This window comes from Chiloscyllium plagiosum, unplaced genomic scaffold (genome assembly GCF_037043375.1).
Source record: "Chiloscyllium plagiosum isolate Xiang-an unplaced genomic scaffold, Cpla_swu_hap1 HiC_scaffold_11, whole genome shotgun sequence".
Lineage (NCBI taxonomy): Eukaryota > Metazoa > Chordata > Chondrichthyes > Orectolobiformes > Hemiscylliidae > Chiloscyllium > Chiloscyllium plagiosum.
In genome coordinates, this window is record NW_028270149.1 from 70,066,398 (window position 1) to 70,138,486 (window position 72,089).

The window sequence follows — 72,089 nt, forward strand, 5'->3', positions numbered from 1 at the left end:
CATGGTTGTCTCATTCTTCCTATACCATGCTTCTTTTTCTGTGGGGTGAATCTCTGTTGTGTCTCCTGAATTACTCCCAGAAATTCCTGCCGTTGCTGTTCCACTGTTTTCCCCGCTAGGCTCCTCTCCCAGTCAATTCTACCCAGCTCCTCCCTTAAACTTTTATTCAGCTATAATACTGTTACCTCTGATTCTATCTTCTCCTTCTCAAGTTGCTGAGTAAATTCAATCATATTATGATCACTGCCTCCAAAGGGTTCGTTCACCTTAAGCTCCCTTATCCAGTCTGCCTCATTGCACAATATTAAATCCTGTATTGTCTGTTCCCAAGTGGACTCTACCACAAGCTGCTCCAAAAAGCCATCTCATAGATATTCCATAAATTCCTTTCCTTGTGAGCCACTACCAACCTGATTTTCCCAGTCCACCTGCATATTGAAATCTCCCATGATCACTGTAACTTTGCTTTTCCTCCACATCTTTTCTATCTCCTGGTGTATCTTACACCCCAGCTCCTGACTACTGTTTGAAGGCAGCACAGTGGCTCAGTAGTTAGCACTGCTGCCTCTCAGCAGCAGGGACCAGGGTTTGATTCCAGCCTTGGGGGACTCTCTGTGCGGAGTTTGCATGTTTAGATTAGATTACATTACATTACATTAGGTTAGATTAGATTAAATTACAGTGTGGAAACAGGCCCTTCAGCCCAACAAGTCCACACCGACCCGCCGAAGCGCAACCCACCCATACCCCTACATTTACCCCTTACCTAACACTACGGGCAATTTAGCATGGCCAATTCACCTGACCTGCACATCTTTGGACTGTGGGAGGAAACCGGAGCACCCGGAGGAAACCCACGCAGACATGGGGAGAATGTGCAAACTCCACACAGTCAGTCGCCTGAGGCGAGAATTGAACCCGGGTCTCTGGCGCTGTGAGGCAGCAGTGCTAACCACTGAGCCATCGTGCTGCCTCCATAACTCCAACTATAGTTTTTTTTAATCTTTGAGGTTCCTTAATTCTACCCATACAGATTCTACACCATCTGATCCTACTTGGTTTCTTACTACTGATTTAATTTCATTTCTTACTAATAAGCCAATACCACCCCCTCAGCCCACCTGCCTACCTTTTTGATAGGAGTATATCTTTGAATATTCAGCTCCCAATCCTGATTCCCTTGCAACCACTGCTCTCTGATGCCCACCATGTCAAACCTGCCAATTTCAATCTGTGCCACAAACTCATTTACTTATTCCTTATCTTGTATGCATTCAGATATAACACCTTCAGTCCTGTATTAACTGTCCCTCTTCTCATTGTCATTTGTTTGTCCAGTGTGCATGAAGTTTGATTGCTAATACTTTCTACACACTCTGTGCTGGAGATTTTAATCGCCTCTCTTAAGTTCTGCACTCTTACCTCCTCCTTTAATTTGGGTTTTCTAATTTCCCCTTTTACTGAACCCTGCCCCCACTGCCCCCATTTAGTTTAAAGCCCTGTCTACAGCCCTAGTTATGCGATTCATTCGGACTCTGGTCACAGTAATGTTCAGATGAAGACTGTCCCTTCAGAACAGGTCCCTTTTTCCCCAGTACTGCTGCCACTGTCCCACTTCTCCCACACAAATCTTTAAGCCACGCATTTATTTACTTAATCTTATTGACCCTGTGCCAGTTAGCTCCTGGGTCAGGTGGTAATCCAGAGAGTATTACCTTTTTGGTTCTGCTTTATTAATTTAGCTCCTTCGTACTTTAATTCGTACTCCTTTAGCAGAACCTCTGCCCTGGCAGTATCTGTGCCGTTGGTGTGTCACGTGGAGCACGACCACTGGATCTTTACCCTCCCACTCCAAGTTCCTCTGCAGCCCAGTTGAGCTATCCTCTACCCAGGCACCAGGCAGGCAATAAGACCACTGGGACCCTCGATCCTGATCACAGAGAACAGTGCCTGTGCCCCTAACTATACTATTCACAATTACATCAACATTTCTTTATAGTTTGGGATTATGGTCAGCTTTGACTGCTTGGACTGAAGCATCTGTTTCTGTGCCGACTCAATAAAAGCAGAGGATGCTCAGCAAACAGTGAGACTATTTGCAGTTGAATTGCCAAGACATTACTTCTCAGGTGAACTTGAAGGTGGAATAGGTTGTACAGAGAGCTTCCACTTTCTAGATAATACTTTTTATTATCTTTGCTATTTATTTGATTGCCTTTGCTGGAGATTTTCTGACAGTCTCTTTGACTTTGCAGAGCTCTGTTTACTATTTTAAAATCATACAACAAACATGTCTATCTCACCCACTGACCTGTTCACAAATAAAGTCATTTTCCAAATGAGGTCTTTGTCAGTTTAATAAGCATCCTGTGTTGTCATTCTTACCCTTGGGCTTTGAGACAGTCAGGGTCTTTGAAATTGAATTCAATTTGAAATGATCATTTCCAAGGGTTTTCAAGAAAATACATCGAGTCAATGTCAGTCTGCATAGTCCAAGAAGCTGGAGAGGGGGTGTAGGGGGCTCCAACCTACAAAATTCTCTTAGTCTCTGCCTTCCATGAGTTATCAAAGTGGGAATGTGTGGTGTTTGTTTAAACAAATCTTTCTAACTAATCTGTGTGTAAATGATAGTACTTGTGAGCAGAATTTTCCCATTTGCAGTTAAAGAGTGGTGGTTGTCCTGATGCCACAGTGGCTGCAAAAGCACTGGTGGAAGGCTGCTGACCTTCAGTGATGGAGACTGTAGATTACCTTGGAAAAGGACCCAAGGAGGCCGAGTTTTGGATTACACTGGCTTAACATGGGCAGCAGATGTATGGGCTGGTGGCTGACAGACAGAGACAAGCAGAGTGACAGAAAATTACATTCATTCATAGGTTGCTGGCTTGGTCAGCATTTATTGGCTATCCCTAGTTGATCTGGAGAAGGTGGTGGTAAGCTTTCTTCTTGAGCTGCTGGAGTCCATGTGCTGTCGATAGACCTGCAACATCATTTGGGAGGGAGATCCAGGATCTTGATACAGCGACACTGAAGGATCAGCAATATATTTCCAAGTCAGGGCAGTGAGTGACTTGGAGGGAAACTTGCAGGTGGAGGACCTGAATGTTTTGAGAATAAGGTGCAAACCAAATGGGCTGCCTAGTCCTGGATGGTGTCAAGCATCTTGAGAGTTTCCTATTCCCTTGGAATGTTCATCTAAGTTCTCTATAGTAGAAACCACATGTTTTCTTAAGCTACAAAGAGTTGGTATGTACTATTCTTGTCCTACTCTGGATGCATGAGGAAGTTGCCGTCCTGCCTTTATTACATTGAGTAGGCATCAATTACTCACACATCATGATCCGAATGCCTACATTTATGCCTACATTGAACCCAGCATTTCTATGTGTTTTTGCCTTTCCATCATATTGATTTATGGTCACAGACATGCTGTCAAAAAATGTCACTTTACCATTTATTGTTTATGAACATGCTTATAAATTTCACAGGATGTTTTCTGTTTTCTTCTCTTCCTAAATGTCTTCTGGGAGATGTGGTAAGGCACAATGTGAATTAAGGTATTATTATAATAAATATCATCTACTGTAGGGAGCCTCACGGTGGCTATACTGTGTATTTATTTTTAATCTCTGCTTATTCTAAATCCAATAAATAAATAGTACAGTTAGAGATTGGTTTGACAAGCAACGAACATGTCTAGCTCTTCATTTCTTCTCAACAAAGGTTTGCTTTTTCATTGCTTTATTTCCTGTGCTATACCTTTAAGAGGGTAGAACGTACTATTATCATTATTCAAAGTTACAATCATTGATATAATCTGTGCCTCCCACATACCACCACAGAATGTCCATGATCTCCTGATACTTTCCAATCTTCAACTGACATTAGCATTTGGGAGTTTTTCAATCTAATTTTCTCATCTATGTTCTACTCTCCTCGTGATTGTGTACACAAACAGTAAAATGTTCTTCAAACCAGAGGACACAATCAACATTGTTGGTAATGGGCCAATAGTATTATCACTAGACTATTAATTCAGGGATCCTGATAATGTCCTGGGGACCCCGGTTTCAATCTGGCAAATGGAGGAAGTTGAATGTTTTTAAAATTTGGAGTTAAGAGTCCAATGATGACCATGAATCCATTGTGGATTGTTGGAAAAACCCATCTGATTCACTAATGCCCTTTAGGGAAGGAAACTTCTGTTCTTATCTGGTCTAGCCTGTTTGTAATTCAGATCTACAGCAATGTGTTGACTCTTAACTGCCCTCTGGGCAATTAGCGATGGACAATAAATGCTGATCAAGGTGGCTATGCACACATCCCATGAAATAATTTTTAAACAAGCATATTAACTGCTTCAGAAAAGACATTGTGAAAGTTGAAAGGGTTCAGAAAAGATTTATAAGAATGTTGCCAGAGTTGGAGGGTTTGATCTATAGGGAAAAGCCTGAATAGACTGGAGCTAATGTCCCTGGAGCATTAGAGGCTAAAGGGTGACATTATAGAAGTTTATAAAATCAGGAGGGACATGGATAGGGTAAACAAAGTGTTTTCCCCAAGGTAGGGGAGTCCAAACCAGAGGGCACAGGTTTAAGGTGAGAAGGAAAAGATTTAAAAGAGACCTAAGGGGTACCATTTTCATGAAGAGGGTGGTGCGAGCATGGAATGAGCTGCCAGAGGAAGTGAAGGAAGCTGGTACAATTACAACATTTAAAAGACATCCATATGTGTATATAAATAGGAAGAATTGAGTGGGATATGGACCAAATGCTGCCAAATGGGACTAAATTAAGATATCTGGTTGGCATGGACAAGCAGGACCAAAGGGCCTGTTTTCATGCTATACATCTCTATGACTCTATAACTCAATAATAGTAATAAAATAATAGCAAAAGTTAGAATGAGGCCCATAATGGATAAGCAGGTAAACTATTCAGTGAAGCAAAGGGAATGGCAAAGATATGAAATGAATACTTTGTTTCTGTCTTTACCAAATTAGAAGACAGTGACCATGACCCAGCTGAAAATGTGGATATTGATCAAATGAGTATATTGATCAAATGAGTATATTAATAGATAAAGAAGATATGCTAAAAAGATTGACAACACTCCAGGTACAGAAGTAACCAAGTCCAGATGGGATGCATCCTTAATTGCTGAGAGAGGAATGGAAGCAAATCGCGGAGCCATTGATAGAAACTTTCCAAGCCTCTCTGAGCACAAAGTTGTCCCAGGGGACTGGAGGATTGAAATCTGACACTACCGCAAAGGATAACCCAGGAAAATGCAGACCTGTCAGCTTGACATCAATATTGGGAAAATTGACAGAGGCCATAATACGGGATAAGGTAAGGAAACATTTAGTGCATAATAAGTTATTGTTAGACAGTTAACCTGACTTTGTCAAGGGCAGGTCATGTCTGACAAATTGAATTAAGTTCTCTGTCAAGGTAATGCAGGCAGTGGATGAGGATAGTGCTAACGATGTTCTCTATTTGGACTTTCAGAAAGCATTTGGTACATGTCACATGACAGGATATTTAGCAAGTTAGAAATGATTGGGATTGACAGGTCTGTGGTGGCATTGATCAGACGTTGGCTAAAAGTTAGCAAACATAGGGTAGATATAGATGGGCATTTCTCAGATTGGAGACAAGTTGAAAGTGATATTCTCCAAGGATTAGTGTGACGACCTTTGCTTTTTCTGATTTATATAATTAATTTGGAGTTAAATTTGCAGATGGTACTAAGCAAGGGAGAACAGTGAATTGTGAGGTTCATGCTGAGTGACTTCAGAGAGACACTGACAAGTTGGCTAAATGGGCAGACATCTGGCAGATGAATTTAAATGCACAGAAATGTGAGGTAATCAATTTTAGAATTAGAATTAGAATTAGAACCCCAACAGTGTGGAAACAGACCCTTCGGCCCAACAAGTCCACACTGACATTCTGAAGGGTAACCCATCCAGACCCACGCAGACACAGGGAGAATGTGCAAACTCCACACAGACAGTCGCCTGAGGCGGGAATTGAACCCAGCTCTCTGGTGCTGTGAGGCAGCAGTGCTAACCATTGTGCCACTGTGCCGCCCATCACCTGATGAAGAAGCGGCGCTCCGAAAATGGTGAAGACTAAAATTGGGCCCTTGAAGACAGAGGAGAAAGTGAGGACTGCAGATGCTGGAGATCAGAGCTGAAAATGTGTTGCTGGAAAAGCGCAAGAGGTCAGGCAGCATCCAAGGAGCAGGAGAATCGACTTTTCGGGCATGCGCCCTTCTTCAGAAATTTTGAAGAAGGGCTCATGCCCAAAATGTCGATTCTCCTGCTCCTTGGATGCTGCCTGACCTGCTGCGCTTTTCTAGCAACACATTTTTACCCTTGAAGACAGAAACAGGGGAATATATTACGGGGAACAAAGAAATGGCAGAAGAATTGAATTGGTATTTCAGATCTGTGTTCACTGGGGAAGACACAAGCAATCTCCCTGAGGTAACAGTGGCTGAAGGACCTGAACTTAAGGGAATTTATATTTGCCAGGAATTGGTGTTGGAGAGACTGTTAGGTCTGAAGGTTGATAAGTCCCCGGGGCCTGATGGTCTACATCCCAGGGTACTGAAGGAGGTGGCTCGAGAAATCATGGATGCATTGGCAATTATTTTCCAGAGTTCGATAGATTCAGGATCAGTTCCTGCGGATTGGAGGGTGGCTAATGTTATACTACTTTTTAAGAAAGGTGGGAGAGAGAAAGCAGGAAATTATAGACCAGTTAGTCTGACCTCAGTGGTGGGAAAGATGCTTGAGTCTATTATAAAGGATGAAATTATGACACATCTGGATAGTAGTAACAGGATAGATCAGAGTCAGCATGGATTTATGAAGGGGAAATCATGCTTGACTAATCTTCTGGAATTTTTTGAGGATGTAACTCTGAAGATGGATGAGGGAGATCCAGTAGATGTAGTGTACCTGGACTTTCAGAAAGCTTTTGATAAAGTCCCACATAGGAGGTTAGTGAGCAAAATCAGGGCGCATGGTATTGGGGGCAAAGTACTAACTTGGATTGAAAGTTGGTTGGCTGATAGGAAACAAAGGGTAAGGAAACAAACAAACGGCTTCATTTTGGAATGGCAGGTAGTGACCAGTGGGGTACCGCAGGGATCAGTACTAGGACCGCAGCTTTTTACAATATATGTTAATGATTTAGAGGATGGTATTAGCAATAACATCTTGGTGAGAAGCTTTTTCCATGTATGGAGGGTGCCTGTAAACAGGAAAGTGGCTTGAAGTGTGTATACTTCAATGCAAGAAGTATACGAAATAACGTAGGTGAACTTGCAGCGTGGGTTGGTACCTGGGACTTCGATGTTGTGGCTATTACGGAGACATGGGTAGAACAGGGACAGGATTGGCTGTTGCAGGTTCCAGGGTTTAAATGTTTTAGTAGGGTCAGAGGTGGGGGTAAAAGAGGGGGAGGTGTGGCATTGCTTGTCAAAGATCGTATTACAGCGGTGGAAAGGACGATGGATGAAGACTCGCCATCTGAGGTAGTTTGGGCAGAGGTTAGGAATAGGAAAGGTGAGCTCACCCTGTTAGGAGTTTTTTACAGGCCTCCTAATAGTCCTAGAAACGTAGAAGAAAGGATTGCGAGGATGATTCAGGAGAAGAGTGAAAGTAATAGGGTGGTTGTTATGGGGGTCTTTAACTTTCCTGATATTGATTGGGAAAGCTATAGCTCTAGTTCGTTAGATGGGTCGGTGTTTGTCCAATGTGTGCAGGAGGGTTTCCTGACACAATATGTAGATAGGCCAACAAGAGGTGAGGCCATACTGGATTTGGTTCTGGGTAACGAACCAGGCCAGGTGTTAGAATTAGAGGTCGGTGAGCACTTTGGGGACAGTGACCACAATTCAGTGACTTTTACTCCAGTGATGGAGAGGGATAAGTGTGCACTGCAGGGTAAGTGTTATAGCTGGGGGCAGGGAAATTATGATGCGGTGAGGCATGACTTAGGATGCGTGGTTTGGAAAAGTAGGCTTCAAGACAAGGGCGTAATTGATATGTGGAGCTTGTTCAAGGAGCAACTATAGAGTGTCCTTGATAAGTATGTACCTGTCAGGCAGGGAGGAAAGGGTCGTGTGAGGGAGCCGTGGTTTAATAAGGAATTGGAATCCCTTGTTAAATGGAAGAGGGTGGCCTATGTAAAGATGAGGCGTGAACGTTCAATTGGGGCGATTGAGAGTTATAAGGTAGCCAGGAAGGACCTGAAGAGAGAGCTAAGAGCAGCAAGGAGGGGACATGAAAGGTCCTTAGTTGGCAGGATTAGGGAAAACCCTAAGGCTTTCTATAGGTATGTCAGGAATAAAAGAATGACTAGGGTAGGGATAGGTCCAATCAAGGATAGTAGTGGGAAGTTGCGTGTGGAGGCTGAAGAGATTGGGGAGACACTGAATGAATACTTTTCGTCAGTGTTCACTCAGGAACAGGACATTGTTGTCAATGTGAATACTGATTCACAATTAAGTAGAATGAATGGTTTTGAGGCATGTAGGGAAGAGGTGTTGGAAATTCTGGAAAGGGTGAAAATAGATAAGTCCCCTGGGCCTGATGGTATTTAGCCTAGGATTCTCTGGGAAGCAAGGGAGGAGATTGCAGAGCCATTGGCCTTGATTTTTATGTCCTCGTTGTCTACAGGAGTAGTGCCAGAAGACTGGATGCTAGCAAATGTGGTTCCCTTGTTCAAAAAGGGGAGTAGGGATAACCCTAGTAACTATAGACCGGTGAGTCTCATTTCTGTTGTGGGCAAAGTCTTAGAGAGAATTGTAAGGGATAGGATTTATGAACAGCTGGATAGGGATAATGTGATCAAGGATAGTCAGCATGGTTTTGTGAAGGGCAGGCCGTGCCTCACAAACCTTATTGAATTCTTTGAGAAGGTGACTAAGGAGGTGGACGAGGGGAAAGCGGTAGATGTGGTGTATATGGCTTTTAGTAAGGCGTTTGATAAGGTTCCCCATGGTAGGCTACTTCAAAAAATACGGAGGTATGGCATTGAGGGTGAGTTGGAGGTTTGGATTAGGAATTGGCTGGCTGGAAGAAGACTGAGGGTAGTAGTTGATGGTAAAGGTTCATCTTGGAGTGCAGTTACTAGCGGTGTTCCACAAGGATCTATGTTGGGACCATTGCTGTTTGTCATTTTTATAAATGACCTGGAGGAGGGGCTAGAAGGTTGGGTGAGCAAGTTTGTGGATGATACGAAAGTCGGAGGAGTTGTTGACAGTGAGGAAGGATGTGGCAGGTTACAGCGGGATATAGATAAGCTGCAGAGCTGGGCAGAAAGGTGGCAAATGGAGTTCAATGTAGCTAAGTGTGAGGTGATTCACTTTGGTAAGAGTAACAAAAAGATGGGGTACTGGGCTAATGGTTGGATACTTGGTAGTGTGGATGAGCAGAGGGATCTTGGTGTCCATGTACACAGATCTTTGAAAGTTGCCACCCTGGTAAATAGTGCGGTGAAGAAGGCATATGGCGTACTGGCTTTTATTGGTAGAGGAATTGAGTTCTGGAGTCCTGAGATCATGTTGCAGTTGTATAAGACTCTGGTGCGGCCGCATCTGGAGTATTGTGTGCAGGTTTGGTCGCCATACTATAGGAAGGATGTGGAGGCATTGGAACGGGTGCAGAGGAGGTTTACCAGGATGTTGCCTGGTATGGTAGGAAGATCGTATGAGGAAAGGCTGAGGCACTTGGGGTTGTTTTCATTGGAGAAAAGAAGGTTTGGGGTGACTTGATAGAGGTGTACAAGATGATTAGGGGTTTAGATAGGGTTGACCGTGAGAACCTTTTTCCACATATGGAGTCAGCTATTACGAGGGGGCATAGCTTTAAATTAAGGGGTGGTAGGTATAGGACAGATGTTAGGGGTAGGTTCTTTACTCAGCGAGTCGTGAGTTCATGGAATGCCCTGCCAGTAGCAGTGGTGGACTCTCCCTCTTTATGGGCATTTAAGCGGGCATTGGATAGGCATATGGAGGATAGTGGGCTAGTGTAGGTTAGGTGGGCTTGGATCGGCGCAACATCGAGGGCCAAAGGGCCTGTACTGCGCTGTATTCTTCTATGTTCTATGTTCTATAAATTTGCTGATGATACTAAGCTGGGTGGCAGGGTGAAATGTGATGAGGATGTTAGGAGATTTCAGGGTGACATGGACAAGTTAGGTGAGTGGTCAGATGAATGGCAGATGCAGTTTAATGTAGATAAATGTATGGTTATTCACTTTGGTGGCAAGAACAGGAAGGCAGATTACTAAATGGAATCAATTTAGGTCAAGGGGCAGTACAGAGAGATCTGGGTGTTCTTGTACACCAGTCAATGAAGGTAAGCATGCAGGTACAGCAGGTAGTGAAGAAAGCTAATAGCATGCTGGCCTTCATAACAAGAGGGATTGAGTATAGAAGCAAAGAGATTCTTCTGCAGCTGTACATGGCCCTGGTGAGACCACACCTGGAGTACTGTGTGCAGTTCTAGTCTCCAAATTTGAGGAAAGACATTCTGGCTATTGAGGGAGTGCAGCGTAGGTTCACGAGGTCAATTCCTGGAATGGCGGGATTACCTTACGCTGAAAGACTGGAGCAACTGGGCTTGTATACTCTTGAGTTTAGAAGACTGAGAGGGGATCTGATTGAGACATATAAGATTAATAAAGGTTTGGACACTCTGACGGCAGGAAACATGTTTCCGCTGATGGGTGAGTGCCGAACCAGAGGACACAGCTTAAAAAAACGGGATAGACCATTTAGGACAGAGATGAGGAGAAACTTCTTCACCCAGAGAGTGGTGGCTGTGTTGCATGCTCTTCCCCAGAGGGCAGTGGAGGCCCAGTCTCTGTATTCATTTAAGAAAGAGTTGGATAGAGCTCTCAAGGTTAGTGGAATCAAGGGTTATGGAGATAAGGCAGGAACAGGATACTGATTAGGAATGATCAGCCATGATCATATTGAATGGTGATGCAGGCTCGAAGGGCAGAATGGCCTACTCCTGCACCTATTGTCTATTGTCTATTATCTATTATTGTCTAGTGTGCTTCCAAATAAACCTGTTGGACTATAACCTGGTGTTGTGTGAATTTTAAATTTGTACACCCCAGTCCAACACCGGCATGTCCAAATCTTGATTTCACCAGTTAGTATTTTAGTAAATAGAGGTCACAATTTCAAGATTGTTAGCAAAAGAATGTTCCAAATGGTCATTGGACCCAAAATGTTAACTCTGATTTCTCTCTACAGATGCGGATAGACCTGCTGAGTTTTTCGAGCAATTTCTGTTTTTTTAAGGAAGAGAATTAGGAATGAGATGTGGAGAAATTCCTTTACTCAGAGAGTTAGTAGGATTTGGAATGTGCTGCCTCAGAGAGTGGTGGAGGTGGATTCCATAGGAGGTCTCACAAAAAGAGCTGGACATGTATTGGAGAGTGATGAATTTATATAGCTACGGAGGTAGGGCTGGAGAATGGGACTGGCTAGGTAGCTCTTTTAGGAACCAGTAGACATAATGTATCAAATGGCCTCCTTCTGTACAGTAAAATTTCATGGTTCTTTGATTTGATATGATTCAAGAATTAGTCTGTGATATTCATCAGATTGATGGGTATATGAATAGGAAGGGTTTGGTGGGATATGGGCCGGGTGCTGGCAGGTGGGACTAGATTGGGTTGGGATATCTGGTCAGCATGGACGGGTTGGACCGAAGGGTCTGTTTCCATGCTGTACATCTCTACGATTCTATGTGATCTTGAATGCCAAAGATGGAGTCCTGTTGAGATGCCAGGGGATATTGCCTTCAGGGTGGAGAGTTGATGAGAGGTGCATTTTTTAGGGGATAGCTCACCAACCTATCCAATCAAGCTGTGATAAGTTTTCCAATGGGCTTCTCCTTGAATTAAGACCCCAGGGTGGAGGCATTGCTTACCAAGAGCTGTCGACCAATCAGAGCTCTGCAGTGCCACAGTAGCTGTTAATGGAAAGATCAACACTGGAATCTCAGGATTTTGGCAATCACCAGGCAACAGGTACATAATATGGGGTGTAGGAAGGGGGTGGGGAAGCTGTTCTCAGGACTGTATGATGGAAATGTAGGAGACTAGCTTTTTATGTGTGCCAACACCCACCTTTAATGTTGAGCAATCTCTCAGTGCTTTTGATTGGTGGACTCCCACCCCACTCCACAGATGATAAGTTGGCCACACATAGTAGTAGCTGTCATATCTCCCATAATGGTGACATGCCTGGCTACAGCACAGCGAGTGCTAGCAGTGGCGCATTCAGACCCTTAAGTGATCGTAAATCAGCTACTTAAGGTCCTCAGTTGGTTGCAGGATGGGAGGGTCTTGCTTATAATATAATTCCATTAGAGGAGGGTGCCATTGCCACCCACAAGCTTGCCTTCAAAGAGGTAGAGATCCTGCCTCCAAGCATCCTTAAGTCCTGCTTGACGCTAGAACTTTAATCTCAACTCTAGTTTCCTGTCCAATCGCCACGTTCTTTGATTCCATTTCAGTGCAAATCACAGTTTTGAATGCACTCAATGTCTGAAAACATAAACAATGTACATAATGACTCAGAATTCACTGTCATCCAGAACAGAAAATTCTAAAGATTCACAACTCTCAGAGTGAAGCCATTTCTCCTGATCCCTGCCATAAATGAACAACTCCTTACCTCAAGATTACAATATCTAATGTAAGACTGTTCAGCCAGGGCAAGGATCTCTGAGCAAATTTTCCTATTAAGCCTTATTAAAGTCTTATGTTTCAGTGAAGTATTGTTGTATTTTAACAAATTGCTTAAATAATATAATGACCTATCCTGAGAGCATTTTTTGACAACCAATTCATTACTTTTGAATGGAGGTCACAGTGCATACATCGAAAAATGGTGGCCACCTTTTATATGGCAAAATCACATTAACGATAAATTAATTAAATAATCAGCATTTTTAGTTCACTCCCACTCAATTGAAATATGATGCAAGTTGCTTTTGTCATTGCGTGAGATAACCCCAATCAGAGGTGTTCAAAAACAAAGAAAATTAAGCAGAAACTCTTAGTTAGCTCTAAGAACAAATGCCACTAATTGTACTATAATGGACTTTGGAATTAGATCTTGAGATATTTCGGGACCAGATCCCATGTTTAAAATCCATGCAGTTTCTGTAGTATTATTGAGTGGAAATGATGGGATAGATGGTCATATGTATTGCACTTTGGTAGAAAGGATTCAACAATAACAAATTTCAGGAGAGCCTATATGAGCCAGTGCTGAGGATTATGGTGAGTGTTATACAACCTTTATTTTCAATCGAGAATAGAGTAAATTTCTATCATGCCTTAGCTTTGTTGCCATATCATCCGTGAATGATCATTGTAGATGAAATGATCATTGTGGATAGAATGATTTCAAAAACCATATTCTAAAATGTTTTGGAAACATGATCCTCTGCTCAGTTAATGAATACAGGAATTACATCTGCATCAGGTTACAAGAAGTTTATATTAGATACTGCTGAGCTTGATTAACTTCAAGAAGTGGCTTTGATTTGAAACAACTGTTACCCATCAGAAACGCATGATAAAATGCTTGGCAAGAAAACATAAATAATATTAGTCATTCATCTCCTGGTGAAGCTGAGCAGAGGAAATTGTGCAAATATTATTCTGACCTTTACTCTTAGGTCAAATACATGACTGCATTTCAGGAATCAAAGAGCCTTGGGCAAATGCTGAAAATTTTAGTAATCTATTGCATTGAAAGCTAATTTATTAAAATATATTAATGAACTCACTTTTTGTAGCAGATTTGACAGTGTTATCATAATATAGTCATCCTTTACAACTTTACCACAGTTAATTTAAATATTATTTTAATTTAAATTGAACAGCTAACGGTATAATAATTACACACTAATAAATCAATACTTGTTAATTCACACTACCTTTTCTAATTGCTGTACATAATGTCTTATTATGAGCAAACAGAACACCACAATAATTAATATGCTGCAAGATCCATATTATTACATTATTAATATGCATGAGACAGTGCTTTCTCGTATAAACCCAATGGACAGCTTTCAGAAGAGCTTTATCTCAAGTAATGTGAAGTCCCAGTGAGAAACTTGACAGTCATAATGGGGTCTTGTGGCAGTTTAAATGTAAGTTATGAATATCAACAGTAAAACTATAGTCTAGAATGTCAAAACAATAAAAGAAAGACTACATATATAATATTAAATATATTGCTGAATAAATTGAACCTCCCTCATCTATTATGGGTGTAAACAATGTCTTAGGCTTAGTAACTTGTATCTATTGAATCAATTTTATCATCACAATTCCTCCCATTCTCATGGGTGTCGTAGTTTTGTAAAATCCCATTCGCTTTTTATTCACCAAGTTATTCCACAGTAACAAATTGGATTTAAATCCATTATTCTAACTATATATCACAAAGAAGTACTTTATTGATCTATTATCATGTACATTCTGATATAAATTTAATAAAGATGGGTGAAGTCAGCCTAATATCTGCAGTCTTAGGATTTGCAAACACAGTTGAAATAGATTGTCCTTACCTGTTGATGCCTGTTTTGGGTAACTGCTAGTGACACCTGAAAAATGAGCCCAGCAAATTTAGCCATACACTGAAAGTACTGGCTTATTGGATACAGGCTCTCCTGAAATTTGTTATTGTTGAATCCATTCTGAAAGTGCAACACATATCACCTTCTATCCCATCATTTCCACTCACTAATACTTACTGCAGAAACTGCGTGGATTTTAAACATGGGATCTGGTCCAGAAATATCTCAAGATTTAATTCCAGAGTCCTTTATGGTACAATTAGTGGCATTCGTTCTTAGAGCTAACTAAAGGTTTCTGCTTAATTTCTCTTCTTTCAACACCTCTGATTGGGGTTATCTCACAAAATGACAAAAACAACTTGCATTATATTTCAACTTAGTGGGAGTGAAATAAAAATGCTGATCATTCAATTAGTTTATTGCTAATATCATTTTGCCATATAAAAGGTGGTCACCATTTTTCTATGTAAGCACTGTGACCTCCATTCAAAAGTAATGAGTTGATTGTCAAAAGATGCTCTCAGGATACATCATTATATTATTTAAGCTCTTTCTTTCTATTACATCTGCTGCTCTTCAGGTAACTCTGTAATTAAACAGTTTTGGCTATTTCTGAAGAATTAAATAGAGTCATACAGTCATAGAGGTGTACAGCACGAAAACAGACCCTTCGGTCCAACTCGTCTTTGCCAACCATATATCCCAACCCAATCTAGTCCCACCTGCCAGCACCTGGCCCATATCCCTCCAAACCCTTCCTATTCATATACACATCCAGATGCCTTTTAAATGTTGTAATTGTACCAGCCTCCAACACTTCCTCTGGTAGTTCATTCCACCACCCTCTGCATGAAAAGTTGCCCCTTAGGTCTCTTTTATATCTTTCCCCTCTCACCCTAAACCTTTGCCCTCCAGTTCTGGACTCCCCCACCACAGGGAAAAGACATTGTCTATTTATCTATCCATGCCCTTCATGATTTTATAAACTACTATAAGGTCACTCCTCAGCTCCAATGCTCCAGGGAAAACAGCCCTAGCCTATTTAACCTCTCCCATAGCTCAAATCTTCCAACCCTGGCAAAATCCTTGTCAATCTTTTCTGAACTCTTTGAAGTTTCACAACATTCTTCCGATAGGAAGGAGACCAGAATTATGTGCAATTTTCCAACAGTGGCCTAACCAATGTCCTGTACAGCCGCAACATGACCTCCCAACTCCTGTACTAAATACTCTGACCAAGAAAGGAATGCATACCAAATGTCTTCTTCACTATCGTGTCTATCTGTGACTCCACTTTAAAGGAGCTATGAACTTGCACTCCAAGGTCTCTTTGTTCAGCAACACTCCCTTGGACCTTACCATTAAGTGTATAAGTCCTGCTAAGATTTGCTTTCCCAAAATGCAGCATCTTGCATTTATCTGAATTAAACTCCATCTGCCACTTCTCAGCCCATTGGCCCATCTGATCAAAATCCCATTGTAATCTGAGATAACCTTCTTCGCTGTCCACTACACCTCCAATTTTGGTGTCATCTGCAAACGTACTAACTATACCTCCTAAGCTCACATCCAAATCATTTATATAAATGAAGAAAAGTAGTGGACCCAGAACTGATCCTTGTGGTATTCCACTGGTCACAGGCCTCCAGTCTGAAAAACAACCCTCCACCACCATCCTCTGTCTTCTACCTTTGAGCCAGTTCTGTAACCAAATGGCTAGTTCTCTCTGTATTCCATGAGATCTAACCTTGCTAACCAGTCTCCCATGGGGAACCTTGTCAAATGCCTTACTGAAGTCCATATGGATCCCATCAACCGCTTTGCCCTCATTAATCCTCTTTGTTACTTCTTCAAAAAACTCAATCAAGTTTGTGAGACATGATTTCCCACACACAAAGCCATGTTGACAATCCCTAATTAGTCCTTGCCTTTCCAAATATATGAGGAGAAAGTGAGGTCTGCAGATGCTGGAGATCACTTTCCTCATTCTTGAAGAAGGGCTTATGCCCGAAACGTCGATTATCCTGTTCCTTGGATGCTGCCTGACCTGCTGCGCTTTTCCAAATATATGTACATCCTGTCCCTCAGGATTCCCTCCAACAACTTGCGCTCACTGGTCTATAGTTCCCTGGCTTGTCCTTACCACCTTTCTTAAACAGTGGCACCACATTAGCCAACCTCCAGTCTTCCGGCACCTCACCTGTGACTATTGATGATACAAATATATCAGTAAGAGGCCCAGCACTCAATTCCCCAGCTTCCCACAGAGTTCTCGGGTACACCTGATCAGGTCCTGGGGATTTATCCCCTTTTATGCATTTCAAGACATCCAGTACTTCCTCCTCTGTAATATGGACATTTTTCAAGATGTCACCATCTATTTCCCTACATTCTATATCTTCCATGTCCTTTTCCACAGTAAATACTGATTCAAAATACTCGTTTAGTATCTCCCCCATTTCCTGCGGCTCCACACAAATGTTGACATTTACCTGATCTTATTCTCGTTTATGTTTGCCTTTTATTTCCTTTGTCTTTTTTTTACACAGAAAGTAAAGCTTGGTTTTAAAACTATTTCACTTAATCATCTGATAGATTTTCAATTGAGAACATGTAGATGACAAACACAGTTACAACATGAATGACACATTTAATTTTGGAAATGTTGATATCACCGTGAACAAAATTAAGAGAAGTAACATCACCATAGTGTTACTGTTCCAGAGATTTAATGAGAGCCCCCACATTTCAGGTGAGGGCTCAGAGGATTGGAAGGAGAGCCCTTCATGTAGCCTCAGCCAGTGCTGGAATTTAATCCATGCTAATGGTATTAGCCTCTCTTTCAAACCAGCTGCCCAGTCAAATGAGTTAACTCAACCCCTGGAAATTAGCATCAGCCCAATCCAATTGTTGGGTCAGAATTGCACCCAATTTCAAGCCTTGTTAAAGTATTAAAATTATTGTTGAATTCACTTGTAAATTTTACAAGCATTGAGCATTTGAACGCACATAACCAAAATTTGGAACGTATAAAATTTGAAGTTGCAGCAATATATATTTGGTCCACAAACATGACTCAAGAGTTACATGGAGATTACTTCTGAAAACTGAACATATTACCATAATTTGTGGCTAATTACAATTACTGAGAAATGGATAGAATTTTGAATGTTTTCAAGGCTGTCTAAATCTATTTACCTAATTTATTTGCTGATTTATGACATCAGCAGCCGTGAATTTCCACAACATTAGTTGTGCTGAGGATAAGCAATTAATCCCCAGTCTCGAACATCAACCAATCCCCTCTGTTATTTCAGCTTAACCATATTCTTCCCTCCACATTGTAACTCATATCAATGCTTATTCACCCATTCGATTTCTATCCAGGTCTGTCAATGCCTACATTTAAAAATTTCATCTTCGTGTTCAAATCCTTCAATTGCCTCCCCATCAACTCTACCAGCCCTACAAACTTCCCAGAACTCAATGTGTATCCTGTTCTGACCACTTGAGCATTTCCCTATTCCTTCATACCTTTATTGATAGTTGTACTTTTAGCTACCCAGACACAACAAATGGAAATTTCTATCTTCTTGGCTCCTCTCTTCCTTTAAGATGCTTCTTAAAACCTTCTGTTTGATCTAGCCCCTATCACAATACGTACTTGTGCAACTCAGAGTTCTGCTTTGTTTTATAATGCTTCTACAAAGAGCATTGAAATGTTTTACGAAAATAATGGTGCTATACCTGCAATCTTCTTCCCGACCTCTCCACCCTCATCCCTTCTCCGGCCTATCACCCTCACCTTCACCTCCTTCCACCTATCGTATTCCCAGCTCCCCAGTTTGGGACTGAATCCTCAGCATTGGGTGGAAAGCTGTGTAATGGTCTGCTGTCTGTTGTATTAAGTCTTCAGCACAGTCCTGGGAGTAATTTTCTCTCTCAGTTCTGCTTAGGTCTCTCAATAGTGCACACAGCGCTTATTTTTAATCTATGTTCTCAACCAGATGGTAAACTGATGGCACTAAAGAGCAATCTGACAGAGAGGAGGTCACACTAGAATAAAAGTGGTTCAAAAAAAAAGCTTACTCACAGCTAAGTTCTCAAACCTGCATACCGGTGTGCAGAAAGACAATGGAGACGACAACTCCTGACAAACCATTTTATTTCACACAATCCCACCTCCCAACCTGTTTCTGCAGGATTTAAAATTCTAGTCCATGCTTTTTGTGTTGAATTTCTCTCATGTGAGATTAGAGTGGATATAATCTGTTGTTACTACTGCCTGCTTATTTCTGCATTGCTCAAATATTTCTCCACAGATTTGCTCATCAATCACCCATTGCCTGTTTGGGGTTCTGTAGAGTAATCCCAACATCTTGACTACTCTTTTGTTCTTCAGTTCACACCATGTGGATTCATTTGATGGTTCTTCAAACAAATCTTCCCTCATAACGGCTGCGAATGTTCATTGAACCATTGTTGTAACCCACACTGCCTCCTTTCCCATCTGAAAGACTTGTGACCAGGGGCTGAATTTTGAGAGGCTCTAGATCCTTTTCATCCCTGGGTTGGAGTGAGTGGATCTTGCCAATGACCCCAGCTGTCATTTGTGTTGAGACTGTTTAGAGCATGCACAATCTCTCTGTGGGTTTCCATCGGGTGCTCTGGTTTCCTCCCACAGTTCAAAGATTTGTAGGTTAGGTGGATTAGCCACGGGAAATGCGGGGTCATGGGGCTAGGTTGGGTGGGGTGGTATGCTCTTCAGAGTTCAGTGTGGATTCGATGGGTTGAATGGCCTCTTGCCTCACTGTATGGATTCTATGCTTTGGTTGCAAACAGGCTGGAAGCCAATTTCCATGCCTCAGGAACAGGGTGTCTCACCTCAGTGGGTTACCATCAGAGTCTGATCAGAATCCAGCAGCTTTTCAGCACCTTGGGTCAGAGGAAGAGTATTGGGATTTGGGGACAAATGTTTAAAGTTTTCACAGGGTGCTGAGTATGGAGTGGAGTTCGGGGGGGGGGGGGGGGCTCTTGAGTTTGGGAGGATAGGCTGGGAGCATTCCAACCTGTTTCTCTTGGAGGCAGGGAGTGGGGATGATGCCCTCTGATGGGCTCAGGCGATCCATTACAGAGGGATATCACTGCCTACAGACAACCTGCACAGGTAAATCTGCCAGGGCTATTCCTGTTGGGCAAGCTCTCCCAACACCAATTAAAGTCCAATGGCAGTGGGAACAAACCCTTAATTATGAATCATCAGACCCTTATTTTATCTACTGGCAGATTGTCCACTCGTACAAATAAGTTAGAGACAGAGACAGGTGGGTAGGCAGCAGGTTGACCTGACACTGGAGTTGAAGAACCTCTTTCTCACATCTTCAAATTGTCTAGCAGGGGGAATGCAAAATCTAGTCCCAGGGATGCCATCCTGCTTGTCTTTTAAAGCTTGTTTCAGTAATAGGTACTTTATATATTCAAGTCCTGTCTGTTCCTTGTAGCTCAGCTACCCTACATACTGGATTATTTGAGCTGAATCTTCTGTTTTCTTTTTGGCAAAAAGGTGGATCGAATGCTTTGAAGCGATTCTTGCTGTGAAGTCCAACGAGATTTCTCAGCACATCATATATTCAATCCTATTCTCACCTTAGCATGCACTGCTCCCAAAACAGCTCTCCACCCAGAGGATATCCTCCGAAGAACATCCCCTGCACCTGCACTATCTTTGAAAGGACCAAGCATTGGCTATTGATGGAGAAACGCCTTGATTGCAAACTAATAGCATGGCAGTCACATAAACTCCCTCACGTAACCAACCCCAATTCTCTCAACCACAATCCCTGCTTAACCACTCACACTACAGAAATTATTAGTCCTCAGCTAATCCCCTCTAAAACACCATCTCTAACTCATTGCTCTCTGTCACTAATGCGCACTTAAACCTGCATCTGTCCAGGAAGGAAGTACCTACAGGCAAGCAATCAGGCAATTCCAAACACAACCTTTTATTTACAAACAGCAAACGGGAACACAACCAAAATGAATAAAGGCTGCAATTCACTCCCACAATGCAAACCAAATGCAGGCATCATGACTAAGAATCAATGTTGAGTGCATGATGGTCTCCAACACCCAGCTCTCATCCTCTGGAATCACGTCCTGTCGAGGCTTCAGTTTTTGGAGCAGCTGAGCTCTGTCGTTGATTCTTCCACCGCCATGTTCGCATCCTTTTCCTTCTCCAATTACTGTTGTCATTCTCCCAGCTCTTCAGCATCTAGCACATCAGCTTGATGCCTGTTCCAGTTACTCACCGGACAGCACACCAAGATGATGCCAAACACTCTGTCACGTGTAAGTAGACACCGAGGGAGTGAGCACAAAGAAAGCAAAGGAACATCCCTGAGATACAGCCTAGTCCAATCTATTAGCTAAGTGCCTGTCTCAGAGTGTTCCTCAGCTTCTGCAGTGGCCTGGTGTTACATCTGCCCTTGTCCACCTGCATCTGCCTTCATGCTCACCTTCTTAGGAAGGCAGCCACAGCAATAACATCCCATCTGCAGGTGGCAGGACTCTCTGTGGAAATGACCTACATTGAGATGACAAAGATCAAAAGATAGGTTCTCAGAAGAATCATAGATGGCATACCTGCAGATGAGGGTTGCACACACTACTCCTTATAGTGAGACAGGCTGCACCCTAATAGCAAGAACCACCTCTCCATCATTCTTTCAGTTTCAGTCTCAACATGTGCACCAACTTAGTGAGGCTGCTGTGCAGGCTGAGTAACATGATATGTAAAGGGGATGCCTGTTGCACTGCGACGCTTTCCTATCCTAGGCTCACATCATTCAACTCTTCATTCCTTTCAGCACAATCTATTGTTAACTTTATATGACGGATCTTGAAGCGATGGTCCCCACCTCACACAATATCTTCGAAAAATGCACAATTCATGCTTTGCTATTGGCCAGCATGCTCCTATTTTTAAGTTATTGCTGCTAATATCACGAAGCTACCAAGGACCAATTGTGTGGTAAAAAACGTCTTTGACCAGCACTTAAACCTAAGCATCTTTGCTAAGCAAATGGCTGATGAAATGATTGCAAATAAAATGTAGTAGAGTTTGCAACTGGCAGATTCATTGCTTGCTCTTTCCATGTCCTAGCCTCCAGCAGATGTGGATCCCATGCTTTCACCCATCAAAGTGATCTAACTCTACCTGTGTATCTGCAAAACAGCACATCAATACGGCAAAACTAATGGTTTTTTTGGATCTGGCTGGAGCACCAACATGCTAATAGGCAAGGAATAGATGCTGCACACATGTAGGTAGACACTGAGGTATTAAGCACGAAGAGAACAGAGGAACATCCCTGAGATACAGCCAAGTCCAAACCATTAGCTGACTGTCTGTCCCAGAGCGCAAAATATCTTTCCATCATCCTTATAGTACTAATTGCCAGTGTTCCCTGCAATACAAAACACTGCTTCTTAAGCATTTTCCAACTGAATATGGACAGTTGCCATCATGATTGCAGATGGTTGCTAAATGTCAGATGCCAATGTCCATTGATGAGGGTGTGTGCTGCTGGTGGCCATTGTGACAATGCTGTGGCTTTATGAGGTTATTTTGTCTTTTTTTTTCGAAGAGAGGTCTTAAGGCAGAGATGATGAACAGTCTACCGAAACCATGAGAGTAAACAGCTTGTGAGGTCTTGACATTTTTTTTAAAGTTGGAACAGTATAAGCAGCCTGAATGGGTGTGGTCAAACTCCCACAGAACCAGGACTTTTAATTTTAGCCTTCTGCAATTGCTGGGGCCTTTATGCTGAATGTAGAAGCTCTTATTCTTCTCTGTGTTACAGCTAAAAGCTGGGGTTCTCTTTCTGCTATAAGAATCACATGTGAAACAGTCTATTTCACTGAATTCGCTTTTGTCAACGGCATGTTTATGGGATGCTACTGTATTAGAATTAGTAACAGTTAATATATACTATTTTGTTAAGCATTACAATAGAGTTACAACTAAGCCAGTTCTTTTATTTTAATTTTGTTTGCATTTTAACTATTGTGTAAAAATAGTGTGGTTTGCTTCAATCGAGTAGTTTGACTAATCAAATTGCATCTTGAACACAATTTCTTACACTTACCTTTAAATAATAGAATGTTAGGGTCTAGACTATCTTCTTAATATATTTTGAAGGGGTTTGGTCTGGTCCATAACACAGCCAGAGCTGAAGTAACCAGGTACCTGATTTGACTTCAACATTAAGAATTCTCAACATCTAGCTTGTTCAGCACATGGGTAAGATAAGAAGCTGAATATTAATAAGGTGATTTATGGCATTAATAAGGCAACTCACTGCTGTGTAACAAAAAAAAATTCCATATGCTGTTGACAAATGCATAAAAGATGCAAAGATTTGGTCCCAAATTTGAGATAGACCTCAACTGATGCTGTCACAAATCCTGATGGAGCCTAGGCAATGAGACTCCAATAAGATTATATCCCTTTTGAAGAATTTAGCACTAATCAGTGAAAATCCCACTCATTGTCTGTTGAATAGTCATTTTTTCTTTACCTTCAACATTCACTTATTCATTTCCTGTCTTCCATTTGAAGTATTATTTCTCCCCCTTCTAAACTGACATTCAGATGTCTATAATCCTACCAAACTAGTTTATCCCCTCCCCAACAGCATTGGCAGCCTGCCCAATAACAATCTTGATCTTGGACCTGTGAAGATGCAATCCAATCAGTTTGTATATCACATGACCCCAGAACCAGTCTCAGTTCCCCCAAGAATCTGAAGCCCTCCCTCCCACACATCCTCCCCAACCATGCATTAACATGGTATGGACTCCCATCTTTGTAACTGGTTATTAAAATACACTGAGTGTAGTTTGATTATTAGTACCTTTAAGGTCTGACTTTTTATATTTCTTATCTAGGCTTCTAAAATCTGCTTCCAAACCTCACCTCTTTTGCTACATATACCTTTGGCTGTTTACACTTCTGCTATAACTGTCCAGTGGTATCCTTGATCTCAACAGCAGGGAGGATACAATCACAGAAATACCTTTCTGCTCCGAGCTACTGAATTCCCTATTACTATTATCCTTCTGATCCCCCTGCTTCCTCCACAGCCCCCTGTCCAGCTGAGCCACCGGTCTTCCTGTGGACTTAGTTCTGACTGCAACCTCCAGGAGGATCATTGCCCTTCCCAGCATTCAAAACTGAAACTGATTAGAGAGTGTAATGCACTCGGGGGCCCCATGCGCAATTTCCCTAATCCTCCTTGTCTGTCTGGTGGTCGCTCATTCCTTCTCTAACTACATCCACCAAGCACTTGTCTGTGGTAGTTTTCAATTCTTCAGCTTTATGGTGTTTGATTACGTAAATCTGTTGCCTCTTCTCCATTCCGTGTGCTATTAGTCAAGCTTGGGTCGAGTTTACTGAGAAATAGAAACTTTTGGCTAATGATTCATTGTGAAAGCATTATAAATAAAATTCCTGCAGACATAGAATTTGGCACATCATCTCGATCGACCAGGCATAAAATGTACCCATGGAAAAACGTTAGCTTGTATTGCTCAATAAGACTTCCTAATAAGTCAGATCCATGTGGCATTCCAGATAGGGCTGTCGAAAATACCTTATAATAAAGATGCCATGGGTAGGCAAAACATTTTTCGTGGTTGGTTGGATGATCAATATTGATCTGTGACAATGTATGAGGCAAGCTTCTCTCCCTTGGCATCCAGACTGCAGCGTTCATCTCAATAACATGATTAATACACTTGGTCTGTATTCACACTCTAACTGACTATTCAAAGCTGGAATCTAATGCTCGTAGAATGGTTGGAATTTGGTCAGACAAGACAGCAATCTTTCACATTAGCACTCTCATGTTTCAATCTAAAGCTAATAACTCTGAGAATATAGCTGCCATTAGAAACCAGTCACCTCAGTCTCAGACTCTTATTGCAAGAGTAAAGTGCCAACTAGTTTATTTCATACAGAATTTAGAATGAGGAGCAGAATATAGTTAATACATCACATCTCACTCAGTGGCTCCAAGGGAAAAATATAGCAATCAGAAATATTAATCAGCAGTCATTGTACACCACTGTTTGCAATTTAAATGGTGTTGCAGATTGTTGGCAATGTTTTTGAAAAAGTAAGTCAGTAGTACTAAACCTGTATTGATTGTTGGTGGTACCACATGGAGAATGCCTTTAGTTCTGAATCTTATATTGTAGAAAGGATATGGAGGCACTGGAGACAATGAAAAGAAAGTTTGCCAGGAAGATACAGAGTAGCATATGAACATATGGATTAGAAACAGGAGTACACAATTCAGCTCCTCAAGCCTTCTCTGCCATTCAAAAAGATCATGGCTGATTTGGCAGTGTCTTCAGACCTGCACTCGCACCTACTCCTGAATGTTTTCACTCCCTTGCCCAAGGAGAACCTATTCACCTATGCCCTACACATATTCAAAAACTCTGCTCCACCACTTGGAGAGGGTGAGTTTCAGAGACACATGAAGCTCTGAGAAAGAAAAAAGTCTTGTGTCTGTTTTAAAAGGGTGACCCCCAATTTCTAAACAGTGACCTCTCGTTCCTGATTTTTCCATGACAGGAAACATCTCACAATCAGAGTTCCCTCTAAGCTGCACGATTATACGTATGCACAGCTATTCCATTCTACACATGGAGGTCAGTCTCAGCACACTAATCGCAGCATTCAGGATGTCACTACCACAACATGAGTTTTGAAGGCTCATGCAGCTGGTCAAAATACTTGTGGGAATGCTACTCACCACAACCTACCCCCTCAAAATCCATCAGGATCTTATATGTTTCAACTAACATTCCTGAAGAAGGGCTTATGCCCGAAACGCGATTCTCCTGTTCCCTGGATGCTGCCTGACCTGCTGCGCTTTTCCAGCAACACATTTTCAGCTATGTTTCAATTAAGTCACCCTCACTCTTCTAACCTCATTAGCCTCTCCAACCTTTCCTCATAAGAAACCCAACCATTCCAGGAGTTAGTCTAGTAAGTCTTCTCTTAAATACCTCCAAGATACTTACACCCTTTCTTGAATAAGGTGACCAATACTGAGGATGATATTTCAGATGTGGTGTTATCTCTGCCCTTTATAATTGAAGTATAACGTACCTTCTTTGGCATTTCATAGCCCTCATGACAAATGATAACATTCTATTGGCTTTCTTAATTACTTGCCATACTAAACGTTTGGGTTTCATCCATGAGGTTGCCAGATCCCTTTATATCTCAGAGCAATTGCTCATCATTTAGATGATACCTTTTTCTTTTTTATCCTTCCTGCATATTCCATTTGCCACGTGTTTGTCTATCACTTCATCTATCTTTTTTTCTCGCTTCCATCTGTTCCTTTCTACTTTCCTATCTATCTTTGTATTGTCATTAAATTTGCCAACTATACCTTGATCTCTTAATCAAAGTCATTTGTATAAATTGTAAACAGTTAAGGTTCAAGCACATTACACTTATGGATCTTTTTCATTCCTCCTTTCCATTAAAAGCTTTCTGTGTCTCCTTTCTGAAGTTATTTGACTATTCAGTAGGATTAGATAAGTCATAGCTCACTTTACTGATGAACCATTCCAAGAATACACACGACCTTTCAAAATTTGGGAAAATCCTTTTTAATCAGGAATGTCCAAACTTTTCCCCTTTTTCTCATTCCTTGTCATGGTAAAATAAAAATGTATAGTCCCAATACTGTTATTAAGTCAGATAAGACAAACATTCAATGCTGTATCAAGTTTAAATTGAGTAAGATGCCCATTGAGACAAATAGGTTTGGCCAGTGCTGAGGAAGAGTCACCAGACCTAAAACATTAACTCTGATTTCTCTCCACAGATGCTGACATACCTGCTGAGCTTTTCCAGCAACTTTTGTTTTACGTTTGGTCACATCCAGCGTGATGAATCTCTTATTTCCCTGAAGATTGCTTTGGGTATCACCTCCAAAAAGAGGCATATCCCCAAAGGCAGGTTTCTCTTCTAAAGGATATGGGTAATATACTGTGCAGAGATGTTTATACGTATACTCAAACATTTCCACTATTTGGAACTGTTTCAGACTTCGTCACATCCTTTGGAACTGACACAGTTTATTAAACATGTAAAATACCTTTGTCATTGCGAGATACTGTATGTGTCAGTGGTGCTTCTTTTTTGTTCTATAACACTGACCCAGGCTCTTAGTATCTGATATTTTGCCTGGCCCTTGTGTTGATTTGCCATTTGAATCTTTACAGTGTTTGTACCTTATGAAGTTAATTCATTCTGTTGTTCTTATGTAGTAGGTTTGTTCTTCTCCTGTCAGGGTTTATCTATGATTTTTCTGGCCCCTGCATCCAATATGACTTAGATTGCCGTTTCCAAAGTTAAATCTTCCTTGGACAGTAAGGGATCTCATACAGACTAATCAAAAGCTCTGACAACTATCCTGTTGCTTATGGATTCTGATTGCAATGCTCTATATTCATTGATTTCCACTAAACTGTTGAGGTCATTAATGAAGTTGTCTAGGATTTTCCTGAATTTTGAATTCTTCAGTTAAATCTTGCCCACTGAGAATTTGATTTGTTTCATATTGAAGTAGCAGTCAAAAGCTTTTATAAAGTCATCAAACAAGTCTGTATCTTCTTTCATCTTTTGGCAATTTTTCACATCATCAGCTGCAGGACCTGCTGAACTAGTGTATACATTTGATCTGCTTCTGATCTGGTATTCAATTTTTAAACAATTTTGTACTTCAGGAACCATTTTCTCTATTAATTCGAAAGTTGTATTCTGTTAGGATAACTTCTGAGGGATCTGCTCAGAACTACTGTGTATTTTCTCATTTATCTTTTGATACTAATTAGAGTCAATTACTGCACAGTGGCTCAGTGGTGAGCATTGCTGCCTCACAGCGCCAGGGACACCTGGTTCAATTCCAGGCTGGGTGACTGTCTATGTGTAGTTTGCACATTCTTCCTGTGTCTGTGGGTTCACCTCCAGGTTCTCTGGTTTCCTCCCACAGTCCAAAGATGTGCAGGTCAGGTAGATTGGCCATTCATAGAATGGAATCGTTACAGTGTGGAAAGAAGCCCATCAGCCCAGCAAGTCCACACCGTCCCTCCACTCAGACCCATTCCCCTCCCCTATTATCCTATATTTACCATAACAAGTGGGCAATTTAGCATGACCAATTCACCTAACCTGCACATCTTTAGATTGTAGGATCAAACTGGAGCACCGGAGGAAACCCATGCAGACACGAGGAAGACGTGCAAACTCCACATAGACAGTTGCCCAAAGCTGGAATCAAACCTAGGTCCCTGGCGCAGTGAGACAGCAGTGCTAACTACTGATTCACCATGCCTCCATGCTAAATTACCCCATAGTGTCCAGGGATGTGCAGGTGAGATGGATTTGCCATGGAAAATGCAGGGCCACAGAATAGGGTAGGTGGGATGCTCTTTGGAGAACTGGTGTGGACCTGTTGGGTTGAATGGCCTGTTTCCACACCGTAGGGATCTTATTTGACATCTGTGTAATTTTGTTTCACTTTAAATCTAATATGAACATGAAATATAGGAACTGAATTGGACCATTCAGCCCAGCAAGTCTGTTTCCCCATTCGATTATGACCCCATTCTCCTGCCTTCTCCCCATAACCTTTGATGCCCTTACTAATCAAGACCCATCTATCTCTGTCTTAAATATACTCAGTAACTTGTATTCCACAGATTGAGTTGGCAGTGGGTTGTACAGATTCCCCATCCTCTGGCTGAAAACATTCCTCATCTCAGTTCTTAAGGGTCATCCCTTCACTCTGAGCCTGTGCCCTCAGTTTCCAGTCTTTCCTAATAATCTTCTCCACATCCGCTCTATGCAGACCTCTCATAATTCTGTAAATTTCAATGAGATTGGCCTTCATCCTTCTAAACTCTGAGTACAGACCCAGAGTCCTCAAATGCTCCACTTATGACAAGCCCTTCATCCCAGCCATCATTCTTGTAAGCTTTCTCTGGACTCCCACAAAGGCCAGCACATCCTGTCTTAGATATGAGGCCCAAACTGCTCACAATGTGCGAACTGGAGTCTGATGAGAGTTATATATAGCTTCAGCAGTACATCTCTACTCTTGTTTTATCGCCCTCTTGAAATGAATGCTAACATCACATTTACCTTCCTAGCTGCCAACTGAACTCGCATGTTAATCACAGATTTATATAATGTAGAAAAGTCCCATCAGGTCTGCACCGACATATCTACCACTAAAAGTGCACTAATCCCAATTTCCTGCACTTATCCCATATTCTTGAACATTATGACATTTGAATTACTCATCCATATATTTTTTTTAAATGATGTAAGGTTTCTAGCCTTTACTACCTTCACAAGCAGTGCATTCACGATTCCCACTACCTGCTAAGTGAAAAGGTTTTCTTCCCCAAATCCCATCTAAATCTTCTGCCACTTACCCTAAAACTATCTCCTCTTTTGATTGACTCTTAGACCAAGGGAAACAGCTGCTCTCTCTACAACCTGTCCACACCCTTCATAATCTTATACACCTCAATCATGACCCCCTCAGTCTTCTCCACTCCAAAGAAAACAGTTAAAAACCAACAGCTTTATTTGAAAGTACGAGCTTTCGGATTACTGCTCATTCGTCAGGTTGCTCGTGGGGCAGGTACATAGGATAGGGAATTTATAGGAAAATATCAAATTGTCATACAACTGATCTGATGCAGTAGACAAACCAATACCTGGTGTTGTGTGATTTTTAATTTTGTCTACCCACTCGAACACTGGCACCTCCACATCATGGCTCAAGAAAATAATCCAAGCTGATCTAATCTCTTTTGAGCTCAATTTTTCCATCCCAGGCAGAACCACATCCTGGAGAACCTCCTCTATCCCCCTTCGACTGCTGTTACATTCTTATGGAGTGAGGTGACCAGAACTGCACACAGTGTTCCAGTTGTGGCCTGACTAATATTATATGCAACCTCATCAATGCCTCCTTGCTCTTATGCTCGATGGCGCAACTGATGAAAGCAAATGTCCCATACGCCTTCTGAACTACACTATTCACGTGATCTGCTGATTTCAGCTGTGAACAATTACCCCAAGATTCTTATATTCCTCTAAGCAACTCAGTATCCTATAATTTACTAAATACTCCCTCATTTTGTTTCTTCTTCCAGAGTGCATCACCTCACACTAAATAGGGTTAACAACAGAATCCTGAACTTGGACTCCCGGGTCCCTTTGTGCTTCAGATTTCTGAAGCTTTTCCCATTTAGAAAATAGTCTACACCTCTATTCTTCCCAGTAAGGTGCATAACCTCATACTTTCCCACACTTTATTCCATCTACCATTCCTTTGCCAACTCTTCTAGCCTGTCTAGGTCCTTCTGCAGCACCTCCACCTCCACAATATTACCTGTTCCTCAACCCATCTTTGTGTCTTCTTCAAACTTATCAACAATGCTCTCAGTTGCTTCATCCAGGTGGTTAATGCATAACGTGGTCCCAACACTGATCCTTGCGCAACTCTACTAGTCGCTGGCTGCCATCCTGAAAAAGAATCCGTTATCCCTACTCTCTGCCTTCTGCCAGTCAGTCAATTCTCTAGCTGTACCAGTACCTTGCCTCTAACACTATGGGCTCTTAAGTTATTCACAGCTGCCTGGTCGGCCAAATAGATCACATCTACTGGCTCTCCTTTGTCTAACTTGCTTATTATCTCCTCAAAGGATTTTAACAGATTTTTCCGTCATGATCAATGCCAGATAAAGCCATGCTGACTCAGCTCTGTTTTACTATGTACCTCCAAGTACTCTGCAAAGTCATCTTTAATGGTTCTAAAATCATAACAAATACCATGGTAAAGGTAACCACCCTATAATTTCCTGTTTTATGCCCCTCTTCCTTTTTGAACTGGGTGTTATGTTAGTCATTTCCTGATCACCTGGGACCATCCCTGACTCCAGCGATTCCTGAAGGGTCACCACAATGCCTCCGCAATCTCTTTAGCCATCTCAGTCTGATCCAGGTGATTTATCCACCTTCAAACCTTGCAGCTTCCACAGTACCTTCTCCTTCGTGATGGCCACTACACTCACCTTTGTCCCCCAACTCTCTTGAAGTTCTGGTATAGTACTGGTGTCTTTTACCAAAAAGACTGATGCAAAGAGCACACTCAGTTCCCCCATTGCTTTGTTTCCCATTATTACTTCTCCAGCATCATTTTCCAGCAGTCCAATGTCCATTCTTCCCTCTCTCTTATCTTTAATATGTCTAAAAAAAACTCTTGCAATCTTCTTCTATATTATTAGCTAGCTTCCCCTCATATTTCATCTTCGTCCCATCTCTGCTTTTTTAGTTGTTTTTTAAAGATTTCCAAATCCATTGACTTCCCACTATTCTTCACTCCATTGTATGCTTTTTCCTTTTCTTTTATTCTGTCCCAAACTTCCCCTGTCAGCCCTGGTTGCCTCCCCTTCAAATGTTCCTTCTTCCTTGGCATGAATTTCTGCTGTGCTTCCTGAATTATGCCAAAGAGCCTCTGCAATTCCTGTTCCACTGCTTTCCCTGCTAGGATCCCATTCCAATCAACTCTGGCCAGTTCATTCCTAATGTCTTTGTAGTGACCTTTACTCAACTGCAATATCATTATGTCTGATTGCAGCTTCTCCCTCTCAAACTGCGGGATGAATTCTATCATATTATCGTCACTGCCCCCCAGGAGTCATTCCCCTTATCTCCCAAACCAAGTATACCTCATTACATATCATTAAATGCAGAATTGCCTGCTTCCTAGTGGGCTGCTCAAAAAGAAATCTTGCTTACATTTCACAAATTCCTTTTCTTGGGATCTGTAGAAGTGATTCTTTGTGAGGCAATATGTTTCAGGAGACAGTAGAGTTCAGGCACGTGGCAGTCTATTCTAACATTCACCAGCATCATGCAGTGATAGGACAGAGACCACCCCAAATCTGGCCTCAACATGAGGGCTCAATTGCCCCTGTAATCTTTGGCCCAGTTCAGGAGCGAAGTCAATGATGCTCTGATTTTCCCAGTGAGATACAGCATTTTTATAAATTCCATGTTACAATAATTGCATGCAACATTGTTAAGGCTCCTTCCCCCTTAATCTATACATCCAATCCTGAGCATGACCTGATTAATGATGGACAGGCCTAGGTTCCCCATGATCTCATGGTGTTTACCAGACATTGTAATCATCAGGCCTTGAGATATTACTATTCATTCACATTCCAAAGTTAATGATTATACTCCTTCAGACATTTCCCAGACTTGCTTATTTCGAAGGATTGCTTGAATTCTGTTAATCATTTTATATTTCCCACCATCCTAATTAAAGGAGATACAAAAGAAGTCAGTTTTTATGAACTGCTATAGCATTCATGATATGAGCTCAACTATTAAGTTAGTCATAATAGAGTTTTATGTTTACATCTACTGTTAGCATTCTTTGGCTAATGAGTTGTGGACAATTTGTGTCTTACTGTATTTACTAGGCACCCCTATCTATATCCTTGGGAGTCTTATAACGTATTCATTCAACCCACATTCCGATGCTTGCTAGTCTCGATACCAATGATTCATTTCTCTTTATTGATAGGAGGTTGCTCTTACTATCTGAGCCTGGCTTTCTCTCGTAATTTTATTTGAATCTTTTCCTCTAATATTTTTGTGAATTTTGTGTATATGTGGAACTATGACTACTTTAAAGTTTATCTTGGTGAATATCTGCAGAATCTTTAACTAGAACCTACTCTTAATATTGCAAATAATCCAATAAAAATAACTAATTAATATGAAATGTTCTTATCTGTTATTTTGCAGCTGCACATTCTATCTACAATTCAGACACGATGACACAGACCCCATTGTTCAGCTTGTGGAGATTACACTTAAGCACTACACTTTCTCAAGCCTTCTAACTACTTTCAACCATGTTCTGCAGAGTTAGTCAGGGGCAGTAGTCTGCCATTTTGTGCTGCTCAGTCATGGACAGTCCTTATAGGATCTGTTACCAACTTGATTTCCCAGTCCACCTGCATATTGAAGTCCTCCATGATTATTGTAATAGTGCCTTTCTTACATGCCTTTTCTATATCCTGATTTATTTTCTGCTCCACTTCCTGACTACTGCTAGGAGGCCTGTATGTAACTTCCATCAGGGGCTTTTTACCTTAGCAATTCCTCAACTCAACCCTTACAGCTTCGACGCCTTCTGACTCTATAACACTTCTTGCTATCAATTCATTTCTTTTATCACTAATAAGGAAGCCCAACCCCCGCAGTCCATGGGTCTGTCCTTATGATAGGATATTTATGTCCTGGCCCTGATCCCCTTGCAGCCATGTCTCTATGATAGCCACAACATCATCCCTGCCAATTTCAATTTGCTCTATAAGCTCGATGTGTTTGTTTCATAAACGGTGTACATTTAAGTAGAGCACCCTCATTTACCTTGTTCCAAATTCATTTTTAAAAATTTCATACTGGTCTTTTAGTTTATAATCTGTAAATGTTTCCCTTATTTCCCTTCAATCTGAAAGTAACTTATTATACATGGTCAGATCAGCAGCTACCACCAACCAATGAACTTACAGTTTTCCTGTAATATCACACTTCCTTTTCTGTGGAACCCCCAATCTTGGGCTTCAATTTATCTCAGACTGTCTCGCACTGGATGTGATCTTTCCATCTTGACAGTGTGAAGTTTACTGATGATCCATCAATCTATCTTCTTGTATTCAGGATTACATTTTCATTTCAAATTATTGTAAAAAATACTACCATCTTTGCAGCATTTTCATTCTTGACCAGTTTATATCAATTCAATACCATTGTTGAACTATATCAAATTCTTCTAATCAAGCATTGAATTGTATTTACTGGCTGTTTTATCCTGACTTAACATTTCCAGCTCTGAAATCTTTTCACTATTGCAAAGTACGTGTATTTTTTTTAAAATGCTTAGAGCTTTTAAATTCAGCTTTAAGATTCTTTAAAATATTTCCAAGCTGTAACTTCTTTTAAGAACTTTGTTCTAATTTATTATAATTTTCCTGATTTTAGGAATTAAAATGGAGGATTCCAACCTTTCTCACTGCTCCTTGGGAAGTTTCCTGCCACTTTGAGGAAAATGGAGGGTTCATGCCCTTTTCCATTTTCATTGGATGATTTTGTCACTTTTCTTCCCTGAAAAAAATGTACCTCATGCTCTTTTCTTGCTTTAAATGTTTTCTATGTTATAATGAGTTTTACTTTCTTTTCTCCAATCACTTTCCTAAGCCTTCTGATTTTCTATAAGGGGACTGGGCTGGCCATCAGTGTTGTCTGCCCTGAATTGCCTCCTACAATGCTGAAATCTACCCTGAACTTTCAAAACTGCTTAATGTTCCATCCAGCAATTGATAACACCACATTCTATTTACCAGCTTCCTGCTGACTCACCTAACTGCTCCATCTCCCTTTGCACATTTTTAGGAGAACACTTTATTCTTGTATTTACACTTTAACCAAACGGAAGAAGACTATATTGTTTCCCTAGCAATAGATACCACCACTGGCTGCTATCTGCACAGATTTCTTCAATGATAACCATGAGCAACCATATGTGGGTCATCCAGGTTGCAGTCTGCAGAGGTGTGTATCCACAGAGAATCTGTAATAACCATGTTGTGATCTATCATTATCACTATGTTATACTGTGATCTGATCTTGTGTAGGATTCAGTTTTTTTTCAATAATAATTTGACTTGATTTAGAAAGTGTAGAATTTAATTGTATGTTTATTGGTGGCTAATTGTAAAACACTTCCTGTAAGAAAGAATCGTACCTATGGCCCAGATCTCAAGTAAGAACACATTTTTCTTGTTTTAGGATTACTTTTATGGTTAACCTTATGGTTCATTTTAATGTAAACCTAGGCTAACAAGTGTGAAAATGCTTTGATGTTTAAGGCTTTTACTCAAGGATGTCTGATATTGTAAAATGATTTAGATCCTTAGAATCATAGAGATTACAGCACAGAAACAGACCCTTCAGTCCATGCTGACCAGATATCTTAAATTAACCTAGTCCCATTTTCCAGAAATTGGCCTATATCCCTTTAGCTGTGGACGCTGCTCCTAAATTATTGTTGTTTGGTAATGACTGAAATCTGGATATCTGTCAGAATAATGAAGTGAAAGGTGTTTTATGCTGTTACATTTCAAATAACAATCTACATTTTGATGAACAGCTTTATGAAAGTATATTTCCTTTTCATCTATTACATCGTTCTTCACCTCCACCTAAAAGTACAGCCAAGAGTAGGCAGGTATGCTGACATAGACGTGCTAATTTTAGCTCCACATTGGTTCATTATGTATGGGAAGATGGTATAATTTCATCAGTGATTCATGTGTATCCATCATGTAGCCCACACTACAGTACTTTTCTGCTTACTCTTTAGCATGCTACTTTTGGGAAAGGCATTTGGTGGTACAGTAATACTTCAGGTGAAGTAAAGAGACGGCAGCGGGCATAGAATGGAAGATTGCTGAACCCCACCGAGTACTTTTTGTTTTTCTACACAGTCTTTGATATCCAGTCAATGAGTATTTGTTCTTTGTTTTGTGATACTAAGTATGTGCTGATTCTCTGGTATGTAAAGTTCTTACATCAATATATTGTATAAACTGAATAAAGATACAGTCGCATCGGTAATTCATTTCTTGTATCAAACAGTGAACAGCAGAACACTTGTCCAAATTTGTACTGGATATTTAATATTTTGCCATGTATAATTTGAATAGTGGAGGCTGGTACAATTGTAACATTTAAAAGGCATCTGGATGGGTATATGAATAGGAAGGGTTTGGAGGGATAAGGGCTGGGTGCTGGCAGGTGGGACTAGATTGGGTTGGGATATCTGGTCGGCGTGGACGGGTTGGACCGAAGAGTCTGTTGTGCTATGCTGTACATCTCTATGACTCAATGACTCTAAACCCTTCCTATTCATATACCTATCCAGATGCCTTTCAAATGTTGCAATTGTACCAGTCTCCACCATTCCCTCTGGCAGCTCATTCCATACACGCACCACCTTTTGCATGAAAAAGTTGCCCCCTTAGGAACCTTTTAAATCTTTCCCCTCTCAACTTAAACATCTGCTTTCTAGTTTTGGACTCCTCCATCCCAGGGAAAAGACCTTATCTATTTACCCTATCCATACCTCTCATGATTTTATAAACCTCTATAAGGTCACCCCTTAGCCTCTGATGCTCCAGGGAACAGCCCCAGCCCATTCAGGCTCTCCTCATAGCTCAAACCCTCCAACCCTGGCAACATCCTTGTAAATCTTTTTCAAACCCTTCAAGTTTCACAATATCCTTCCTATAGAAGGAAGATCAGAATTACACACAATATTCTAAAGGTGGCCTAACCAATATCCTATATAGCTGCAAATGACCTTCCAACTTCTATATTCAATGGTCGAACCAATAAAGGAAAGCGTACATTTCATTTTGTAACTTAAAGTATATAACAGGCCTGGACGGATGCATATAAAATCTTCGGGATCCTGTTTTGCAATAAGTTTTGTAGGCTTGTAATTATTTTGTCCTTTTTAGATGAATTAATTGAATGCATTATGTTGAATCTGATATGCAAAATCTGTTACTTCAGTTTTAGTACATTGAAGTACTCACTATAGTGATTAGTAAATAGACTCCGCACAGATGTTTATGCTGGAGCAACTCATGCTCTTGTTGTATTGAATTAACTTTACAGGCACTAGAGGCATGATGAAGTCATGCATGAACAAATAGTTGTTTTAATTTAAAAACAGTTATAGTTTTGGGGATTTTTCTGGACATTCATATGTATCATTTGGGTCATTTAGGATAATAGTTAATCACTAGTAGGTGACACTACACATTCCCAGGCAGTTACATAAATTACTCTACCTTATCTTCGTAATTAGGCAGAATAGGATGTGATGTCATTAACGAGACTGTTACTTTTGAAGAAACTGATCAGGAACTGGGCATACACTGTTTAGCAACTTAAGAGCGATCATGTGCTGTCCATGCATTGGTATGCCAATCAGAGTTCAGGGTGTCTCCAATCACACATGGCATTAGTGGCTAGCTAGCATCAGTAAGAGGTGGTTCTTATTGGCTCAGTGCAGAGAATACCGAAGACAGAAGGAGGATTTAGATTTAGATTAGATTAGATTAGATTACAGTGTGGAAACAGGCCCTTCGGCCCAACAATCCACACCGACCCGCCGAAGCGAAACCCACCCATACCCCTACATTTACCCCTTACCTTACACTACAGGCAATTTAGCATGGCCAATTCACCTGACCCTGCACATCTTTGGATGGTGGGAGGAAACCGGAGCACCCGGAGGAAACCCACGCAGACACGGGGAGAACGTGCAAACTCCACACAGTCAGTCGCCTGAGGCGGGAATTGAACCCAGGTCTCTGGCGCTGTGCAGCAGCAGTGCTAACCACTGTGCCACCGTGCCGCCCGAGGACTTCAATACTCAATAGAAGAGAACAAAAGATGTGCTGAGTCACCTCATGTCATACTCGGGGACACCAAGTTGTATCAGTTGATGAAACACTGCTTTTAATCAACATCATTCCTTTGTACCTATTTGATAAACTTTCTAAATGCTTGTTTTCACAGAATTTGTAATGTGTTGAATAATTAATCAGGACTTGTAATCCCAGCCATGGCTCTTTCAAACTCTGTCTATAATTGTCATTGACTTCAATCTTTAAATTTAATTGCAAGTGAACCCCAACATCTTACAAAAACAGAAATTGCTGGAGAAACTCAGCAGGTCTGGCAGCATCTGTGGGGAGAAAACAGATTTAGCATTTTGAGTCTGCTGACCCTTCATAAAAAAGTGTTCTGAAGAGAGGTTAGTGGACTCAAATCATTAACTCTACTTCTTTCCACAGATGCTGTCGAATCAGATGAGTTTTTCCAGCAATTTCTGCTTCTGATTCAGATTTACAAATCCGCAGTTCTTTGTTGTATTTTAGTATTTAACCCAACATTTTACATCTTGGTGCCAACCAATAATGGCTTGTGGTTGGGGTAGAGTGATGCCTTTAATACTAGTCTTAGGTGCTACTCAGCAGTCTTTTGTTGAGATTGTATTACAGCTCTCAGAGAAGAGGTTCTTGCCTTGGATAAGATTGTATTGTTTCATATATTTTAGCACCTACATACAGATTACATTAATTCAGGTATATTAACATCTACTAATAAGTAGTAAGACAGACACACATGACTGCATCAGGAAACTGTGCCAGAATTGATACGTGCCTCAACTACCTGATACTCTGTCAGTATTCCAGAATGGGTTGAACTTTAGTTTCGCTCAGATTAACTCTTGCATAATCATTAACCTAAACAACAGAATCAAATCAGAAAAGATGAAACAGGGATTAAGAGCAACACAAAAGCAAATCATTATGAATTAGATTAGAATAGAATAGCCTTATTTTCACATATACTTAATGAATATACTGAAAAGTTTATTCATCACTAATTACAGTGCTGACTTATATATAAAAGTACACAGACTTCTTTTGTTACATGATTGAGACAATACAGAAAATAAAATGTCCACTATTACAGAAATAAAAGTTCAGTGCAGCAGAGCACACTGGCCCTGGCTCCACACTGTGCCGGTGACACACAACACTGGGAGGCTGCTGCAGGAAGCTGCTAAAGGAGGTCACCACACCATGCCAGGAGGCCCCTATGGGAGTAGGCGACTGCACAAGGGCACCAGGCCAACACTAGGAGGCCGTTGCAGGAAGTCACCATACCACACCAGGAGGCCACTGCAGAAAGCCACTGCGCCAGAGGATGCTGGGAATTGTCGCTCACTGGAGGACAGGAATCATTGCTTGCCTAAGGCTGGGAATCAAAGAGGAGAAAAGGAGAAGGAGAAGAAGAAGAGAAGAAAAGGACTGAGAGGAAGAAAAAAAGGATAAGAAGAAGAATGGGTGGAGCAGATGAACTCTGGCTGGAATGTCCTACTCCATCACCATCTTGTAACCCAAACAAAAGGTGCTGTGATCTGTGACTACATTGTCAGTCTGAACTGAATGGGAACAGATGCAATGGTGATGTCACTTCCAGTATGGTTTCTGGTTCGTTGTAATTTAAATTAATCAACAATAAAGTGAGACAGGAACAATTAATTAGTATAAAAATTAGGGTCAATTTGATAATTTATCATATAATTACAATCAGTATTCAATTAAGCAGATCTCAGAGATTAAGTTAAAATTAAATGGCAGGCACTAATTATATTAATTGGTTTTGAACTTCCCAGTAAATTAAAATCATAGGTGGTATAAAGAGAATAAGAATTTAAGCTAAATGTATCTAAAATACAGTAAGGGCAATACAAGGAGAACAGGTGACTACTGAATAATTTCTTTGAGTAAATTTCTGGAAGACTTAATTTTATTTCTGTTAATTCAGTTAACAACCTAATCAATCAAAGCATGAGAGGACATTTCAGTCAAGTGGGAAAACCATCCTGGATAATATGGGAACTCCAGGATACTTGTGTCCTGAACAATTTTAAGTACAAGTGTTGTCAGCTGGAGAAGCTCTCTTTCTCTCCAAGGCTTCACTGGCAGCTGTTGTCACTGTGGTGCATCTGTAAGGCTCGGAAATGTGGATAACAAACTAACTGCACCCAGAAACCTGAACCTAAAGGATATTCAGTCAGAGGTGAAATGAGTGACTGGCGGATTGTTGAGGAGAGCAGAAATGATTGGAAGATATCTCACTCTTGCACACGGCAGCTCAATGGTTAATACTACTGCCTGGCAGCATCAGGGACTCGATTCCACCCTCAGGCAACTGTCAGTGTGCAGTTTGTGCATTCTCCCTGTGTCTGCGTGGGTTTCCTCCCACAATCCAAAGGTGTACAAGGTAGGTGGATTGGTTGTGCTAAATTGCCCTGTAGCATCCAGGGATGTGCACTAGCCATATGGATTAGCCATGGGAAATGCAGGATTACAGGGAAGAAGGTTTAGGGGGATGATGGGATGCTCTTTGGAGGGGTTGTGTGGACTGGATGGGCTGAATGGCCTGCTTCCACACTATAAGCATTCTGTGATCCTATTGGCAAGAGGCCAGAGCTAAATACGTCGCCCCCACCATCCCATCCATTCCAGATGGCTCAACTGTATAGGAGGGAGGATGACTAACAGAACCGAGTGGCTGCAGGGCATTGTTGTGTTGGGATTGTAAGCAGCAATCAGTAGCATTGACTTGACTGGAAAGAGTGATGTGATTCTGCAGACGATGACTAGTAAATCAGTGAAGAAACTAGCCAGCAGAACAACAAGAGTTGCAAAACTGGAATATTCCTGATAGGAAATGCTTTTGAGTATAGAAGGCAAAATGAATGCCTGGCTAGATAGATGGTGCTGGAATGAAGGCATTCTATTCTTGGAATTATAGGTTCAGTTCAGAGGAGATGGGACCTGTATAGACCAGATGGTGTTGCACCTGAACAGAACAGCATCAATGTTCTAGGCAAAAGTGAGTACTGCAGATGCTGGAGATCGGACTCAACATTAGAGTGGTGCTGCAAAAGCACAGCAGGTCAGGTAGCATCTGAGGAGCACGAAACATCAATTTTCCTGAATCAATGTTCTGGTGAGGTAACTTGCTCATGGACAAATTTTAAACTAACTTGGGAAAGGGGGGCTTGAGCACCAGGAGAAGAGAAATGGGTGTGCAGAGTGGTGTTGCTCTGGAGTACAACATAATAAAATATCAGGTGGGGTCAGAGCAAGAGGGATCACAATCCAGTATAAAGTGCAGATTGCAGCTCCATTTTATTCCCACATGGCTATATTGCAGACACAGCATAGGATAGAGAATGAACAGGCACAATATGTTCAAGAAACATAGAAAAGGAAAGAAAGGAGAAGGGGTAGCAATATTGAGTAAGGAGAATATTTCAGTATAGACAGAGATAATGTGCAGAGGGGTCAAGGTCATAATCTATTTGGGAGAGCAAAAAACAGTGAAGGTGCCATTGTTGGCTATATTTTACAGGCCCTTAACTGATAGCAACTAATTGTTTCATGTCAAACTCTTGCCAATGGCTTACACATTTCTAACAAAAGCAGACAATGTTGCCAAATCTGATTCATAAAACAAACACAAATGCTAGAATTCCACTAAATACAAACAGAATTTCAGTTGTTTCTTTACTCTAAAGCATAGTCAGGACATAGCTCATGGTTATACATTGCAAACATTTTTTGAATAGATTTTCTTCCAAGTTATCAGTCTTTGCAGGCTTTTTCAGCTGTTTATTGAAGTTCTTCCTTTCTCTTGAGGCGGTTTCCAGATTGTCTCATTTGCTGGATGGTTGTGGTATCAGAATGTCAAGATTATCACTTTAACTTCCGACATCAGAGATAGCAATGTTTTGAGAGATACACAAAATCCAAATGTATGTATTGCAAGTATAAACATAGAAATGGTGTCAATAAGATATTTTCATCACTGCCTTGATACTAACTGAAAGCTCAGTAACAAGAATGATTGGAAATGCAATATATTTTTCATAATGAATTATGTCATGGCATTTAAGTGTGCAAGAACGAAGCTCATATATTTGCAAAAGGGCAGCAGTAGATCTGCTGTGTAGGGCTGTTTAATGAGTGGATGAATAGCATCAGGTACACCACAGTACACAACACAGGCAATTCCTTAGGGAGACTGTTCCATGCATGGGTTAGCATCTGTAGATTAAGATAGAAGTTACATGCCGAGCGTGTATAATAGGCTCGAGACTGTCAGCATTCAGGGACAGGATCTCAATGTGCCAAGGGAAGAGCATGTCCTACCGATGTTCTTGTGTGTGACAGCACTCTTTGAAGTTGGCAAACACAGTTTATATCACATGGTGAAGGAGAGGGCTGTATGTGAACAATAAAAGGCTCTGTTTTACAGAGATAAACCAGCTCCTCTGGGTTTCAAAACCTGCACAAGTTGCTAAGGGATGACATTGGAGGTTTGAACCCTCACTCTACATTGTTACAGATCTCGGTTGTGTCACTCTAGGGAACTAATGTACAGTAGACTTGTTAGTTCCCCACAACGGGAATAAATCAGACACAAACACAACAGCATTCTAATCATTAGCATATTTTAATAACTATTAACAATAATTCAATTATAGAGACACGGGAGAAGGTCATCATCAACCTTCCTTGTGATTCACCAATGATGCTGAGACTACATATAGATTCCATTTTATTTCAAAGTCACCTTAACAAATTAAACCAAATCACAAACACCCCTTGCTTGAATTGTCTATCGGCAATTCATTTTTGCAGAAACAAAACATTCCACCACCATCATGATTAGTCTTGGAAAACATATTTCATTCTCCAATGTTGTATTTAGGAAAGTCACTCTGATGGTTTTACTAAATAATATATTCTTATCAATGATCTTCACAAGAATAGGATAAACTGTTTGAACCAGAAGAATGTATCCTCATATTGATTAGTTTTGCTAACAATCACTTTACACTAACTAGATTTTTCTTAAACTGTGAGATTAGTGATCCTATACCAACTTTCTTTCACTCTTGCTATAAGAACATAAGTAGGTAGTTCAGCCTTCGAGCTTGTTCTGCCATTTAATGCAATTATGGCAGATTTATGCCTCAACCTCAATGATACATTCCTACCTGCTCCCCAGAACCCTGTAACCCATTACTCATTGCATGTCTATCTGTTTCCTTCATAATTTAGTCAGTATCTCAGCAACCACCATACATATTTCCTTGAAATGGTAAGGCTTCAGGAAAAACTAAAATGTTATCTGAAGAGACTTGCATACGTGAGTGTGTATTGGTGGTAAGAAAATATGGTTGATTGGTGATCTTATGCAGTTAATTAATTCTTAATGTGACACAAAGTGGAACTTTTCCATCCCAGATGTGGCATAGCCAATGACAAGAAAGATGGGAAAATCCGGAGAGAATGCAAGACCTTACACCCAACTTTGACAATAATTTTCATTATTTACCCCTCCCAGGCTTAAGTGGCAACTTTAGAATCTTGACATTGAGTGGTGACAACTTTGTTTCCTTGCACTTCCATCTCATTAAAGCCCTAATGGTTTAGTATCACTGGATTATTAATCAATGTTCTGGGGACCTTGGTTCAATCCCACTTTGGCTGATGCTGAAATTTGATTTCAATAAAACAAATCTATTATTAAGCCTCTAACAAAGACAATGAAACCATATCTGATTGGGGGAAAAAAAATTATTCTATTATGGACAAGGCCACATTCCCACAAAACATACCAAGGATTAGCCTACACCCTAACTTTTATCTTATTTAAAGGCAAGTGTAAGGCAATGCATTACAGGTGTGACTTGATTGGTCAATCTACTAGGCTTTCAACAAAATATACTTTTTTTTCACCACAGTTAAAGCACAAATTAAAATATAATTGGTATAATTTTAACTATTGAAAATCCAACAAATTAATACACATTCTAATTACTATTCATCAACTCTTCCAATTTAGCAGCATTTCATTAACACACCCTTAGCAAAGGCAAATTCAGCAAATAGAATTGCTCACGGCCAGGAGAAAGGAGAAACTGAAAGAATGAATCTTGCAGCAAAGGGAGTTGCATCCAACAGCTTCAACTCCAAAACCCCAACTTCAACAACTGAAAGCAAAACAACTAAAACTCTGTCTATGTGAGCCTAACTGTACCCATGCATGGTTTTATCCATTTTTTTAAAAAACCCTAAGTTAGTTACTCTGTTTTCTATGGAGCAGACACCTCATCACCAGATTTATAACACCCCTCTTCAACAGAACTAAGACAAACAAATTCCTCTCAAAGACATATATGGTGACCGTTCACTAATGTCCTTTAGGGAAGGAAACTGCTATCCTTACCTGGTTTGGCCAACGTGTCTTCAGATCAACAACAACATGATTGACTCTTAACTGCCCACTGGACAATTAGGACTGGCCAAAAATGTTATCCTGCCTAGCAACACCCATTTCCCATTACTGAATAAAAATGACTCAACTTATTTCTATACTACTTCCAATTCTCCTGTCCTTCACCCAGAAGGAGACCGCACCTTTGCCTTTCTAACTTGTTTCCTCATGCTTTATCCTGTTTAGAGTACATCTGCCAATCTTCATTCTGCTCTTTTCTATTTATATCTTATTCAAACTCTTTTAACTGAAACCATGTAATGCTTGCAACAACCCATCTATTCTAGGTATTGTCTGGTAACCCTTTTCTGAACTGCTTGCATTACATTGACATCCTTCCTTAAATAAGGTGACCAATACTTTACACATTACTTGAGGTGCAATCTCACCAGGTATCTGAAAAACTGAAACATAGCGTTCCTACATTTGTATTCAATTTCTCTTGCAATAAAGTATTATTAATTCTATTTGCTTTCCAATTTACTTTTGTTCCTACATATTATCCTTTTGTAATTCATGTGCCAGGATACCAAATGCTCGCAATTTAGATAATTTGCTGCTTTTTTATTATTCCTGCCAAAATGGACAATTTCAATTTTCTCACTCAAGTTAACCTATCAATAGTTTTTTGTAGCCTCCTTATATCCGCTTCTCAACTTACCTTTCTACCTAACTCTGCATAATCAGTAAACTGGGCAAACATACTTTCTATCCCTTCATCCAAGTCATTTGTATAAGTTGTAATACATATTCCATCTGAGGTGCACAGCAGCTGAGAAATTCCACACATGTTGATCATTTGTCAATATATTGGCTTCCACTGCCAGGACCCACAGCCTCGCTCAGACCTTAGATATACCCGGAAGAAATTATTAGTGGGAATGTTGTTTGTAAACAGTCGAAGTCTTAGACTAGTCCTTGTGGCACACTATTCATTTCACCTCATCAAACAGAAAAAAGACCCATTTGCATCTACTCTCTGCTTCCTGTTAGTTTCTGTGATGGATCTCATCCTGCTCCTCCTTCTGGAGCCTGTGTAGCAGCCAATGGCTGTTCTCTTTGTGCCTGTCGAAGCTGCCATCTCTGCTGTCATCTGCACTGGATTCCTCGCAGTAGCATCACCGTAAGAATTTTGTTGCATTGACCTGTGCCTTTGTGCCTCCCATTGCAGTTGATCTGTGAGGTGATTTAAAAGAAAGCACAGAATCTAAGTAAAGGGACATTCCAACTCTCACTTCCTTTGTCATGAGCTCGAACACCAGCTGGAGACACTATGCCGCGTGCGCGCGCGCGCGCACACACACACACACACGCAGCAGTTACGTGGATAGTATATTCAGAGAGGTGGTCACGGTCAAGAGAAACAGGCAGGTTGATTATGTGTGGCTCTCAAATTGTTTTTTCCATGTTGGAAGCTGATGAGGGCATTGGTTCCTCAGGGGAGTGCAGTGACACCATAAGCACCACAATTGTGACACCATAAGCAGCACGGCTGTATACAAGAGGAAGAAGAAGAAAGGAAGAGCGATAATAATTGGGGATTCATCAGTTTAGGGAACAATAGCTATCATTTCTTTGGCCATCAACACTACTCTGGTATGGTATAGCGTTTCCTTGTTGGCATGGTGCGTATAGTGGCAAAGAGGAATTATGAGAAAATAACTGGTATTCAACATATATATAGACAGGTGAAAGAAGATTAAGGATGATTAAGGAGGCCCAGGCATGGCTGAATACTTTGCATCTGTCTTTACCAAAGAGGGAGATACTATTTGGGTCATCAGGGTAGAACAGCAAACTCAATCACTGAAAGGATTCTAAATTGATAAGAAACTAACATTGAATAGATTGTTGGTTCTTAAAGTTGACAAGGCACTGAGAGCAGATGAGATGCATCTCAGGATTTTGAAGGAAGTGAGAGTGGGAATTGTAGAATCTTTCAGCCTTCCATTGACTTGAAGGAGGTGCCAGAAGACTGGAAAATTACAAACATTACAGGTTTGTTCAGGAAAAGTTGTAAATATAAGCCCAGCAAATTTTAAACCAGTTGGTCGAACTTCAGTGATTGGGAAGATTCGAGAGATAGTTCGTTAGGTTAAAATAGTAGTCACATGGAATAATGTAGGTTGATTAGGAAGTGTTAATGTGGATTTCTAATGAAGAAATAACGTTTAACTAAATAACTGGAGTTTTTTTAAAGAGGTAACTAAAAGGGTCAATGAAGGTAATGCTGTTGAAGTGGTGTATGTGGACTTTGACATAATATTTGATATAATGCCACTCAACAGACTTGTCAAGAAAGTTATAGGTTATAGAATAAGTGTCAGTATCATTGTGAATATTGGCTAAGTTGTAGACAATAGAGAGTAATAGTCAATGGATACTTTTTGTGCAGGAGGAAGGTTTCCCAGAGGTCAGTATTGGGATCCTGATTTAAAATAGATCTTTGAGTGCAAAGTCCAAAGTTTGTCAATGACATAAAACATAAAACTTGGAAGAATTGTACACTATGTGAAAATCCGGATTGAACGCCAAAGGTAAAGCGATAGATTGGTGGAGTGGATGGATAGGTGGCAGACGAGTTTCAATGAAGAGAACTGTGAGATGATACATTTTGGGGGGGAGGGGAAGTACATCGAACGAGAATATGAAATAGGGGGTTACAATTCTAAAGCACATGTAGAACCAAAGAACCTGGATATATATGTACACAAATTATTGAAGGTGTCAGGAAAAGCAGAGAGCAGTCAGTAAAATACTATACTTAGCTTTACTAATAGGGGCATAGAGTACAAAAGCATAAAGATGATGTATAAGCACTTGTTAGAACTAGCTGGAGTACTGTGCACAGTTCTCAGTGACACATTATAGGAAGGATGAGTACACATTAAAAGAAGTGCTTATTTCCAGGCATGGGAAACTTCAGTTATGATGATACATTGAAGAAGTTGGGATTGTTCTCCCTGGAAAGGAAGAGGCAAGAGGCAGTTTGACAGAGGTCTTCAAAAACGTGCCCACGCTGGGGCAGACAGAGGGAAACTGCTCCTGCTTGGCAAAGGAACAAGAATGAGAAGGCACTGAGTTAAAATGGTTTACAAAAAAACCCCAAAAATCTTATTTTAAAAAAAACATTTTCATCAGTGAGTGGTTAGCCTGGAAATGTGTGGAGACAGGATCAGTTAAGAGATATTCAAGAGAGTTTTAGATAATTATTTGGATAATAAAAATAACGTATGAAGGAATGGGTAAAGCAGAAGATTGACACTATGTAATCCTCATTTGAAGAGCTGGTGCAGACACAATTGGCTGAATGGCCTCCTTCTGCACCAGAAAAGACTTCCATGATTCCGTAAAGGGATACAGAAAGTTTGCAAGCTGGTTTAGTGAGTGATAAGGAAGTCAAATGGCATATTGACTTTCATTGCAACGCAACTGGAGTAAAAAAAAAAGTCTTATTGCAAACATAGAGGGCACTGGTAAGACAACACCAAAAGCATAAAGTGAAGTTTTTACTTTCAAATCCATGGAAAAATATACTTGCTTTAAAGGCAGTATAGCAAAAGTTCACAGGTTGGGGATGAGAGGGTTGGCTTAAAGACGGGCTGAATAAATTGGATCAACATTCTCTGGAGTTTAGATAGATTGGGGCTGATATAATTGAAACATGTAAGGCCCTAAAGGATCTTGACAAGGTAGCACTGGAAAGTTGTTTCGTTTGCTTGGGGAATCTACTGCACACAAGCACAGTATTACGATAAAGTGCCATCATTTGGACTGAGACAAAGAGAAATTTCTTTACATGAAGGGTGTGAATCTTTGGAGTTCGCAACTCCTGAAGATGTGAATAATCGTTCTTGGAATATATTCAGGTTTAGGTTGATAGATAGACATTCAGGAAATTAAGTGACATGGGGGTAAGGCAAGGAGTTGATCAGCCATTATCGTATTGAATAATAAGCAGGCTCAAGTAAATGGATGGTTCACTCTCATTCCTATTTCTTTTGTTCTAGTTCATCAGAAACCTGGCATTACTGTTCAGACTAGAAACACTTTTTATTGTTGCCCCATTAGACTACAAATAACTAAGTGATTTGTCATCCCAACGCTACAATAAGTGGCACTGTGATCTATCCGCTATTTGTTATTTAAAAATCCATATTCAGTCAGGAGATAGCTTCCACCCATAGTGCATCACAAGGACAACTAATGCAGATTCAGAAGATGATGGTATGCACTTAATTCAGTCATGAAAAGCAACTCAATAAATTTGCTAGACTTCCTCATAGCATTTATTTCTAATTAGATATCAAACACTGGTTTCTTTATACTGAGAATGGACACAAGCAGGGCAATAAGTCAAAAACATATTCATTATTATTGATGATTAATTGAAGTATATCTTCAACTTAACACCAGATATATTTTGCCCTTGCAGAGTAATCACACATTATAGAGAATGTCCATGTTCATTTTAGTTGGTTTAAGTTTTCCTACCAGTGGACATTGAGAACCTACCCAGTGTGTCCTACATTTGAATTATGAGTTTCTTTAATAATTTTCATTTATTTCCTTCCTTATTCTGCCACATCCCTTTAATTGCCGATCCCTAATTTTCATATGCATGTTCAAATCTTTATTTGGGAGCTGCAAATTATTATGCAAATGTGTTGGAAACAGATGCCTGCATCACTTTGCCAGTTTGGCCATATTTACACCAGCTCTTAGCCAACCAGGAGTGAATTATTTCATTTGGAAGTAATACCTCTCCAAGATTCGGTGGGGCGGCGGAGGGGAAATGAAGAATTAAAATGGTGATGAAGCTTTTCCACAATATTGCTTTTGCTCTGTTTTCAATATCTCTGCTTTTAGTAAACAAATGTCCTTACTCCACTGGGGATCTGAATTTGATTCCACCCTTGGGGGACTGCCTATGTGGAATTTGCACATTCTTGCTGTGTCTGCATGGGTTTCATTACGGTGCTCCTGTTTTCTCCCACAGCCCAAAAACGTGCAGGTTAGGTGGATTGGCCAACCTAAATTGCCTGTAGTATCAGGCTAAGTGGATGTGCAGACTAAGTGGGTTAGACATGGAAAATGCAGGGTTACAGGGATAGGGTTGGGGGGGGGGGGGTCCTAAGTGGGAGGCTCTTCTTGGAGTTGGTGTAGACTGTAAGGGCCAAATGGCCCACTTCCACACTGTAAGAATTCTATGATTCTATTTGATGAAATGCTTCTATCTACATCACAAAACCTTGAGCACCTACAGTGTTTTTGTAATACATAATGTGGTGAATTGTGGAATATTGGCTTTGTTATGCAAGCTTGTTAAATTTCTTTCATAAGACCTGGCACTATGAGTCAACAAAACAATATATGAAAGGAGAAAGATTTCACAAGTCAATTACTTTCACAATAATACTAAATTAATGGTGTGCATGTGGGTTCTGTTTGAACTAAGTTACTTGATCTTGCTATATTCCTTCACATAGTTACGGGCTTTGTTGTGTAAACATATTGGCCTAGATTATGCGGAGACTGGTAGTACTGATCATTATTCTGACAAATGCCCACAGACATTTCCCAAAATTTGAATGGAAAATTTATTGTCATCGGGTATTTTATTCTATGGGTGCCCTGTACACAATACATCTGATGAAGTCATTCCTGATGAAGAGCTTATGCTCGAAACATCAATTCTCCTGCTCCTCAGATGCTCCCTGACCTGCTGTGCTTTTCCAGCACCACACTTTTGACTCGGGTGCCCTGTACACAACACTTATACCTAGGAGGCCCAGGACTTGTATGTCCTTGGGGGAATTGAAGTGGTCAGTCACAAAGTGATAGGGTTGTTAAGTGCGTATGTCCCTGAGGTGTTCTCTGAAATGTTCCACAAGTTGGCGTCCTGTCTCCCCGACATAGAGAAGACTACATCAAGCGCAACAGACAAAGTAGATGAGGTATTTGGATGTGCAGGAAAATCTCTGCTGGATTTTGGGGAATAGATCCTTTGGGGCCTTGCACAGAGATGAGGGAGGAGATGTGTGAGCCATCACCACCAAATCCTAGCCACCAAACAACTGGAGGAAGAACGCTCCATCGTCTGCCTTGGGACCCTCCAACCACACAGCATCAACATCGACTTCACTTTCCAAATCTCCCCTCCTCTCATCTTATCCCTGATCCAACTCTCCAACTTGGCACTGCCCTCTTAAACTGTCCTACCTGTCCATCTTCCTTCTCGCCTATCCGGTCCACCCTACCCTCCAACTTATCACAATCACCTCCCACCTGCTTGCACATATCATCTTCCCAGCTACCTCTCCATCCACTCCCACCTCCATATTTATTTCTCAGCTGCCTTCTCCCACCCCACATTCCTGATGAAGAGTTTATGCCCGAAATGTCAGCTGTCCTGCTCCTCGGATGCTGCCTGACCTGCTGTACTTTTCCAGCGTCACACTTTTTGACTCTGACATTCAGCATCCGCAGTCTTCAGTTTCTCTCAGCATCCTAACTGTGCACAGGTATGTTCTGTTAAAATTTAACCTCAGAGTCTTCACTAGGAAGTATAAATTTCACAACATGTAATTCATGACTAGAACGCAAAATCAAGATTGGTAAAGAATATGGGCTCAAGGGAGAGACAGAAAAAGTTAAAATGTCTTTCACTACTTAGTCTCTGAAAGAATTATACTTCATGCTTATAAAATTAAACTTCTGTGACCACATAGGAAAGAGGATTCAACAGGCAACTAAAAAAATACTTTTTAAAGTTTGTTCATGGGATATAGATGTTACAGGTTAACCCTTTATTGCTTATCCCTAATTTCGCTTGAGAGGATGGTGGTGATGAAGCTGTCTTTTGAATCGTTGTCATCCATTGGCACAGGTTACATCTACAGTATAATTAGAAGGGAGTTACAAGATTTTGATTCAGTGGCAGTCAAGATACATTGATTAGTTTTAAGTCATGATGATGTGTGATTTGTAGTGAACTTGCAGATGGTCATCTTCCTATGCATCAGCAGATCTTGTCATTCTAAATAGTAGAAGTCATATTTTTGAAGGTGCTGCAGTGCACGCTTTTTTTAAATTTGGTGCATTTTGCACCAATGCTTCAGGAAGTGAACGCTCATTCATCTTGAAAAGTGTCACATTTTTGAGTTGTTGGAGCTTCACCCTTCCAGATAATGGAAAGTACTCCATTATACTCCTGGCCTGTGCCTTGTAGATAGTGGACTGGCTTTTAGAAGACAGAAATTGAGTTACTCACCTCAATTCCTAGTGTCTGATCTGTTCTGGTAGCCACAGAATTTATGTGGTCCAGTTCCGTTTCTGGACAATGGTGATGTATAATGAAGTTAGTACCTCAAACAGTTAACCGCTATCAATGAGATTACATCTTGACGATAGGAGCTTAAGGATTGTTAGGGCTCTCTTGGTACAGTGGTACTGTCGATACCTCTGACCCAAAAACCCAGGTTTAAGTCCGATCTGTTCCAGAGATGTGCAATAACATCGTTGAACAGGTTGATTAGAAAATATCAATTAAGGACTGCCCCTGGAAGGAGTCAACCAATGTATTTTGTGTTTGATTTAATATTTGTACGTGTAGTAATATATACTCACTCAAGTCAAATAGGATCACGAGAAAATATCATGAATCTCAGATTCATGCAAATAGTGATAAAGAACTATATCATAAATATTGCTAAAAGGCGTTTGGAAATTGAAGCTTTTCAGCTTCCATCAGAATTAAAATGCAAGAAACAGACTTGAGAAAAGAGACACCATTTTGTACAGCATGAGAAGACGGTGCTGATTGGTTCAGCCATCTTTGGCATTGGCAATGCAGTTAACAGTCATCATTAATTCTCAGACCAGGCTCTGATTGCTCAGGGTGTTGTCATGGGGATGCAGCAGAGCTTGGCAGTCTCCATGATTCTTTTCTTGAAAAAAAAGTCACAATGTATGCACAAATCCCTTTTATCTATGTAAAATAGGATCCTGCACATGTATGCATGTAGCTTCTAGCACATGCAAATAAATCACACTGCAGGCCAGTTGATGATCTGAAATCAGTTTCTGGTGTAACTCTTATACATTATGAATTATTTAAGCAATAACTTCCAAAAGCAGAATCACATCTAATGGTGGATAAAGTTTACTGAAGCTTGCAAGCATGAATTGGTTGAGCGTGAACAGCATTCTGCCGACAGCAAATTGTCAGCGTGATATGTTGTTTGATATGGTCTGCCAGTCGTTGGGACACAAGGCTTACTTACTTGGTATAGCAGTAACACTGGGAACTCATTTATCACATTACTCAATTGTGTGGTAGGTAAAATATTTTTTGGAGGAGAAAACGCCTTCAAGACTTTGTGAATAGAGAAGAATGAGACAGCTAGCTTCATTGTTAGTCACATTTTTGTGACACCTCTTTTCAGGGTAGTGTGAGATAGACTGAGCATTGCAAAGGTCCAAAGGTAGTTGATTCATGAGTTTCTACAATATACAAGGCTGATGATCAGATCAGTGTATCCAATATCATGCAGGACTGTTTTGATATTCTTGAACTTAGTGTCAAGCTTACAAGGTGATCTTGTAACACATGGAAATGCAGGAAGCCCATCATATGTGTTGACTAGTGAACATTGTTAAGAACCCATTTTCAGACTGCTCAAAAATATTTGAGGAAGAGCAACTCGTTTAATTGCTCCATTTTAAATAGAAAATCTAAATGCAGGATAGAGATTATGAAGTTGTATAAATGAATTCATTGGTGCGATTTTGGATTGTATTTTGGAAATATATCATCTGTATATCAGAATTGTGTAAGGGGAGAAGGTTAGTGACCTTTTCCTCAAAGATGGGGCATCTCCTAATAACCAACAAAGATGTTAGGAACAAGGATCGGATAGATTGGGGTTGTTTTCATTCAAGTACAGGAGTCCGAGGAGGAATGTGATTGAGATGCAAAACCTTGAGGGGCGTTGACATAATAGATGGGAAGAAACATTTTCCCATTAATGAAGGGAGCAAAGACCGTGGCTTAGATTTAAGGTAAGGATAATAAGGTTTAGGGAAAATATGAGGAATTTCTTTTTCACCCAGAATGTTCTGGGAATCTGAATCTCAATGCCTGTTAATGGGAGAAGCAGAAACCCTCATAACAATTCAAAAGTATTTAGATGTGTACCTGCAATGCAAGGACATACAAAGTTACTGGCCAAATGTCATAGAGGTCTACAGCATGGAAACAGATTCTTCAGTCCATCTCATCCATACTGACCAGATATCCTAAACTGATCAAGTGCCATTTGCCAGTATTTGGCCCAGATTCCCTTAAACCCTTCCTATTCAGATACCCATCCAGATACCTTTTTAAATGTTATAATTGTACCAGCGTCCAACACCTCCCCTAGCAGCTTGTTCCTTACGTGAACCACTCTGCTTGAAACAGTTTTGGATTTCCTAGTCCTGAAAAAAAGACCTTGATTATTCACCCTGTCCATGCCCCTCATGATTTTATAAAACTTTAAAAGGTCTCCCTTTAGCCTCCAATGTTCCAGGGAAAATAGCCCCAGCCTGTTCAGCCTCTCCTTGTAACTCAAACCCTCCAACCCTGGCAATATCCTTGTGCTGTGCTGGAATTTTTAGACAGTTGTTTTTTGACCAACTTAAACTCGATGAGCCAAAGAGCCACTTTCTGTGCTGTCGACATCTAGGGCTCCAAGAGCTGACCCTATAGGGGATTCTATGGTAATACTATCTATTTTGATATATGTGGTGTCATTGAAATTGAAGTGAAAAAGTTACTAAGTTGCTCAGTTTGAAGAACACAGATTCAGACACAGGCAACACAACTAATTTGCTATGATATAATAGTGACATAATGCAGAGATAAACAGCTTCTTTAAGTCTGCTGAAAAATCAGCTGACCATTTGGAAAGAGAACATGGGCATGCTGTTGCTCTTAGTGTGTAGGTCTTGTATGGTCTTAGCCATTGTGAAGGAATCTTCCATTGTCTGGGGGAGTAACTCATTTAGAAGTGAATGCAACAGCTCACACAACCATTTGGCCAATTCCTCTTTTGCAAAGCCAGTCATAGATAAAAACATAAGACTATACGAATGATGCACATGAATAGGCTATTTATCCCCTCAAGCCTGGCCTATCTTTCATCAGTATCGTGACTGATCTGTCCAGGCCACAACTTTGCTTTCATGCTTGCTTAGCATAACCCTCAACTCCTGACATTTTCAAAATTGGTTTACCTCCTCATTAAAGATTTTCAGTGATCTACAGCCTTTGGTATAGAGAATTCCAGACATGTACGATCATCTGGAAGGAGAAACTTCTTTACATTTCAACCTTACTCCCTTCTTCTGTAACTGCATTCCCTCGTACAAGATTCCCTACTAGTGAAAACAACTTCTCAAACTCTACGCTGTCAAATCCTCTCCGAATAAGATAACATTTAGAAAAATGAAGAAATTATTTAACGATTAAAGGCGAAACTTGCTTAGATCTTGCTCAACAGACCCCTTTAATCTAGGACTACACTGAGTGAATTCCTTTAGAATAGGGTCCAACGTCAGTATTTTTTTAATATAGGGAGCAACTTATGCACAGTACACTAGATGTATGACCTCACACTTTTTAATCATGAAACTCCATTGGCCAGGTTTTTGCTCACTCACTTTGATTCTACAAATTCTTGTAGATTCCTTATTCACTTGTTACAATATGCACTCCCATCTATTATTTTATAATCAGCAAGCTGGTATACATTGCACTTTGCTCCCCTCTGAGTCACTAATGTGGATATTAAGTAATTTAGGCTCTATGATATACCTTTGTGCCAAAAATGTGTTGCTGGAAAAGCGCAGCAGGTCAGGCAGCATCCAGGGAACAGGAGAATCAACGTTTCGGGCATAAGCCCTTCAGGAATACCTTTGTGCCATACAACCAGTTCCATTGTTCAACTTGGGGAAAAAAAAACTGTGTAATCATAAATTAACACACAGAAGACAGTTATCCTCAAAGTGTGCTAACACATTATCCCCAATACCCTTGAACTCCTATCTTATGCAATAAATATCAAGAGGTTTATTTTGTGCAATAGATGGATTAGGCTGTGAGAGGACACTGCTTTTATCTGTCTTGGGTAGCCCACACAAACATGAATGAGATGAACCGTAAGAATCATTCCTACCCAACAGATCACCAGGCAGCTTATTATCTTTACACAAGTCCAAGAGGCACCTCTGCAATTGTCCTTGATGTGGCGATTGCTCACATGCACAAGCAGGAACTGTAGTTGCAACCATCACTAAGCACAGCATGCATTTTGATGGAGTTGTGTGATATGATTTTCAGTGACAGTGTGATGGCAGGTATGTAGGTCATTGTTTGAGATAGTCATTGCCTGGCACCTGTGTGTTACTTACCACTTATCAGCCCAAGCTTACATCTAACTGAACCAGCCCTAACTCTCTTTACTTTGTTTACTGGTTAACTAATCTTTGCATGTATTTCAAAGGCAAATCTGTCAGAGATTTGACAACAAGTTCTGATTTTCCATATTTAAGTCTATACTCTAGACGTTTCTGTCTGATGTTGTCCATAATAATGGTTATTAAGCAGTTAAACTCACCATTACTGTCATTATATGATGTAGGTCCACCACTTTTGACCAGAAATCTTTTAGCATTTTTATGAAATTTGTCCTTGTCAAGATTGTAATGAATTAAGGTGAGAAACACTTCTCAAGTTAACTTGTTAACTAGGAACCTGTTGAGTTGCCATTAGCATGGATCTGACAGCTTATAGTCTTTTAATCCTCTGAAAATATCTCAATTTCTAACACTAATCACAAGTATTGGAGCTCCTTTCTAAGCACATTAAGTGTTTGAATAAGAATGGTTTTCTTATCTTTCCTGTGGTGACAAGCAAAGGTAAATTAGTCCATCCTTATCAATCTTGATATATTGATCAAATCCATTTCAAATTCATGCAAAGCCTGAAAATTACTAATGACCATATGCTGAATGAACAATTTTTTTTCTATGACACAACTCAGTTTAACACAGACATTAGCTGTTATCAAATAAGTGAGTGAACACCTCATTAAATTTGCCAAAAGAAATGTCACGCTAATGCAGTGGATCTTCTTCCATCACTATTGTCACGAATGATTTTTAGGTGAAATCCTATGCAGACTTTTATGCATTGTCCAGAAAATTTTAATTTCCAAAAGCTTTTATATTTTATCAAAATGAATTAGAATTTCAGAATTTCATTCTTTCACAGAATAAGGGTTAGTCCAGCATTTATTGTCCACTTCTCATTGCCATTGAAAAGCTGGTGGTTTGAGCTGTATTCTTACAGTTAACGTGGCATACATACATCAATGGTGTTGTTAAGAATGGTGTTCCATGATGTTGACTAAATGACAGTGAATAAAGAGTAATGAAATCCACATCAGGGTGGTTGGAATAGAAGGGAATGTCTCATGCATTCATTACCCTTATCCTTCTCGGTGCTGGATGGTCCAGGTTTGGAAGATGCTGTTAAAGGAGCCCTGCTGAATTATTGTAGAGCATCATGGAGTAATGAAATGTATTGTCTTTTATGTTGTCTAGTAATATCAGAACTTTATGCATGAATAGTAACGGTTTAGCAAACATTCAATAAATGAAGAATAAACATTTGAATTTCTGAATTTAATTTAAAGGATGATCTCTTCAGAATGCAAAACATTGCCTGGATTCCTGTCTGATCAATTGACTTCCTTATTGTGAGACACAGGTTATAATCAGAAAGTCCAATTAATGGATCACGATTGAAGTGAAATCATTTTAATAAAATAAGCAATGAATGTGCAATAAAAAGTTTTCAAACCCTGAAGTATGTTGCTCTTTGTTGAATTTTGCGGATGTACACACAAGATTATCCATTCATTCTGAAAATGTTTCACTTCGGTTGGAGCCTGGGATGTCAGTTTTCATTATCTGGATCTTTAAACAGTGAAATGTTAGCCAAAAACAGTTTTTCACTTGCCCTTGAGCTAAGTTAAAAATCAATTAGAATAAGCTGTCAGATAAATGTGTTCCATGGAGCAACACTATGGATGATTTGTAGTTATAAATTATTCGATTTTTGAATTCCTGCCAGTGACAAAAAAATTATGCTTATGGCATCCAAACAAAATTTGGTGTTTCGCACTGAAACTGATGTGATTTGCTTTGAAATGTGTTAACTTTGAACCACAGGCAAAAATTAAAATTCAAATAAAAAGAAGGTAGAAGTGTAAAATTATTGATTTATAGTCACTGTTCTGTAAAGTCTTTAAAGGAAGGCTGATAAAACCTTCATAATTTGAAATCTCTGATAAATTTCATTTTCACTAGTGTGGAGAGATCATTCATTCTGTGACACGTGTAATGAATCTTCTTTTGACCACTTCATATTGGTGCATTATTTTCAATTATCGTATTCAAATAGATGCAAGTGTAATAGTGATATGGCAAAAAGGTGGCTTGCAATTTGTGCTGTTATTAATGACAAAATCATCAGCACTTGTCATAATCACTCCACCAACAGAAACATCCGGAATTCCCAGAAGTTGCTGTTTGAGATTCAATTATCCCTCGGTGTTGAGGTTCCCATGGAATTTAACTACAAGTGATTAATTAATCTGTGAAAACCTCCACTTTTGAGCTGTTATTGCCAACTTACAAAGTTGTAGCTTGTTGAATAAGGTTCAACTGGTTTTTAAAAGTATACAAAGCTTTAAGTACTGTTAAATAGCCTCAGTGGCCCTAAAAAATAATTTTGTATTTGTGGAATATTACACTTATCCCGTATGATGAGATAACCACATTTTTAAGATATTTCAGAGAGTCATAGAGATGTACAGCACAGAAACAGACCCTTCAGCACAACTTGTCCATGCTGACCAGGTATCTTAACCTAATCTAGTCCCATTTGCCAACACTTGGCCCATATCCCTCTAAACCCTTCCTTTTCATATAATCATCCAAATGCCTTTTAGATGTTGTAATTGTACCAGCCTCCATTTCCTCTGGCAGCTCATTTCATACATGTTCTGTGTGAAAAAGTTGCCAGTCAGATCCCTTTTAAATTTTTCCCCTCTCCTCCTAAACCTATGCCCGCTAGTCTGGACTACCCTACCTCAGACAAAGACCTTGTCTATTTGCCCTCATGATTTCATGCCCCTCATGATTTCATAAACCTCTATAAGGTCACTCCTAAACCTTTGACACTCCAGGGAAAACAGCCCCAGCCTATTCAACCTCTCCCTGTAGCTCAAATCCTCCAACCCTGGCAACATCCTTGTAAATCTTTTCTGAAACCATTCATGTTTCACAACATCCTTCCTATAGCAAGGAGACCAGAATTGCACACAATATTCCAAAAGTAGCCTAACCAATGTCCTGCAGTCACAACATGACCTCCCAACTGCTGTACTTAATGCTCTGATCAATAAAGCAAAGCATACCAAAAACCACCTTCACTATCCTATCTACCTGTGACTCCATTTTCAAGGAACTATGAACCTGCACTCCAAGGTCCACCTGATCTTGATCCCATTGTACTCTGAGGTAAACTTCTTCGCTGTCCACCACACCTCCAATTTTGGTGTCATCTACAAACTTACTAACTATACCTCCTATGTTCATATCCAAGTCATTTATATAATGATGATGAAAAGCAGTGGACCCAGCACCGATCCTTGTGGCACTCTCCTGGTCACAGGCCTCCACCAGCACGCTCGGTCTTCTACCTTTGAGCCAGTTCTGCATCCAAATAGTTAGTTCTTCCTGTATTCCATGAGATCTAACCTTGCTAACCATTCTCCCATGACGAACCTTGTTGAATACCTTATTGAAGTCCATATAGATCACATCTACCACTATACCCTCATCAATCTTCTTTGTTACTTCTTCAAAAAAACTCAGCTTGTGAGACATGATTTCCCATGCAGACAGCCATGTTGACTATCCCTAATCAGTCCTTGCCTTTCCAAAAGCATGTAAATTCTGTCCCTCAGGACTCCCTCCAACAACTTGCCTGCAACCAATATCAGGCTCACTGACCTATAGTTCCTTGGCTTTTCCTTACCACCTTTTTAAAATGGTGGCACCATGTCAGCCAACCTCCAGTCTTCCATCACCTCACTTGTGACTATCGATGATAGAATTATCTCAGTAAGGGGCCCAGCAACCATATCCCCCACTTCCCACAGAGTTCTAGGCTAATTTATTTCAAGGCTTTTTAAATCTTCCCCTTAGCTTCTAACTCAATCCAACCATAATTATGTATTTTGCTATCTGAAAGTTTAAATGAAAAGTGGAGGATAATCAATGTTTGCTTCTTCCTGGTTTATTGTCATAGTCATACAGATGTACAGCATAGAAACAGACCCTTTGGTCCAACCTGTCCATGTCGACCAGATATCCCAACCCAATCTAGTCTCACCTGCCAGCATCTGGCCCATGTCCCTCCAAACACTTCCTGTTCATAAACCCATCCAGGTGCCTTTTAAATGTTGCAATTGTACCAGTTTCCACCACTTCCTCTGGCAGTTCATTCCATACACATACTACCCTCTGTGTCAAACGTTACCCCTTAGATCTCTTTTATATCTTTTCCCCTCTCACGCTAAACCTATGCCCTCTAGTTCTGGACTCCCAGACCCAGGGAAAAGACTTTGTCTATTTATCCTATCCATGCCACTCATGATTTTATAAACCTCTTTATGGTCACCCCTCAGCCTCTAATGCTCCAGGGAAATCAGCCCTAGCCTATTCAACCTCTCTCTGTAGCTCAAATCCTCCAACCCTGGCAACATCCTTGTAAATCTTTTCTGAACCCTTTCAAGTTTCATAACACCTTTCTGATAGGAAGGAGACCAGAATTGCACGCAATATTGCAACAGTGGCCTAACCAATGTCCTGTACATCCACAACATGACCTCCCAACTCCTGTACTCAATACTCTGACCAATAAAGGAAAGTATACTAAACACCTTCTTCACTATCCTATCTACCTGCAACTCCACTTTCAAGGAGCTATGACCCTGCACTCCAAGATCTCTTTGTTCAGCAACACTCCCTAGGACCTTATAATTAAGTGTATAAGTCCTGCTAAGATTTGCTTTCCAAAAATACAGCACCTCACATTTATCGAAATTAAACTCCATCTGCCACTTCTCAGCCCACTGGCCCATCTGATCAAGGTCCCATTGTAATCTGAGGTTACTTTCTTCACTGTCCACTACACCTCCAATTTTGGTGTCATCTGCAAACTTACTAACTATACCTCTTACGCTCAATGAATTACTGCTAAAGAGTGTGGTGCTGGAAAAACACAGCCTGTCTGGCAGCATCCAAGGAGCAGAAGAGTTGACGTTTCAAGCATAGGGTCATATTCTACTTGCTGATATCACTGCTGCTGGATGGTGGGAGATCTCATTACTGGATGCTGGGAAATCCTATTGAGTTGTTACCAGATTTAAACTGCCATCAAGAAAGGGGCTTCTATGCCACAAAAACGGACATGTCATTGTGGGAAATATTCATTGTCAATGAATCAAAGAATTCCTACAGGGTGGAAGCAAGCCATTTGGCCCATCGAATTATACAGTAACAGAGTCATAGAGATGTACAGCACAGAAACAGACCCTTCAGTCTAACTCATCCATGTCGACCAGATATCCTAAATTATGCTTATCCAAATTTGTCAGCATTTGGCCTGTATCCCTCCAAACTCTTTCTATTCATAAACCCATCAAAATGCCTTTTAAATGTTGTGATTGTACCAGCCCTACCACTTTATCTGGCATTTCATTCTATACATGAACCACCCTCTGTGTGAAAAAGTTACATCTTAGATCCCTATTAAATCTTTCCCCTCTCAACTTAGACCTATTCCCTCTAGTTTCTGCATCCCCCTAGCCTGGGGAGAAAGACCTTGGCTATTCACCCTATCCATTCCCCTCATGATTTTATAAACCTCTATAAGGTCACCCCTCAGCCTCTGACGCCAGAGAAAATTATCCCAACCTCTTCAACCTCTCTCCACAGCTCAAACCCTCCAACCTTTTGTAAATCTTTTCTGAACCCTTTCAAGTTACACAACATCCTTCCTCCAGGAAGGAGACCAAAATTGAATGAAGTATTCCAAAAGTGACCTAACCAATGTTCTGTACAGCTGCAACATGACCTCCCAATTCCCATACTCAACGCACAGACCAAAGTGTACCAAGCACTTTCTTCACCATCCTATTTACCTGCGATTCTACTTTCAAGGAACAATAAACATGCATTCCAAGGTTTCTTTGTTCATCAATACTCTCCAGGACCTGACCATTAAGTGTACAATGAGTTTTGAGAAGATTTGCAGCTCAGCTTGAGGTTCTGGATGTAAGTTTGCTCACTGAGCTGGAAGACTCATTTTCAGATGTTTCATCACGATGCAAGGAAACATCATCAGTGACCCTCCAGTGAAGCACTGGTGGGATGGCCCGCTTTTTATTCATGTGTTTAGGTTTCCTTGGGTTAGTGATGTCATTTCCTGTGATGATGTCAGGATCAGGAAATGACATCACCAACCCACGGAAACCTAAACACATAAATAAAAAGTGGGCCATTCCACCAGTGCTTCACTAGAGGTGTAGGGTGCAGACTGTTATGGTGATGAAGGCCAACAGGCAGGATGTGAGAATGTTTGATAGGTAAGATATGGAATTAATAAAAGGATGAGATGTGGCAGTAATGTTTACAGAGAATCTTACAATATTGGGAGAGAGAGGATGTCTTGGAGGAGTCAAGGAGAGAGTCTTTTTGGTTCCAGTCACAACACAAATCATTGCACAACTGGGTGTAGTTTACAGCTTGTTAACTAGTAAGAAAGTTATAGAGGAGCAAAATCACAGGGAGATTACAGAAAAATGCATAAACTGCAGGGTAGAGGCAGATGATTCTTTATCTGAAATGCTCGGGACCAACTATTTTTTGGAATTCGGAATGTTTCAGTTTTCAGAATAAGTGACAGTTTAATGGTGACGTTTTTAAAAATCTTACCAAAGAAGCAGACTTCTAACTAAAAACATGCTTGGGCACGCCCCCCACGTCGCATCTGAGTGACACGCATCGAGTGGGTGTCGACACTGGAGGTGTTCACAGAGAAACTCCAGGCCTGTCGGTGCTTGGCCATGCAAACGCCTCCCCACCCACACCTTCCCTCCATGTCACCTCTGTGTGACACGCATTGAGTGGATTTCGACTTGGGTTAACTGTTGTCTCGCATACAACCTTGTTAATGAGAAACATTTCGGAGCTTTTAGGTTTTTGGATGTTTGGATAAAGGACCTTCTACCTGTACTAGGAATGTGATACAGTATTTATTATAATATGGCTTGGGAAGCAGTATTATGAAAACCAAGGCATGGGAAGATAGTCCAACATGTATTTAGTAAAATCTTCTTTATCAGTTTGTTTCTGGCCTAATGAGGGGGGAGGGATTTCTGGATCATGACTCTTGAGAATCAGGTGGGTCAAGTGAATCAGATTTCAGTCGAGGCAGAATGGATTTATCTGAATTGTCTCCTGTCTTTCTATTCTTCTTTCTCCTTTTTAAATTTGGCTCCTCAACTACTCATTGTAAAGCTGGTAGCAAAGGCTGCCCCTCACAATGGTGAGGTAGTGCAGCATGCAGTCAGCCAAAAGAATTTTGGCTCCTTTTTGTTCAGTGGTCCTCCTGAGAAGTCCAGGTTGAGGGAGATTTGGCTGGAATTTTCCTAGTCGCATGGAGTAGCTTCAAAGACCGGGGTGGGGTACAGAACTTGGATAAAGGTAGATCAAGGAATGTCAGGTTAGCTGCCTAACTTGTCCCCCCATCGAGGAAGATTTCACAGAGACATGCTCATAATGGCATCCCCATCCACTTCTCCCTGGGGATATGGTGCAGAGAAGTAGTCAACGATGCAACAAAAGGGACAAATAGCTTCTAGTTGTGCACACCAATGAAATATTACAGGAGGCTGATGGGCTCAGCGTATCAGGAGCCCAACAATACAACAAAGATAGTTTAACAATGAGATCACAGCTTGTTTGTATAATTCGGTGTATCTATGTACAAAGGAGCAAAAAGGTTGAAATTAGCTCTGTGTCAGATGTACTCATTCGGATGTGTGTCATCTTCATCTGATGTCTCTGACCATCTGCCTCTTCTTGATTGCAATGGAGTCTTAGTCTCTGGGCTGAGATGGTGAAAGAACATGCACTGACATCTCCTGCAAAAGCCGCTGATGTTACAAGTTATCAAGCAGCTGCATGGGATGTTGATAAGATCAAGAGTAGGATGTCCTGCCTGCCAAATGCTGCAGCAGCGGCACCATCAAGAAGGCAGTGGTTCCTGCCAGAACATCACCCGTAAAAAAAAAAACACCAGATTGCAGAGCAACCCAGGCCAGAGATAAGTCATAGCAGGAGAGGTTTGACCAAGTGGGAATCATGGGAGAGGCAGGGTTTTGTCATGTCAGCAGCAAGGACAGGGGAGTCCTGCTCAGCCAGACCTTCCCTTCTCAAGGTTGGATTCCCTCTCAAACAGTCACTGAGTATCTTTGATTGAGAGAAACTTCCCTGCAGGAGAATACAAGCAACCTGTAATTGTTCATGTGTTGTGCTGCATAGGCTAGTGCATCACTGGGTTAACATCTGTGGGAGCTAGAAGAGACCTTTGATTGGGCATTAATTGCTTTCATAAGGGCTTCTATTGTGACTATAATCATAGGAACAGAAGTAGGCCATTCAGCCTATCAAATCAGCTCTGCTGTTCTGCAGTATGGCGATCTTTGCCAATCTAACTCAACCAACATGAAGATTATAGTTACCTACCATTAATGTCCTGCTTGTTTTACATGCCCTCATTATCTCCTAATTTATTCTGTCACACCATAAAGCTACTACTAGGGTGCCTGTAGACTACTCCTATCAGTGCCTTCTTCCTCTTTTATTTCTTACCTACAACCATTCAGATCGTCCAACTTCCGATTCAAGATCATTTCATGCTAATGTGCCCATTTCATCCTGTAAAAACAAAGCTACCCCTATTACCCTCTCTTTCCTACATATCATTTTGAAAACAAATTCTCCTGATATTTGGTTCCCAGTATTGGCATTCTTGTAACTATGTCTCCATAATTGCTATTAGATCATATCCATAAACCTGTATTTGTTCTGCTAATTCATTTATTTTATTCTAAATATTATACACATTTAAGTTGAGTTATTAATTTTTCCTTTTGTTTTCCATCTTTTTGATCCTATTTTCTTTTCTATGTTTATACACTCTTTCCCTTCCTGTCCTACTCTGGTTATCAACATTTAGATAGTTGCTCTGTAATGCTGTCAAATCTTCTTGCTTTGTAAGCCGACAGTTCCCCTCTTCCAAACCCTCCTCCCCTCTAATTAGTTATCGCTAGGACTCAGGTCCCAGTACGTTTCAAGTGGAGGTGGATTGGCTGATTACCAATGGGCTTCCCCATCATGGATTTAGTCAGAGTGGAAGAGGAAAAGCAATAAGATCACCATCCACCACCTTCCCTCCCAACTTATTAACCCCAACCCATCAAAGTCACCATTGGGAACAGCAACTGTGGACCTCAATCTTGTGGCACCCTTCTTCTTCAGTAGCATCATCTACTCTGCAATGGGACTATCAGCCATTTCACAGCTGGGTTTTTCTGATTGGCCCTGCCAGGTCCACCTGCTGCCTGCTCTCTCTAATTGGCTGGCGAATGCAGGATCTGTTTGACAGCTCCTGTGGAGTGACACCACAGTCCACAGGCATTGTCAGGGCCTGCAAAATGTCTTAACTCGCTGAAGTGGACATGATATGAAATGGCATGAAATATCCAATGAACCATCTGTCAAGCACTATTAAAGAGAATCTTCAACACGTGCAGACTCCTTTACTTTGTTCAACCCCATGAAAGCCCCCAGAAAAACAGAAGATTCAATGAAAATTGAGGACTTTTCATTGGTTTATAGGTGTACTTATATATTGTTCTGGTGAATTATTATAGTCTTTCAATACCTCTAATTCCCTTCTTGTTATGTGATGCCCAGAACTTTACACAATGGGTTCATTTTTCCTATAGAGCATGACGGATCTCTCTAAAATTATGTTCCACTTCCTTTGTCGCACCATTTAAGGTCATGTTCACAATCCTGCAAATTTCATGCAACCTTTGATGCTTTTTTTGAGATATATGATGATAGCATAAGAATTATAACTAGGAGCAAGAATAGGCAACACGGTCCCTGGAGACTGCTCATCCATTTGATGCAATCAGCTGATCTTATCTCGGCCTCAATTCCACTCTACTGCCTGCTTGGTAGTCTACATAGAATCATATATTCACACAACATGGAAACAGGCCCCTTGGTTCAAATTGTCTGCACTGACCAGTCACCCTAATCTGACTGAGTCCCATTTGTCAGCATTTGATCCATATCCTCCTAAACCCTTCTTATTCATATACATATCCAAATGCTTATTAAATATTGTAATTGTCAAAATAGCATTGTACACTATTAATATTAGTCTAAACAAAATAATGTTGGTTTTGATAAGTCATTTCACCCAAATAAGCAATTCAACTCCTATATATTATAGTGAACCTTTCATTTTTTCTTGTCTTGGTCTCTATTCTGAGTCCTTCATCACAGCTAAACTGTTGTTAAAGCATCTTGTTCTTCCTTATTATGATTCCAATTAACTTTTGATTGGGCATCAAAATATGTAAGTTAAGAGGACTTGTATTTGAATCTCCAGTGCTCTTGCCTGTGAGGTAAGTAATTACACTGGCTGTCACGTAACTATGTAAAGTATTCAGAGCTCAAAAGTCAGAACATCACAGCCATAGTGACTTACACATGTTAATATCACAGTTCCGTCATTTTAACAAATGTATCAAATGAACATTCTGTAGGATCCCCTGGAGAATCTGAGGATTAGATGACAATGTGAAGACAAACTTCAACTGAACTTAAGCTTTATACGTAATTAAGTGTTTTAAGCTAATTAGCTTATTTTTGTTGGCTGTATCACAAACATTCACCTGCCTTATTGGTGTTGTCATGTTTGCGATTGTGAGTACCTCTCTTGGCAGTGTCGAAGAAAACACAGAAAATTGCAGACAAGCAAATGAAAATTAAAAAGGAGAAATGGCTTTATAAAATAGCTAGAGAGTTATTCACTAGCATGAACTAATTATCTCATCAACAGAAATACTCCTAGAATTTTAAGCTCGATCATGTTTAAAGCTGTGAGGCATCAAATTTAATGCAATGCTACTCTGGCCAAACATAAGGTAATACTTCAAGACCTTTCACAAATTCCACTATTATTAAGGAACAACTTCAGTCATTTTAAATGGATGAAGCATTTCAAAATGCATGGGCAGCCTGACATTTCTCTACACACATTCACGTATCATGCGTCCCTGGGGTGCCACCAATCTTTGAGGTGAGACAAGAAGCTTTTTTTCCTAATCCGTTTGCTAAATTCTACAATTCAGTACAACCTCATTAGCTTTCTAGAATGCAACGTGTAAATCAAAATAAGGAGCACTGCCAACTAAAGCAACACTTTACAGCAACCAAGTATGGCTGGCCCTTTTCATAAGGGTGTCAGAAGGAGTCATCCAAATGGTATGTGATGGAAGTGGTATTTTGTATAATTTTTCCACTTGAGTGGGAACCATAATTAATGCACACTACACATGAGGGAACATTATAGATGTTTCAAGACTTTGCATATAATTATGTGATATGAATAACAATCTTGCTGCAATAAGTTTACATATATTAGGGCCCAGGAGCTTTGAAAGTCATTATAAAGTGCTTGGTCCATGGAGAATGTATTCAAAAATATGAAGGTAATTTAATAAGGATGCAAAGTAGCACTGACATCCAAAGTTAATACAGAATGCAAATACATTTTAGCATTTTATTCTCTTTTAACTCACTGTTGGATATGGAAGACGGCTCTATTGTTGATATATTTGGATCAAGTAAATGTTTTTGGTGTTTTGATCCAAATGACTATACGACTTTGGTTGAAATTATTGATGTTACTTTTTCACCTGCAGAATCTGCGCTGAGCCAATGTAATAAGCTGAATTTTAAAATGAAATGATTTGTTAAAAGAAATGTTGCTGTAAAGATATTCCTTCATATATTTAAGAATGTTAGCTAGGTAAAATTTGATTAATACAGCGGAAGTTGTATTAACATAAAAAGCATTTTTAATCACAATGCCAACTGAGTACCTTCTCAAATCTATATGACTAAAGTACATTAAACTGATTTCCAGTTTGTATTTTTAATTTGAATTTGAATGATTTATTGTCATTTGCATTTCACTGTGAAAAGTAACTATCACTACTCTCCGGCATGATTCTGAATAGGTTGAGAATAAAAACAGTAAAAAGATATAACTGAAAGAGAGTCTATCTTCACTCTGCTGCCTCCATCATCAGCCCTGAGTTGGCTTAGCAGTGACACGACGCCTGCACCACCACCCCTCCTTCATTACCTCGCCGTTGTCTGTGCTGCATTCACCATCATAACAGTCACCACTCTTTAGGGCCCATCTCTTCACTGCTGGGCACACCTTGCCAACTCCAGGGTTGAGGCACATGTTGAACCCAGACCCATCCTGCAACCAGGAGTCTCCAGCTCTGCTGCTGGCTCGCCAATAACTAGGCGTCCCTCCTCCAGGCCTCCTGCAACCAGGAGTCCCTGCTCCAGGCCTACAGCAACCAGGTGTCCCTGATCCAGCCCTTCTGCAACCAGACGTCCGTGCTCGGGGCATACTGCAACTAGGAGTCCATACTCCCTACCATAACCAGTAGTCCCTGCTCCTGGCCTACCACAAACAGGCATTCCTGCTCAGAGCCTACAGCAACCAGGAGACCTCGGCTCTATTGCCAGACCAGACCACCACCACACCAGGAGGAACACTCCGGAATCCCTTTTCCGAGATGGCTTCTTCCCGGTGCTGCTATTTCGAAGAAGATCGCTGCTGCTGCTGTTGCCACCGCCACCTTTGCTCACCGGAGGAGCTTTGCCACAGCTGGCCTCCAAGTGCTGGGGGAAGTCCTAACTGCCATCACCTCCAATTGCCCAGATGTGCCACATCCGCTGCCACTGCCAGCCCCGACCGCCTGGAGGCTGCCATCACTCTGCGCTCGGCCCGTCCTCACTGCTGCACTGATGACACCGACTAACCTGCCTAAGAAATGAAAAACAGAGGAAAGAAAAAGAAGTGATAAGAGCAGAAGTAAAATAAAAACAAATGAAAGCAGAAGGGAGCAAATGAGCCCTGGACAAGAGCCAGCATGCAGCCCTGCTAACCTGCCGCTATCTTGTTATTTTGGGCACAGTAGTCAATTTCCTAGTTATTCGTTATGCTAGAGCCTTTCAAAAAGTACACCAACAGAGCCACGTTACAGATATGCAAAAGGGCACACTTCCAGAAACTGCCGATGGTGGTTTATGTACTGTGGGCAATATTGAGGGGTGGGCCAAGGTTGCACTGAACACCATTTCCATTGAAAACTCAGTCATTGACATGATATGGTGGAGGTTGAGGTTGGGGAAATTTCACCAAAAGAAGGGTAATGATTCCTCAAGAGAGAAAAGTGTGACTTGGTTGAGTCCACAATCTCAGCAGAGTGTAGTATTGTGAGAGAGAGAGAGAGACTCAATACCAACCTCCATGAACACAGCTTTCTCCTTGGAGTGGGTAACAAAGTTGGTAAAGTTATTCTATGGTTCTAAAATCAAAAAGCTGCATACAAAATTGGCAGAAAATAAATGGAAATGCCTAATGGATGATTTTGCAAACAGAATGCTGTTTCCAGTAAGTTTCATGCAGCTCAGCACTAGCTCCTCTGATTTTATTTGTGGCATATATAAAAATTTCGACTAAAACATATGGATGACACAAAAATTGGTCAAACAATTGATACTGAGGAGGTATGTGACTGTAGGAAGATATCAATATACTAATCACGTGGACAGAAAATAACACTGGCGAACATACAGACAATTGACCAGATGTGTCCTATATGCAAAAAGCAGCAAAAACCACCAATACAACCCCATTAGTCTAATCTTGCATCACTTTATTATGATTGAAGTACATTAATACTACTATCAAGCAGCACTTACTTAGCAACTCACTGATGCTCAGTTTGGATTCTGTCAGGGCCATTCAGCTCCTGACCTCATTACCACCTTGGCTCAAACATGGACAAAAGAGCTGAATTCCAGAGGGGAGGTGAGAATGACAGCCCTTGACATAAAGCCCGCTTTTGACCCAATGTTGCATGATGCAGTCCTAGCAGAAATAGAGTCAATGGAAATCAGGGAAAACTCTCCATTGGTTGGAATCATACAAGAAAAAAAGGAAGATGGTTGTGGTTGTTGGAAGTCAATCATTTCACCTCCAGGACAGCTCTGCAGGAGTTCCTCAGGGAAATGTCCTAAGCTCAACCATCTACATCTGTTTCATCAATGATATTCCCCCCCATCATAACATCAGAATGGGGATGCTCCCTAATCATTACACAATTTGATACTGTTCATATAATCAATCAGTCCATGCCCAAACGAAACAAGATTGAACAATATCCAGGCTTGGGCTGATAAATGGCAAGTAATATTCATGACACAAATGTCAGGTATTGACCATTTCCAATAAGAGAGAATCTAATCATCACTCCTTGACATTCAATTTAATCACCAATCAAAGAATTCCCCTACTGGCAACATGCTGGGGGTTACCATTGATCAGACACTGAACAGGGCGAGTTATATCAATATTGTGGCCTAAAGAGATGGTCAGAAACAATAAATTTTGTAGCAAATAATTCATCTCATGATCCCCCAAAACCTGACCATTATCTACAAAGCACAAGTCAGAAGTGTAATGGAATACTGCTCACTTCTCTGATTGAATGCAGCTCCAACAACACTCAAAAAGCTTGACACTAACAAGTTGCCGCACAGGAGGTGGTGAAATATGAAAAGAGCCCCTGGTGTTAGGGGCAAGGCACTGGCATGGATAGGGCTTGACAGACTGGCAGAAGACAGAGAGGAGACTGGCGATAAAGAGAGTAGAATGGCAGCCAATGATTAGTGAAGTTCTGCAGGAGTCCACGTTGAAAACCAAAACCATTCACATTGTATATTAATGATCTGGACAAAGAAACGGAGGATGTTATTACTAAGAGAGGGGAAAGATATAAAAGAGACCTAAGGGGCAACTTTTTCACACAGAGGGTGGTACGTGTATGGAATGAGCTGCCAGAGGATATGGTGGAGGCTGGTACAATTGCAACATTTAAGAAACATTTGGATGGGTATATGAATAGGAAGGATTTGGAGGGATATGGGCTGGATGCTGGCAGGTGGGACTAGATTGGGTTGGATATCTGGTCGGCATGGACAGGTTGGACCGAAGGGTCTGTTTCCATGCTGCACATCTCTACGACTCTATAACACAAAAATAGATGAAGGGGCAAATAGTGTTGAGGAAGTGAGGAGTCTGCAGAAGGACAGGGACAGGCTAGGAGAGTGGACAAAGAAGTGGCAGGTGGAATACAATATGGAAAAATGTGAGATTTTGCACATTGATAAGAAGAACACAGGGGTAGACTATTTTCTAAGTGGGGAATGGCTTTGGAAATCTGGAGCACAAAGGGACTTGAGAGACATAGTTCAGGATGCTCTTAAGGTTAACATATCAGTTCATTTGGGAATTTGGAAGCTAAATGTGCTGTTAGCATTCATTTTAAGAAGGCTAGAATACAAGAGTATAACTGTAGTGATGAGGTACATGACGCTTTGGTCAGAATACATTTGGAATAATGAGAATAGTCTTGAGCCTCAGATCTAAGGAAGGATGTGCTGAGCTGGCATTATATGGGGTCCAGAGGCAGTTTAAAAGAATGAAGTCAGGAACGAAGGGTTTGTCACATGAGGAATGGCTGAGGACTCTGGCTTTGTATATAATGGAGTTTAGAAGGATGAGAGGGAAAATGAATGAAACTTACAAAATATTGAGAGACCTGGATAGAGTGGACGTGGAGATGTTGCTTCCACTCGCAGAAGAGACCAGAGCCCAAAAGGTAAAGCCCCAAAATGAAGGGCTGATGCTTTAACACCGAGATGAGGAGGAATTTCTTTAGCCACAGAGTGGTGAATCTGTGGAACTCATTGCCAAGTCATTGAGTGTGCTTAAGACAGAGATAGATAGGTTCTTGATTGATAAGGGGATCAAGTGTTACAGGGACAAGACAGAGGAATGGAGTTGAGAAATACACCTGCTGTGATCAAATGGTGGACCAGACTTGATGGGCCAAAAGGCCTAATTATGATCCTATGTCTTAAGATCTTACAATCCAGGACAGGTTGATATCACATCCTCAAGCATTCAATGCCTCTACCATCAATATTCAGTAGCAGCAGTGTTCCAATTACAAGACACACTGCAGAAATTCACCAAGGCTCCTCAGATAACACCTTCTTAACCCACGGCCATGACCATCTAGAAGGCCAAGAGCAGCAGATATATGGGAACACCACCACCACAAAGTTCCCCTTGAATCCACTCATCATGGAAATATATCAGTATTGGGGAGTCAAATTCCTGGAACCCCCCCGCCCCCCTTAACTGTATCGTGGTGTACTTACAGCAAATTAAATATCGCAGTTGAAAGGGGCAGCTCACCCTCACCTTCACAAGGGCAACCTGGGATGGAAAATAAATGCTGGCCCAGCCAGCAATACCCTCCTGCCATGAGCAAATTTTTAAAAAAGACCAATTAACAATAAAAATTCCAAATGAAATGAAACAAGGAGAAGTGTGGTGTTATATATTTGGGGAGGTCAATCAAGGCACAGGAATATGTGATAAATGGGAGGATGCTGGGAGATTTAGATGATGTAAGAGATATTGAGCATATGGCCATAGATCCCTGAAGTTAACAGGATGAATAGATAATACTTTTTGGAGGCATATCGAATATTGTGTGCCTTGGCTAATAAAATATAAAATTAGGGAGTATTGTTGAAGCTACACAAACACTGTTTAATAGCAAACTTGAGTACAGTGGGCTTTGGGAGGAAATTTTGGACAACCACATAAGCTGTTGAGCAAGTCCTTTCTCAATGTCAAGACCAATAAATCACACTTGCCAATGAAGTTCCAAA